Source organism: Quercus lobata, chromosome 9 (genome assembly GCF_001633185.2).
Source record: "Quercus lobata isolate SW786 chromosome 9, ValleyOak3.0 Primary Assembly, whole genome shotgun sequence".
NCBI lineage: Eukaryota > Viridiplantae > Streptophyta > Magnoliopsida > Fagales > Fagaceae > Quercus > Quercus lobata.
This window is the reverse complement of record NC_044912.1, coordinates 52,934,684-52,995,631: the sequence shown is the minus strand read 5'-3', so window position 1 is coordinate 52,995,631 and position 60,948 is coordinate 52,934,684. Positions and strand designations below refer to the sequence as shown.

General features: G+C 35.0%; 3 protein-coding genes and 1 non-coding gene across 10 annotated transcripts; 2 read left to right on the top strand and 2 right to left on the bottom strand.

The window, feature by feature from the left end:
* Positions 1–682: 682 nt before the first annotated feature.
* On the bottom strand, positions 683–10,341 carry LOC115960456 (GPI transamidase component PIG-S-like). Its single transcript, XM_031079377.1, has 12 exons — positions 9,493–10,341; positions 8,235–8,319; positions 8,023–8,112; positions 7,114–7,187; positions 6,775–6,859; positions 6,595–6,684; positions 5,969–6,099; positions 4,754–4,835; positions 4,622–4,669; positions 2,949–3,021; positions 2,733–2,836; positions 683–1,178 (listed from the first exon to the last, which is right to left on the bottom strand). The coding sequence occupies exons 1-12, from the start codon at positions 10,266–10,268 to the stop codon at positions 1,059–1,061; spliced, it is 1,758 nt and encodes a 585-aa protein (XP_030935237.1). The 5' UTR covers positions 10,269–10,341; the 3' UTR covers positions 683–1,058.
* A 1,296-nt stretch (positions 10,342–11,637) lies between these two features.
* Positions 11,638–11,710, top strand: TRNAK-UUU. The gene has a single exon. It is a non-coding gene; the product is annotated as a tRNA-Lys (tRNA).
* A 1,022-nt stretch (positions 11,711–12,732) lies between these two features.
* On the bottom strand, positions 12,733–19,885 carry LOC115960613 (probable methionine--tRNA ligase). The gene is made up of 14 exons (XM_031079551.1): positions 19,629–19,885; positions 18,277–18,421; positions 17,463–17,616; positions 17,155–17,310; positions 16,842–17,072; positions 16,484–16,627; positions 15,376–15,466; positions 15,119–15,225; positions 14,922–15,036; positions 13,894–14,012; positions 13,704–13,769; positions 13,485–13,613; positions 13,239–13,379; positions 12,733–13,136 (listed from the first exon to the last, which is right to left on the bottom strand). Exons 1-14 carry the CDS (start codon positions 19,759–19,761, stop codon positions 13,017–13,019), a joined length of 1,851 nt encoding a protein of 616 aa, XP_030935411.1. The 5' UTR covers positions 19,762–19,885; the 3' UTR covers positions 12,733–13,016.
* An 18,285-nt stretch (positions 19,886–38,170) lies between these two features.
* On the top strand, positions 38,171–48,397 carry LOC115960555 (putative pentatricopeptide repeat-containing protein At3g25060, mitochondrial). 7 transcript variants are annotated; one of them, XM_031079495.1, is made up of 5 exons: positions 38,171–40,554; positions 40,759–40,887; positions 44,671–45,163; positions 45,261–45,370; positions 48,069–48,397. In XM_031079495.1, the coding sequence occupies exon 1, from the start codon at positions 38,249–38,251 to the stop codon at positions 40,382–40,384; it is 2,136 nt and encodes a 711-aa protein (XP_030935355.1). In that variant the 5' UTR covers positions 38,171–38,248; the 3' UTR covers positions 40,385–40,554; positions 40,759–40,887; positions 44,671–45,163; positions 45,261–45,370; positions 48,069–48,397. The 7 variants fall into 7 exon arrangements, with proteins under 7 accessions (XP_030935355.1, XP_030935354.1, XP_030935353.1 ...); XM_031079494.1 differs by having other exon boundaries at positions 38,171–40,887; positions 44,671–44,740; positions 45,095–45,163; XM_031079493.1 differs by having other exon boundaries at positions 38,171–40,887; positions 44,671–44,740; positions 45,064–45,163.
* Positions 48,398–60,948: the final 12,551 nt, after the last annotated feature.

Sequence of the window (60,948 nt, the reverse complement as noted above, 5' to 3'; positions counted from 1 at the left end):
TCTGATCCTCTATCTCCGACAACGTGTATAGACAGTACAAGTAACGGGAAGAAGGTTGCTTTGAGTTTTAATGGGTGGAAGTGTGAACGTGCGTGGCTGCATCTAATCTCTTCTTTTTGAAAATTTGACGGGCACAATATCATTGAAGGGTGTAAAATGGACATTTACACCACATCCTTATTAAATTTAATTCCCTTATTAAATTTTAACACGATTATTAAATGAGTCTAATTAGGGTCGAATATCCTTACCTCGACACGACACAACACAAACACAAGTTACACTACCCTCTTAACACAAATTACCACCCTCTATAGGGGATAAATTGTACTTACATTTACATTATATTTTCTAATAAAATCATTTTTTTGGGTTAAATAAATTAAATAATCTTTTTTCTTTTATTAATGAACATTTTTAGAAATAATTTGTGCTCAATATTTATTCTAATCTTGCCCTCACCCAAACCAAAATCTTGGCTTTGCCACTGAGTAAGGCAATGAGAGATAAGGGTTCAAATCACAGACATTGAGTCTCAAGGGATAATATTACCATTGATCCGTCACTTATTCACTTTAAACCCCAACCTTGGCAAATTCAATTGCCTTCTCAGTTGTTTTCTTACTTTGATGAACATGGTACAATTTCAACTTAAATATATCAAGCAATAGGGAAGAATGACTGCATTTAGAGACTTGATTTTGTATAAAAGATTAATCCTGAAGGATGTTACCAAAAATAAAATTATCAAACGAATGCCTTCCAATCAAAGGACCATAAGTATCACTGTCTACAGATATTTACAAAAAGACAATGGTATTGGTGTATCTTGAGCTTTGCATGTGGTTTGAGGGGAACTTACATCCAAAGAAAGGAAGAATAAACACAAGCCAAAACGCAAGAACAAATAGTGCCAAATTCTTCCCGGAAGCTTATAGAGGCAGGCAACTGTGTGCTCTTTGCCCCCAAATGGCTCCTCCTGTGCTCATTAGGCTAGCTTAGTAGCCATCCAACTATTGGAGCCTTGCTTCATGTCAACTCAGTTTTAGGAAATGACTTCAAGAATTTTTTTTCACTTCAGCCTTCCATGCTAAGTACTTTCTGTTTTCTATCTTGTATCTTCTCCATTCTCTTAATGCTGCCAGGAGGACATGCATCGAAACTGGCAGAAAGAAAGGCTGTGCAAACAGGCAGCCAAAAACATTTATATATGAGATTTGGGGCCGATAGTAAAGAGTTAGAAGAAAAACAAGATTAAATACTAAAAAAATCCAGAATTGTGTTCTAGTTTCAATGTGGAGCCCAACACCTTTATAAAATTACTATAGTTATAATTGAGTCTTACTATTAAGTTTCTTTAAGTTAAAAAAGTTGCTAGTCCAGTTCTAATAGAATAGGGTAAACGAGCTCTACCTCAAGCTCAAATGACATCTCCCCTCGTAAGTCCTATGCAAAGAGTGAGGTCATGTTCAAGACCCACTGGGTAAGTGTGTAACTTACCAATTAAAAAATAATAATAAAGTTCTAATAAAATAGGTTAGTTTGGTAATTTCCATATCTTTTGTAAAAAGTTGCAATGGGGAGTTATAGAGGCTCATGAATCTTATTTTTAGTTTTTGAGTCCTTTTTCTATTTGATTTAGAAGTTCTTAATTGTTTTTCATTATTGTAGGGATTCTGTCTTTCTAGGAAAATGTTATCTAGGAGGAAAAGGTTATTTTAGGATTCCTTGTCCTTCTAAAAGAACTAACAATACCCTATAAAAGTTTCTTTATGTATTCAATAAAGGAAACATAATGAGATTGATTTTATTGAAATTCCAACAGCTAATTTTAAGGGTATGATTGCCTTCTCCTACTCCTACTCCTACCTAAGTGTGATTGCTTAGAAAAACCTAGGTGAGATTGCCAAGTATTTATCTTTCTTTATTTCTCATTCTCACTGTTTTATACCAAAACATATTCAAGATCCATTTTTCTTATTAATTAAGGCCTACGTAAACCTTAAAAATAAAACCCCATTCAAGAACCCTTTAAAATCTCACAAGAAATCTAAATAATTCTTAAAGATTCTACATCAAAATTGGTATTAGAGCCCATTAAGACTTCTATTTATCATCAAGATTACTTCAAGTTGCAAACAAGCAAGACAAGTCCACAATCTGAACTGTATAAAAATCTATACATGTTAACTACAAATATAGAAGTTCAACAGCAGCATATTTAACTCAGCTGAGTGCCATTTAATGTAGTTAGGACTGACTATTGAAATAAATCTTAAAATTTTGGTTTACAGTAATCAACACAACCTTTTGGGAATGAAAATGGGCATTGATCCAAAAACTTTAGAAAGAAGAAAGCTTAATTTTATTTTTGTTAGCACAGATTTTTTTTTTCATTCAAATTCTTTTTATTGAAAAGTAAATATTAGCTTAAGTAGTGATATAGATAAATGATACTTGAACCCATTTAAAACTTTAGACTACATTTGTATATATATATATGGTCATGGTTTAGCAAATATTTCTTTCCAACATATAACTATCAATTGCCTGAACATAAAATATAATTCTCATCAAACCACACAGGTCTCCAGCATGCAACTAGGGTATATCTGCACATATTCTACATGGACAATTTAAACATTATCAACAAATAATTTGACTGTAAAGATATTCAAAATAAATTTGTCCTTCAATAGGAGCTACAATACTCAAATGTTCAAGTAACTAACCGAATAGACAGCAAAACAATGCTCAAAGGAGTAGTAGCTGACAGACATAATTGATGGGTGAAAGAAGGCATCTTCTGCCAGAGATCTTGCTTGCCTAGAGGACACTGACAAGGAAAGAGAGAAAACTACATATTAGGTTGCTGCAATGAGAATATAGCAGAAATTCCTCAATTGAAGCTAAAGTACTACAACCTACAAGGAGCAGGCGTAACATACCAGCTGAAGCATCATAATGTCCAAGAGAGGCATTCCTTTGAGCCAAGTTTGCCGCCTCAAGAGAATATTTTACCTTATCCAGGAGAAAACCAAAAAATAAATTAGAAGCACAAACTTCCATATGCTAGAACTGCTAAAAGTTTATCAAAACAAGAGTCATGGTCTCATATACAAAATAGCCAGATCTTTCAAGGTGTCAAGAAGAATTGGTTTGGAATAAGCTTAATCTATTATTTTTTTAGATCAGTCTTTTGAGTCAATGTCTGTTTTGGAAACCGTTCCTTCTCTTTTCTTTTCAAAGTTTTTATTGATGTTACAGATTTATATCATAGGCTGTAGCTATTTGGGTGTCCCATTTATGTACTCATGTATTTACAATTTCTCATTTTTCTTTTAATAAAAATAAATACAGTGAAAACTTGTCAAAAGTATATATCAACTCACAACCCTTGTCCCTTGAGTGTTATTAGGATGATATAGTAATCTTAACTTACAATAAACCCAAGTCTACATATTTATTTTGGTGTAAAATACAAAACATGAAGGTAGCAAATACAAAAAATGAAATAATGCTCATAGCATCTGGAAGTTTATTTTAGAAATCTTTTCAACAAAAGTGTATTAGATGTCTTTTTTCATAAAAAATATCTTCCAACTCAAATTTATTTTCCCTGTTCTAAAAAACAAAGAACCATTTCAGAAAATGTGCACTCATGAAGGAAACAAAGCAGAAAGTCTGGAAGGAAAAAGATGCTACATTATGTGATAGGAAGTAGACACATTCTTCCTAATAGCAAGAATTAATAACACACAATGGTAAGTTAAATTATGGCACTTGAAGTCTTCTCTTCTGGCCATAAGAAAAAAGTGGCAGTAAACAGAAGACAACTGTACATATCATGAAAATGCAGGATGGCCAAATTATTATAGTTTGGGGATTTAAGCTAACAAAAACAGAAAGAAGAAAGAAGGGTAATAAAAGCACAGGGAGGAAGGGAGAGAGAGAGGAGTCACTGAAGTGCTTAAAATAGACCTCAATAATCATGTTCTTCTAAATGCTCATGAGAACACATTGTTTACAAAAATAACTACAAAATGAAAGCAATGTCTACTGATTGTGTGCATGAAACCTGCTAAAATTAAACTGTCATATTTTAGGTAGATAAATTTTTTCTATTACTCTGTTTTCAATTCAGATCCCCAACTTAATGGTTGCAATCATGGTATCTAAATTTCGGCTTGAAATACAGTATCATAACCATATTTTCAACTGTCATTTAAATGACTTGCTCACAAAGATAAACACACAGTGGAAAATATAGTGAAGTAGTAACATAAAAGTGTACAGAAATAACTTCTAAGCAGAACATAGTTAAGCATAATCTTCATCCATTAATGCTTTCACTGCGATTCCTCTTTCGTCTCATGCAAAGGCAGAATGTTCATGTCCTTTTCCCATATTCCTAATAGTGAAGTAACTTTCTCTTCAACCATTATTATAATTTTCATTTAGAAGGAAGGTCATATATTTTGCACAATGACATAGGCAATAAACCCAAATAACCATTTACACTCCTCAATTAGGGAGCAGAACATCCACCAGTTACTTAAACAATTGCAGCAAAACAGAACTACAGAATATCAATCAGAAAGCATTCATCTTGATAACTCACCTGTTTACCAATCTCATCCATGATAATCATCCTTGGCAGTGATTGAACCTACATGAAAAGGAAATGGGGTGTTATTTACCAATACCTAAACTGAACAGAAGAAAGCGAAATGTGGAAGAACTGTGAATATACCAATCTGGAAAGAGATCCAAGTGTTGTAGCACACGAATGAAGATTAAAGCATGTATGTCGCCGTGCCAGGAAATCCAATTCCCTACAGACAAATGCCCAGTAAGAATACCCTTATAGTGGATGCAATACAAGCCAAGTCAAGGTATGGAAAGTACATATGATAATATAAGGTAAACTCGAATCAACTATTACAAGCCTTCAAAACTCACAAAACCTTGTTTCTGGAAGACATAAATATGCACCATACCGTATTGAGAAAAGCATAAGAAAGCATATAACTAAAACAGCAATGCATTTCTGCCACTTGGAATACTGAGATTAATACAGTCTGTCAATGTTTACGCCACAAAATTTTACATGCAGAATTAAGAATACTTGTTTTAATTAATGCTCCATTTGTTTCGAAGTAAAATATTTTACAGTAAAAACATTTTCAAGTGTTTGGTATGACTAAACACTTGAAAATGCAAACCACCAACCACCCAAAAACCAGATCTGGAAGAGGGAAAAAAAGCCAGCCACCACCATGACCTATCACAAACTACCAACCACCACAAGCCACCGCCTAAAAATTAGAGCATTAAACCACAAATCTGAGTATAAAACCACCAGCAACCCACAAATATGAACATTAAACCACCAAATCAGCACAAATCCAACCAAACCACTCCAAAAACCATCAAAAAGAAAGCAAAAAAAAAAAAAAAAACACTCACAAAACTAGATCAAAAACCCAAAACCCAAAAACTCAGATTGAAACTTAAGAACCTTTAGAGCGGTGAGATCAAAAAAAGGTGAGATGAGAGGAGTCCACTGCCTCTGGTGGCAGTGGCAGGTCGCTGCGGGTTTGGAGGAGCTCGGCCATGGAGGCTATGCTGAGAGAGAGAGAGAGAGAGAGAGAGGGTCAGCCATGGAGGCTATGTTGAGAGAGAGAGAGAGAGAGATGGTTGGCCATGATGGTTGTGGCTGATGAGAATTTGGGGAAGGGGATGGTACCGTGGCAGTGTGGTTGATGAGGAGTCAGATGTAAAAAGTTTTACACTTGTTTTAAGTGTAAAACATTTTACTTCTTGCCTTAATTTTACAGTTTGTGAAAATATTTTACAGTTAACCAGATTTTACAACAAAACAAACATGGTAACATAAGCGCAAGCATACAGCAGAAGTTGCTCAACCCATCATTTTAATTAGATAACAAAAGAATCATTTTCTTACCATTCTGAGAAGCCTTTTTCACTGGCTAAAAGACTGTATGTGCCAGAGGAACCAAAATAATGACTGTCAGATTTAAGACCAAAAAGTTGTCGGAACTGCCCCATGAAAACTTCAAAAACCTTCTGCAGATCCTGTTTCAGATTAAGGATTCATCAATCTTTCAGTCTTGAGAAAATAACTAAATCCCATTTGCAATGATAGAACATGAATGTCTAACCATCTCAAGTTCTGACTAAAAATCTGATGAGCTAGATAGTGCATGTTTGTATTATAAGCACACTTTCACTAATGGAGTCTCTAACCCTTTGTAATTATACGACTTTATTCCTTCTCATCTTTTTGTGCTTCTTTTGTATTCTCTCCTACTATGGTTCAACTTTTTCTTTTTATGGAAAATTTATCTCTTGTAAAAAACATGCCACACATTTTTTTCTGAGGGGGAGAAAAATTTGTAAATCATATGTTCTGTCACTACACACAGTTTCAAGCAAAAACAAGAAATAAATGGAAATTGGGAAAGACAAATGGCATCATGCTTTGATAAAGATCAGCTTTTAAATTCAAAAGTCAGTTTTCAAATGATATATACAGAATACATATAAACAACTTTGAAAAAAACATCTAACCTGGTGGGAAATTGTTTGCCTGATAGGATGCTGACTTTCTGAATCCTTCAGACAACCTTGGGGATTCAAAACAATAACACCTCCCCACATCTTCATCATGTCATTAGTCAGACTTAGTAACATTAGGAAATTTCACAAGAACTGTAAGTATGAAGATAATATAAAGGTATGATAACTCACAGGAGATATGAATCCATTCGTCTTAGAAATCTCTCCATTTGGAAGCTGTAGTAGAAGAGGGCATTCCTTTGCAGATGGTATGTATCTGAAAGCAAATAAAAAGAACATTGACATTGAAGCTGTTAAGAATGGAAACGTCTTCCCGCTACTGAGTACAGACACCAATTTTTAGAATATGGACATACATCAACTAAAGGCCACATATCCTCAGATCCTTATATCACATGGTCAATAAATGGAAGCACATTGCAATTTTGCTCAAAGAGTTCATTTAAAAATCAGATAAAAATACTTCCATTGAGATATTAATTAAAAGGAGAATCTAGTTAAAGAATATACACCACAAATTGCAATATCTTTGACCTCCCTCCTGCTGCAATAGAAGTATCCAAGTGCCACTCATTTGAATTGACCTATTATAATAGGGCAATAACATTAACATAATAAATTAGAAAGAAATTACAGATATAACTCAAACTACAAAGAAAAGAAGATCAAAAAACCTCTAATGTTAAAAAAAAAATACAAAAAAACAATATCCACACACAGAGACAGACAAATAAGAAAAATGGCCCTTGCTTACAATGCCCACATACTTCAATGAAGAAAATGGAGAAAGGTTTTTTAACTACAGTGACCTCATTATTTTCAGAGCAAACGAAAGGTAAGGAGATTTTGGCTTCAATTAATTTGGGTTTCTCGAAACATACAAAAAAATAACTTATGGCCAATGCAGTTTGATTAATGAATAATGAAACTCTGCACTTATGTAAATGCTGATATGTATTATGTTGCCATTGTGTCACCACACATTGCGGCTATCATTATCAGTAACATCATAATACAATAAAAGTCTCTAACTAACGCACAGATTTCTTATGTCTTGAAGTAAAATACTCCATAAATTACTACCCCTTAAACGAAAAGTGATATGTATGTCACCCGTTGGATCTTGAAGTAAAATAATCCATACATTACTTAGGTGATTTAAGCTAACCAACCCCCCCCCCCCCAAAGAACAAAAAACTTTTGTTTTGGGGTTCTTATAGAGAGCAAACATGTAGGTGACTGCATTCATGCACACACACGCTAAAATGTACTAGGCTTTTAGATCTTTGCACCAAGAAACTTCAAGAACTTAAATGAAATATTAAAGTGGGGAAAGAGAATATAGGTTATTAGAAATACTCTTCTAAATTTCTATTTGACAATTAAGTCATAAGGAGTTAAAGATTTAAAGAAGCATACAAAGAAAGGAAGATCCTTGGTGCTAAAGATGTAGCCTTTCCTCTTATCGTCCCAGAAAGAAAATGAAGACTTTGGTGTATGGTATAAAACCTGTCCAGCGGGCAGACAACAAAATCAAATTACAATCAGATATGAGGATGTTATAGATAGCCAATTAGCCTTAATACAAAACAATGATAAGCATTTTCTAAAAATTTTGGAACATTTATTACCTGACTTTCCACACTGATGTTAGCTACCGGTCCTAGAGCCTTAATTATAGGGGCCAATAGTGTATCATCTATTGCTTGAAAATCCCTGCAGTAACAAGAGAATGAAAGAACAAAATGGAATAAATAGTATGTGATGATAATCATGTTTTGATTAGGTTTCCTACCATGTCAAAGATGAAAACGATCCATAAAAAATATTAATAATAACACTAAGCCCAATTCATATAATTCTAACCACAGCATAAAGCAATAAAAAAAATACTCCAAATATAAATCTATCAAGAATGCAAGAAAAACTGGAATAAATATTATTTTCTGCTAAACATGTTTTTAGTAAGTTTCCTACCATCTAAATGATGGATATGATCCAAAATAAAATTAAGTATAAAACAATTGACATAACTTTCACCACAGCATAAAGCAAGAAATTATGACTTCAAATATATACCCAACAACTCAAAACACCAAAACAGAGAATCTTCACTTTGAGCTGTTATCTTATCATTATGTTATCCATCAGAGATATTGAAATATTTGAGGAGATCAGCAATATTTAGATATTTGTACTGAAAGCCACAACCAAAGACATGATAAACATCTACAAGGAAACCATTTCAAGATTCTGTCAGCTACCAATGCTTTCAAAAAAAAATTAAGCAGAAATGACTTAATATTTTTAGCCAACCTTGTGTCATAAATGTTTTTTTTTTTATTCAATCAACTTAATTACCAAATTATTTTCCCTTAAAATCAAACATAACAAAAATGAAACAACTTTAACATGTCTCTCACATAAAACCCTACAAACAAAAAGCAATAATTTGGTAACTTAGACACACAACCAATGAATTTTCAAACCCACAACCTCAGCCTTCAGGCCCTTCACCCATTCTTAAGAAGAAGGAAGTGTCAACTGAACTAGAGCTCGTTGGAAAAACAAAACTGTTTTAACACTATAACTTTCAAAAATGACCTCTTGATGCTTCTAACAACGACATTCAAGGTTCAAATCCCATAAATGTATATAGAACATTGAATTAAAACAGTCAAAGGCCAAGATTCATACTTATCATAAACACAATCATGTGAATTTGAATTGAGCAAATTATAGGAAATCACAACATAGACAACTTTGAATTAAAAGAGTCAAAACCCAATATTCATACCAAACATAAACACAATCATGTGAATTTGAATTGAGCAAATTATAGGAAATCACAAAACAAATAACAAAAGAGTCAAAAGCCAAGATTCATACCAATCATAAACCCAATCATGTGGGTTAGAATTAAGCAAATTAAAGGAAAGCACAATCCTCCCATCAGCCCCAACAGGCATAAACTCCCCATGAATGAACCCTTCCTCCTTCCCACCATTCACAAACACCTTAACAAACATCTCCGCCACCCTCTCCACCGCCTCCACCTCCGAAACCCTCCCCACAACCCATCCATACCTATACTTCCCCACCACCCCCTTCACCTCCTCACTCTCCCCTTTCACCACCACCACACTATACACCTTCTCACCACCCAACACACCCGCCAAAGCCTCGTCAACACTCTCATCGTCACCGCCAAAATCAACGGCCCCGATCAAGGACCAAATTGGACCAGAATTCACAAGCTTTACCGATAAAGTACTGCATTGCGAGGTTGTGTTGGAGGTCAACTTGGTCAATTCGTCAAAAATCAAGGACTCTAGGGTTTCCGCGTTGGAATTGTTGAAATTTACGAAGATTGCTTGGAAATGGCAAGGGAATGAAAGCGAGGGGTGGTTGGTGTTGGATCCGATTTGGGACGAGAGGGAATCGATTTCGCGAAAGGGAAGTGGAGCGCGGTGGATTTCGACGGATTTGTAGAGGAAAGGGAAAGCGAAGATGAAAGAGACGAGGACTGAGAGAGTGAGAGTGAGACGCTTGAGTCCAGGTTTGGCTTTTCGAATGGTTGATTCGGATGGTTGGTGTGTGTGTTGTGGTTGTGGTTGTGGTTGTGGAGGTATTGGATTTGGAGGTTCTTCGGAGATTTCCGCCATTGTTGAAGTGAAAGAAGCTTCTTTGCTTTTTTGAAGTTTGAACTCACACAAAGTGTGACTGTCTATAATGGCAAGAGAGCCTATTCTTCATCTCTATAATATTTCTAAAGCTTCCTAAAAATAAATAAAATTATTAATTAATTAATTAAAGAAAAAATTACTCCTCTAAATTTTTTTTTATAATTATTATAGAAATTAAGAATGAAAAATGTTTTCATTGGTAGATTATATATTCTTTATATTCTTAGGAAGTATACTAATTTTTGTGCAAATTAAATGTTATTTGCTATTGGATTAAAAAATTCATTTTATGTAAAATTTTAAATATGAAAACTTAAAATTTATGCATTTGAATAATGGTATGACTATTAATATCAAATTATCTTAAAATTTTGAAAGTATTTCAAGTATAAGGAAAAAAAATAACCCAGTAGAAGATTTGTTAAAAGTCGCATCTAATAAAAAAAAATTGAATGGTATAAATGTGTAATATAGTTTAAAATTACACAAGTGTAATTTTAACTAGTGTGAGACAAGCAAAGTTCACTCATGCCCATCACCTCTTTGATATGGAAAAATTTATGCTAGACAAGAAGATTTTGCCAACCCTATATAGAATAAATTAATTTTTTATCAAAAAAATTGATTATTTTTTTTTTCTTAACAGGTTGTTACTAATTAAATATAGTAAAATGTTAAAGCATGTCACAAATTTTAGTGCAAACTACTTACAAACCAATTGGAATAAATGTGATTGATCATTGATGTCACTTTAACAATATAATAAATTCTCAAAAAAAAAAACAATATGATAAATAAATGTTAAATTAATTCCTTGCGAATTGATAACACATCAATTTAAATGTTTAATTTTTTTATATTTAATTTAACAAACCAATTTTGTAAAATCTATGTAATCAAATTTGCAATATTTCTAATATTAAAAATAAGAGTGATAAAAATTTTAAAAACAAGTTAACTGTAGTTGATTTTTATCTCCTTGCTATACAAATCAGTTGCTTAAAAGCCTTATAGCAAATAACATATTTGTAATAATAATAATAATAACAACAACAAAAAATTTATTTTATGGTGTTTTAAGTTTTAATTTTTAAGTGCCAAGATAGGTTAAGCTTAAGGCCTTAAACAACAATGCTTCGAGTATACGTATTTTTAAGGATTTAAATTGCAAAAAATTCAAAATTATAATTGTGTGTGTGTGTGTGTGTTTTTTTTTTTTTTTTTTTTAATAGGTAACTATTAATTTTGATATTGATGCAATTGACTTCTTGGGTGTAATTTGCAGGAAACAATCAAGGTTAAATTCTAAATGTAAGATATAATCTTATTTAGATGCCATAATAAAAGAGCCGTCTTAGCTCAGCCGGTAGAGCGCATGGCTTTTAACCATGTGGTCGTGGGTTCGATTCCCACAGACGGCGATCTCTTTTAATAGTAAGTGTAATTCTATTTGGTATTTTTTAATTGTTTTGTCCCAAAAAAACACTATTTTCCATAAATAAATAAAACACTATTTTTTCCTTCTTTGATGACTTAAAAATATTAATCATTTTAAATCTAAATGCCTTTTTATAGCTGTTTAAGCTTTATTATTATGATGATTAATAACTCATGAGTTTCTTTTTTTTTTTTTGGGCTGAGTAACTTCGACATTGGTTTTAAGAAGAAAAAGAAATTACAAACTCATGCGTTTGATATACCCCTAAGGTTGTGATGGATTTTTAATTGTATATATGCTAATTTAGTAAAAAAAAATTTTTTTTTTCTTGGATAAAAATTCAATAGAAATATCTAACTGTTAAAGTAATTGTCCATTTGGCATCAGTTTTTAGCATTAGCAAATTGAATGGGAGAAATTCATGTATTTTTGTGCAAATTGGCAGAATCGTTTTGGGTTCTATTTTGCATTGTTTAAGGAAATTTTGTTGGTGAAAATTTAATTTTTAAATTATATTTGTGGAAATTAAATGATGAGTGAGTGTCTTTGTCAATGGTGCAAACTTCTTTTTTTCCCATTATGTTCATGGTGATAGTATTGCTAGGGTTGCATTTGAGCACATTTAATGTGAATATCTTTTAAGACCTTTCTGCAAGAAGCTGGTAACGAAGCTAGTGTTTTCAAATAAGTACATAACTGAAATTTAGGCCCCAAAGAATTACCCTAACATTTTGTTAGAAATAGAACTTATAAGATTAATGTAGATTTGTATTTCTAAAAGGGTTCCCTAAATCAAATTCCTGGCTCCATCCCGGTTTTAACTTGAACCTATTAAGCTACTACAAACTGAGAATGGGTTTGTTAAGCCGAACTTGGCAAAACTTTCAATGTTGAGAAGCAGCATGCTGAGAAAAACTGCAGCAGTGAGGCTGAATGTTTTACACCAGTAGACAAATTAAAGGCCTATCTATTTCCATCTGTACTTTATATATTCAATATTGGAAGTATTCCCTCAATAGACAAATTTTAATTCATGGAAAGATAAGAATCCTCAAGGATATTTGCCATTGTGAGAGCCTGTACATTCTTATGTTCTATACTTATCTGCATGTAAATAGACTAAAAGTATCCTATGCTGCTCTTCTTTAACAGTTGTCACAAATTTACGTGGAATGTTAGCTTATTACAAGGTGATATGCTAGAGAAATATTTCAACATTAATTTTCAAGTAATATGGAACATGTCATAAAAGTTTTCCGGACTCCCTGGAATGAGATTATAGTTGGATATTAAGTAAGTTTTGTTTTCCCTAGTTGCTCTGTGATTTCTTTTCGACTTCTGTCTTTTACATTCCTATCAGCTTGACTTCCAGCAAACTTCTCCCGGAAAAATTCCACATCCTCATCTTTCTGTACCATTGAAGATGAATTACAATATAAAAATTTAGAAAAGCAAACAGATTTGGGGAAAAATAATTATTGGAGGTGGGAGTAAAAGAATAAAACACATACCAACTCCTTAAACAAAGGTTCTGGTGTCCCAATTTTATGACCAGCAGGTAGACTTTCCCAAGGTTTTTTTGCCCTTTCAAGATCTCCAGTCTCATCACAAAGTGAAATTTTTTCAGGAGGCAAATTAAGCTGCTTTAGTACCTTCAGCGTTGGAAAACGCAGAATCGGTCAGTGGTTGACAACCATTTGGAAGATACCTCTTACTCTTAAGCTAACAATGTATTGAGTGCAGGATGTGAAGCGTACCTTGATAGAAAATGATGGCATGAAGGGTTCTAACAAACACGAGAGAAGATAAACCAGCCCCACTGAAGTTCTCACAACAAGAGAGCAGGAAGCTTGGTCTTGCTTGTAAAGTTTCCAGAATTGGCTCTCCTGTATATTAAAAAATTTGATGAATAAGCAGTAGTTGAAAATAGAGTGAACAATCAATAAATTATAACTTTTAAGTTTTAATGAGCTTACTTGCAGATATGCATTCCCCTCACTAGAGATGCTCATTGCAATTTTTAATGCCTGCTTTAGTTTAACCTGTCATATGAAACATGGATAGTTCCCCCTTCTTGGTAAAATAATGCATAGAGGATACCTAAGTCTGAATTATAGAAAATTATTATGCATAAAGATTAAATTACCCATAACTATATTTAATCACCTTTTCCATTGCTTCTACATATTGCTCCACATAATTACCAATTTTTTCTGACAATGTTTTCGTCAAGAGATTTGATTCCACCCCTGGAGCATCAGGAATGACAGATCCATATCCTAGTCCTGCAAAAATTAATTCTCGCTAAAAAGGGAGGGAAAGAAAGTAACCAATAAGTGACTGCCTGAAGTTTCAGTTGCACAAGTGAACACACGTAACCCAAACTTTCAATCATCATATGACGATCCAAAAGGTCAAGTTATAAAAAATGGACGCTAAGACATGAATTTAAGATAATAAGGTGGTCTACTCTGAGATAATATACTATTCACTGCACTTTTAGGCCAAATTTTCAGAAATCATGCCACAATTACTAGATATGTAGATACATAATCCTATGACTTCAACAGTACAAAATATAAATAAAATTATTATGCAAGTAGTTTTTTCATAAATTAATAGCCCATGTCATTGAAGTTATTGATAACAATTCTAGTTATGATTTAAATCCTTGATCAATTACAGAAAATCTTGTTTAATAATACTGTACCAGATATGACATATATAAGTATATATGATTATATTATTCTGTGAAGTTCCTGGGAATCCAAGTATTTATATTGTCCAATACGTAAGAATATTTATGGAGACAAGGTACATCTCTGTTTCTTTTGCAACAAAGAACAGTAAAGTAGAAAGCAAGATGGCATTATCATATTAGCTAATACAGATGAGAGTTTAATTGTTAATTGCACAGTACCATGATCTGCCATCTCCAATTACATTCAACCAATGTAGTTTTTCTCTTTTAGGAAAGTGATATTTTTATCCCACAACTTGATAATTTTTCTTTTTAGCACTAGAAGGATAAAGTCATGTTCATATCTTTCCAGAATGCAAAGATTTTAGGGTACCGAAATATGGCTAAAAATAAATCCGAAGACTGGGTGTTTTGGTCATTTACTTTTCAAAGAAAATTCCAATTTGAGAGAGCAGCACTATAAGGATTTGATATCTGCAAGCAGCTTACTGACCTGGAGGTTTGGCAATGAAACTCAATACTCGGTTAATGAAATTGCCCAAATTATTCAGTAACTCAGAATTTAGTTTTGCTTGCAAGTCTGCCCATGTAAACAATGTGTCTGAGACCTAATGGGAAAAAACTGCATTAGAACTTGCAAGTAGAGTGCAGCAATCAAGAATCACCAGAAGCCTCATCAACAGAACTTACCTCTGGCCTGTTAGTCAGCAAGTAGTATCGCCACACTTCTGAGGGAATGTTAGTATCTTTGACATCATTGCCAAAAACTCCTATACCCTTGCTTTTGGAGAACTTTCCTGCAACATTTATAATAAAACCAACAGTAGTGATGACGATAATGATATAAAGAGAGCTTAAAAATAAATAATTAAAGCATCAAATACCCAATCAACGTAAGGTGTGACATAATGACAAGTTGACAACCACTTCAGGTGGCTAAAGTATACCTGCTTCATAGTTTAAATACTCTGTAACACTAATGCTCTTCATCAATGTCCAGTTTTCTCCAGTTCCAAGGAGTGCAGATGGAAACATCACCTGGAATGAGATTATAAAAAGCAAATAAGCAGTTGGCAGGAAAAATCTGACTCTTATTGATATGGTGAAATAATGCTTTAACTAACCCGTGTAAGTTTCAACTTCAAAAACTTTTTTTTGATAATTCAATAGTTAAGAGAGGGAGATTTGAACTCTAGATGTCTTTGTTGTAAACACAAGGCGGTGTTAGTTGAGCTAAAAGGCTTTTGGAACTAACTTCAAAAATTAACATTTCAAAGGTCTAATAATGATATCTCAACTCCCAATTTTATGAAGAAAGGGACAGGAGGGGACCTGATTGATTGATACTAGAGGATGGTGGCATGCAGTACATCCATGCTGGTGGTTGCCAATGCATGAAAATATAATGTTTAACTTAATAAACTTGGAACACCAGATTATATACTGGATTGGCCTTTTCAGATATGATTTGAAACAATAGTTTCCTCTAAGGAGAGACCAAAATTAATATGTAAAAAATCACTATTGCACTCAAGTAATAGTAGCCTTGCACAAAACCAAGATTCAGCCAGGCTTAGCTGAAATTGACTAACTCAACAACTTGATAGTCATAAACATACAAGAATGTGTGCACTATATTATATAATAATATCAGGTATATGTATATGTATATTGATTAGATGAGGTGCATCAAATAGCGTTGTTGCATTGATGTGTGTGTGTCTATGTATATTGTATGAATAGTTGGTAGGAAATAAAAATAACCACCATATATGTACACCTGGAGCAATAGAAACAGTAAAAGGAAAACAACAACAAAAAAATACTGAAAAATACAAAGCTAACAAAATCTCAGAGAATTCAGAAAGTCAACTCCCTCAACAGAAAATGCCATAGATGAAGATATTATCTTTTTTTTTTTTTTTTGAGCGGATGAAGATATTATCCTTGATAGAACGAGTTCTTGCATCCTTTTTTTAAGCTAAAACATGGAAGAGAAGCTGTTGTAAATTAACAAATATAAATCTAAGATTATATGTGATTAAAAATTCTTACAGTATGGAATGGCACATTGTCCTTGCCCATGAACTGATACAGCTCTACATTTTCAGGGTTCTTCCACCACTTCTCCCAATCAGGTGTGTAGCATGCAGTGATTGAGACATAACCAATAGGTGCATCAAACCATACGTAGAAAACCTTAGCATCACGAAATTGAAGGGATCATGATCAATCAGTGAAAGCAAAAGGATTACTTGCCAAAACTACTACAAGCAAAAAGACCGGAAGTCAACCTGCAAACTTCTTTAGGACTACTACAAAAAGAAAATTCTCCACTTCAAGAGAAATGGTAAATCCCCAAAATCAAGAGAAATGGCAAATTTCTAAAAAACATGAAAAATTACTTGCTAACCTTATCCTTAAATTTTTCATGTGGAACAGGAACCCCCCACTTAAGATCCCTAGTAATACAGCGGGGTTTTAATCCTCCTTTAAGCCATCCATGAGTAGCTTGAATAGCATTCTGGCTCCAAGATCCTGCAACTGACATGTCATTGATATATACCTCCAATTTATCCTTCAGCAGTGGGAGCTCTAGAAATAAATGGTTCGTATCACGAATTTGGGGAGTTTTCCGACATACCTGTTAATTATAACTGAAGTATAAACTAGGGAAAATATTCAAAAAGAAAGCAGAACTTAAGAGAAAGTAGAGGCACACATACCTTACATCTTGGATCTTTAAGTTCAGTTGTATTTAGAAGCTCACCACACTTTTCACATTGGTCCCCACGTGCAGAATCATAATTACAAGTTGGAAATGGACAGGTGCCTTCCACAAATCGATCAGCCAAGAAACGATCGCATGTGTCACAATAAAGCTGAATTGTAGTAGAATTAAAATTCATTATTGAGTAAATAATGCTGCAAGTTTGCAGTATTCAACAAAAAAAGAAGAAGAAAAAAGAACAGTGGCTAAGGAAGAAAAGAATCACTTTTACAAGCACATCAAACCATTATGGTAACTTTGTACCTGTTGTATCATGTTTTCAGAAAGCCAATTGTTCTCCATCAGTTTCTTGAATATTGATTGGCAGATATCAGTTTGTTGAGGAGTTGATGTGCGCCCGAATTCATCAAAACTTATGTTAAACCAATTGTAAACTTCCTTATGAATTGCGTAATATCTACATTGCAATTAAAAGTTGAAATTTCTCTGAGATACAACTTTTTGTTAAAGTTATGATTATATGATCAAATTCACCATTCCTAACAACTTAAGCTTTTGAGAAAATTAGTAATTTATCACTTAAAGCCATCTTATTGAAGTCATTAACCAACAGCAAAGGTTTTTAAGAGGAATAGGGGAATGCCAACAATATCAATGCACAGAGACTCTATTGGTCCATTTGAATTGAGGGGGAGTAGAGTAGAGTTGGCCAAAAATTGGCCTAATTTTTAGGCAACTCTACTCTACTCCCCCTTCCTCCCCCCTCAATCCAAACAAAGCCTATAGGAAGAATATAGTAATTAAAATGAATTGTAACAGAGGTGTGAAAAGCAACTCAGTAACATATCCAAAAACTTAAGGTGAAAGTAAAACATTCTGCCCTGCATTTCTCACCAGTCACCATACTTATCACCAAAAATAAAAGGACAAAAGAAATCATAAAAAATTTTATATATCATCATACAAAGTTTCCTCTTTATGACCTTGCACTAGAAAGTGACCATCAGTGAATGAGTTAGATATTCTATTTCTAGATATGCAGATCAAAAGGAAACCTTCAATAACCAAAACATCAATTGAAATCATAAAATATGCTCTGCCACAATGAACAATTTACTTGTCACAAATCTGCTTTGGGGTGCAATTCTCCTCCAAAGCTTTTGTCTCTGTTGTTGTTCCATATTCATCAGTTCCACATATGTAAATCACATTATAGCCACGAAGACGGCAATATCTAGCAAAAACATCAGCACTTAAAACACCTGTTCCATGTGTATCAAAATTAGCTATGAAGACAGTGATTGGACATTCAACAACAAAGATAAATCGAGCCATGTTATGCACAAACTAAATACTAAGAATGTGAAGAAAAATTAAAGGGAAGATATATTTTACCCCCACATGATTAGCACCATAAAACACATATCTCGCAAGAATTTAGTTCATAGTACTTAACCCCTATTTATCACTTCTAAAATGTAAAATTCAAAAACATATACTACACATAGCCTCCTATTAAATCAAAAAATGCTATGTCACTAAACATTTTTACACCTTTTCTCGCTGTATCACTTTTTCATTCATAACAAATAACTAAAAGACAATAAATCATTAGTGAGATTTTTTTTTATTTTTTTTCATTCAAAAAGGAGATATTTGATTTGGCTATACAATTAATATTAATTCATGACATTAACAACGAAATTGGCATAAATACACATGTTGACTGTATGTTATGAATACAAATTCTCTATCCCACTTTTAGTGTGCCACTCTATGCTCCACTAATCTAATTGCAATATACCATGAGTGCGTGTGTGCGTGTTTTTTTTCCACTTTAAACTTTGTAGGAGGAAAAAAAGACGTGCTTGGTTGAACATAAAATGTTAGCACAAATAGTGGGACAGAAATTTTTATTCGTATGTTGCAAACTAAATTTAGATATTGCAACCTAAAAGAGGAAAAAAAAAAAATTGTACTCCAACCTCCCCCCTCCCCGCTATATTGTACTCCAATCATGGTACATACACTCACAGACAATACAGGTATGTGAAGATCATGGAATAAAAATTATATTGTCTCATTCTTAGTGTGCCAATATATGTTCCACCAATTGCAACACGCCGTGTATATAATTTTTTTTTATTTTTTTTCCATTTTAAACCTAGGTTACTCCAAGACCAAGAAAAAAAAAAGTGACATGTGGTAACCTGCTATTAATAAAGAAGATTTTTAGTCAATTATCATGGCATGTTTTAGTTCTAAAAAAATAAAATAAAATAAGATCGTAAAGTTAAAAATCAATACATGTCAAGTTGTGATCGGTAGATATAAAGCGATACAGATGATTTGTATTCAGGAAAACAATTATTAGTTATTACAAGAAAAGAAAAGAGTAAAAACGAAGCAGACAGATATAAAAGAGGAAATAAATAAATAAATAAAAGAGTAGTGGTATATAGTACATACTGCCAATGATGTTTCCGAGATGAGGAACGTTGTTAACGTAAGGCAAGGCGCTTGTAACGAGTATGTTCCTCTTTCCTGCTATCGGTACCTTCTTCCCGGTTTCAACTTTTTTGTCCTTCTTTTCGTCTCCCATGCTTCCTTTTTCTTCTGGGTCTGTCTCAGACAGAGTCTCTCAGTCTTTGTGGGATTTTTTTTGGGTTAGTTTTAGAGAGAGAGAGAGATAGTGCAAAGCAGAGAGGGTCAAGCAAAAAACACAAGGGTACCTGCCTCGAGAGAGACGTTATATCAACCAACAAAAGCGTGTTTGGCAAGAAATTCTAGTAGTGTTTTACTTTTCTCTTTTCTTTTCTTTTTTTTTCTTTTTTTTCTTTCCATATATGGGCAACTTTAGTGAAAGCAAATAAATTTTTTTAAAGCAGCTAAAAAAATAAGATTCCAATTCTTCCCTTAGAATTATGAGCAACATTCTTTCGAGTGATTCCTTGCCAACTTACTTTTTATTATTATTGTGGAATAAAGCCAACTTACTTCTTTTTCTTTGTTGATAAGAAGCCAACTTACTTTAGTTGATGGAATATTGCTGTGATGGTCTTTAATGAAAGTGTGTGATAGCTTTTAGGGCGACTAGGACAATTTATTCATTAAAAAAAAAAAAGTCAACTCTTGAACATTAAAATACTATTAATAGCCACCCTCAAAAAAAAAAAAAATTATAGTACTCAATCTTTTGGACAAATTTGGGGTTTGAGATTAGGTAATTGCACCGGATGCAGTAGTATTGGGAAGTTGAAGTTGAGAGTGGAAAAAAACAACTTTTAATCTTAAGAGTTCAATAAAATAAAGTAAAAAATAGTTAAAACGTGGGTGTGATAAAAAATTTTGTGAGAGGAGAGAGGGTAATTGCATGGTGTACCGAATCTCAATCCCAAATTTAGCTACAACTAATTTGTAACCACAATTCCCACTAAAAAAAATTAACATGACTATTTATTTTAAAATCTAATTGTTAAATCGCATGTTATTTATGTTTTTAACCTACATGTTAAATTTCGTGTCAATCAGATGTTATTTATTATTCGATTTATAAACTTATTTTTTATACATAATTTTAAACTACAACAATTTAAAATTCATACATTTGATTAATAATATAATTATTAACCTTTGATTGATGGTATAACTATATTGATCTTTGATGTTCTGAAAACTTTATACTAATACCCAAAACTCCCAGTAATAAAAAAATGGAATTTCTCATAGTGTACAAACTACAAAATAAACTTTGTAGCATAAATATAGAGGATATTGAGTGGAGTTGTTATTTTACCTTTTTCTAAATAAAAAAAATAAAAAATTTAGTAGTGCTTCTAGTTAAATCACTGTTTGTATATATATATATATATATATATATATATATATAATTAATTTTAAATACATAATGTGAATTTTGTTAAAAATTAAAAAAGTATTTGTGGGGCCCAACAATTCGTGGACTAGGCCCATTCGCCCTTAGAGAGTCCGAGGGCCCAATCCGAGGAGAACTGTGGCCCAAGCTCCATGACGCAGAGCACAGACCAGTTTTGGGAGACAGCCGAGGACAGTCTAGTCCTCGGCAGGCCCATAATCCCCCCAGAATAAAGGGATAAATTCGTGAGGAAATCCAAAGTACCTTGGGGCGATTACCCTAAATATCCTTCTGGATAAGGCCCAATGCCTGACAGAACCGTACTCTGCAGCTTTATCAAGTCATCCCCAACAATTCCGGGATTAGACTGATGGGACCAATGTCAGTATTTGTAAAGACTGACCCTACACGTGGACGAAGGACATCGAATGCACGCTAGTATAAAAGGAGAAGTAAGGGAATCTAGTAAGGGGGGAGGAAAAAAGAAAGACTTCATGAATAAGATCGCCGGAACGATCCATGCACAGAACAGAGAAGGTCCTCCGTTGGACAGCCGGAAAGGACCACAAGGGTCCTCGGATCAAGTCCGAGGAGCCCACTCTTAGAAGTGGCAGCATGGCGGGGCTTTAAACGTTCAGGCCCAGTCCATTTTCCACAAGGACCTTTCTGAAATCCAGTCCGGATCATCGCCCCATGACCAAGCCCAAGCTTTTCAAGCCCATTCTCTACAAATTGTATTGTGAGGGATCTTTCCCGCGTGAACCCAAAAATGTCACTGGGCCGCGCAGGAATCGTGTCCTTACAATTGGCGCCGTCTGTGGGAAAGCATGCGCGCTTGGCGCAGGTGGCGGTGGAGTCAACTCTCTACTAAGCAAAAATTCACGGAGCTTCCGCCGTCTCTTTTGACGTGCAGCTGTTGTTCCGACATAAACTTCTGCTAGGGGCTACTCCTTGCAGCGCCCATGGCGTAGGCCGCCCTAGGGGCTCTTGGCCTCAAGCCGGCTCTCCCCGCCCTGATCTAGGGGCTTACATCCGAAAAACAAACAAACACAAAAAACAAATCTCATAAACTTTGGACAGAACCAAGGTCTTGCATGGTCCTCGGACTCAAACCTATGGGGAAACCAAGTACAAGAGATCAATATCAAAAGTTTTGGACAGAACCAAGGCCTTGCATGGTCCACGGACTCAAGCCTGTGGGGAAACCAAATACAAAAGACAAATCTCATAAACTTTGGACAGAACCAAGGTCTTGCATGGTCCTCGGACTCAAACCTATGGGGAAACCAAGTACAAGAGATCAATATCAAAAGTTTTGGACAGAACCAAGGCCTTGCATGGTCCACGGACTCAAGCCTGTGGGGAAACCAAATACAAAAGACAAATCTCATAAACTTTGGACAGAACCAAGGTCTTGCATGGTCCTCGGACTCAAACCTATGGGGAAACCAAGTACAAGAGATCAATATCAAAAGTTTTGGACAGAACCAAGGCCTTGCATGGTCCACGGACTCAAGCCTGTGGGGAAACCAAATACAAAAGACAAATCTCATAAACTTTGGACAGAACCAAGGTCTTGCATGGTCCTCGGACTCAAACCTATGGGGAAACCAAGTACAAGAGATCAATATCAAAAGTTTTGGACAGAACCAAGGCCTTGCATGGTCCACGGACTCAAGCCTGTGGGGAAACCAAATACAAAAAACAAATCTCATAAACTTTGGACAGAACCAAGGTCTTGCATGGTCCTCGGACTCAAACCTATGGGGAAACCAAGTACAAGAGATCAATATCAAAAGTTTTGGACAGAACCAAGGCCTTGCATGGTCCACGGACTCAAGCCTGTGGGGAAACCAAATACAAAAACAAATCTCGTAAGTTTTGGACAGAACCAAGGTCTTGCATGGTCCTCGGACTCAAACCTATGGGGAAACCAAGTACAAGAGATCAATATCAAAAGTTTTGGACAGAACCAAGGCCTTGCATGGTCCACGGACTCAAGCCTGTGGGGAAACCAAATACAAAAAACAAATCTCATAAACTTTGGACAGAACCAAGGTCTTGCATGGTCCTCGGACTCAAACCTATGGGGAAACCAAGTACAAGAGATAAATATCACGAGTTTTGGACAGAACCAAGGTCTTGCATGGTCCTCGGACTCAAACCTATGGGGAAACCAAGTACAAGAGATAAATATCACGAGTTTTGGACAGAACCAAGGTCTTGCATGGTCCTCGGACTCAAACCTATGGGGAAACCAAGTACAAGAGATAAATATCACGAGTTTTGGACAGAACCAAGGTCTTGTATGGTCCTCGGACTCAAACCTATGGGAAAACCAACTACTCGTAAGGAAAAACCACATTACGTAGAGTTTGGATTCATCTGAGGAAAGCTCTCCACTCGCCATTGGGTCAATTCCCAAATTGCGGGGATTCGCAAGTCTGTTCTTATATCTGCAGCACCAAGGGAATCGACGCGACGTAGGGCAATACGTCCTCTGAGAAACGATTTGAGTTCTTTATCCTCCGTCAACTCCTCGGACGGTACTCATATTTATCACAGAATATTCAACTGTTATCTTTGCTAGTTTCCTGAGTTAAACCTGCTATGAATTATCGCCGTAATGTTTGGTAGTGTTGGTACATTAGAATTGATTGGATTATGTTTCAAAACTTCCTGCTCTAAGTATCATTGAAGAAACAAACATAGGGAGCACACCCTTCCACAAAATAATGTTGCAATAAGAGTAGTATTCAAAATAAGTAGGCGAAATTTCCTTTTTTATTAAAACAAAGAAACAGTACAGCATACAACAAAAAGCTGAAATCAACTTGTGATAAAACTTGCTACATGATAGAAAGGAAAGTTGCAAGGAAGCAAGAGAGGGCCGAGGAGATAGCACAGACGAGAGGTTGGCCACTGCCTCAAGACCTCGTTTCATCCTCTACGCTTTCACGTGCCCGAAACTCAGGCAGCGAAAGAACCTGACCTCAAGCTAACACCATCTACAAAGAAGGTGCAGGGAGCCGTAAGTTGGGCAGCCCCCGCAGAAATTTGCCGGCTACAAGGTAGACAGTGCTGATGGTGGAAATTCCTTCTTCGGACATACCAAAAATCTGGCATGACCAGAACCTGCTTCGGATTTTGACTAAAAGCGTGGGAAACACCCTCTCCCCTCTGACATAAGGGGATATTTCTTTGAATCTACGCCTTCGTTGCCCGTATATCACTCTTCTGAGCCTTGGGAGAACGTGGCGCCTTTGCGGCGGAGAGAGTTTTTCTTCCCCGACCCTCGTCTCAAACATGACTTACTGCGGGAGGAAGCTGAAGGAGGAGACTAAGGAGCTGGTGCCTAGGCAAAGAAACTTGCTCTCTTATTTATTTGAGGAGATAGGGTGGTGGCATTTAATTAGCGCAGCTTCCCAAGGAACGCTACAGACAAAACGTCTCCAGCTCGACTTCCAACAAACCTCTGCAACGACAAAACTAAAGGAGCCTCGTGGAGGTGCACCTCGAACATCGGGACACCCAAAAGTACCGCGTGGCCAAAGACTGGAAATATCTCCTGATCTGTGGGCCTAGTAAATTCGCGGCCCATGCCCTTGCTACATGATAGCCCATGGACTACGGCCCACGCCGGGTAGTAACTAATGCCGAGGACAACCTCCTGCCCGGCCACGTACGGGATACCTAAGGAGAGGGAATAAAACAGAACCAAGGCCTTGCATGGTCCTCGGACTCAAGCCTATGGGGAAACCAGGTATAAAAACTATTATTATTACAAGTTTTGGACTGAACCAAGGCCTTGCATGGTCCTCGGACTCAAGCCTATGGGAAAACCAATATAAAAACTATTATTATTACAAGTTTTGGACTGAACCAAGGCCTTGCATGGTCCTCGGACTCAAGCCTATGGGAAAACCAAATATAAAAACTATTATTATTACGAGTTTTGGACTGAACCAAGGCCTTGCATGGTCCTCGGACTCAAGCCTATGGGAAAACCAAATATAAAAACTATTATTATTACGAGTTTTGGACTGAACCAAGGCCTTGCATGGTCCTCGGACTCAAGCCTATGGGGAAACCAAGTATAAAAACTATTATTATTACGAGTTTTGGACTGAACCAAGGCCTTGCATGGTCCTCGGACTCAAGCCTATGGGGAAACCAAGTATAAAAACTATTATTATTACGAGTTTTGGATAGAGTTAAGGCCTTGTATGGTCCTCGGACCCAAGCACGGCATCAAACCTCCAGTTCTCTCCTCGGCCAGCATGGGTAATTATTACTTTTCACTGGTCGGCCTTATTGGGCCAAACACTTATATTAAAGTTATGGCAACATCTTTTTATTATCAAGTATTTTGGTCTTAGTTGTCATCGGTTTTAGATACTTTCTCATTAAGCCGAGCAGCGTTTACCAATATACAAAAACATAAACAGAATATGCAAAATGAAATAATAAACACTTTTATTAATATAAGAGATTATTACAATGTACGAAAAAGGGCTCAAACAAGCCTATACAAAAGAAGAACCGCTAAAGCAACGATAACACTCGCAGTACAGAGAAGTAAACAGTCAGGCTTCTTCTAAACTCATCTTCAAGGTCTCTTCAGTCTCTGTCTCAACATTGCTCATATCATGACAAGAACCTCCTTCGGAAAAGAATTGAAGGAGAAGGAAGAAGAATTGAAGGAGAAGGAAGAAGAATTGAAGAAGATGGAGGAGATGAATGAGGAAGATGGAGGACATGAGTAAAGAAGGAGGAGAAGAAGAGAGAAGGGATGAAAAGAAAGAAAAGGAGCAAAAGAGGGAGAATAGAAGGCACCAAGGCGGAACTGGCGCTGGGAAGACTATAAGAGGAAGGTGGAGGAGGGCACCAAGGAGCAAAAGAGGGAGAAGCAGAAGCACTTAGCCCCTGCCTCAGCCCTGACTCCTAACACGATGGTGCCATATTAGGTACGCTCGTGAGGAGCCGGGTGGTGCTGATATTGGGTATTCTCGACTCAATCACGCCAAGAGTTCGGCGTAATGAGCCCCTGCTTCGGATTTTGGCTAAAAGAGAGGCGGGACGGATCTTAAGTCTGCGCCACCCTTGCCCTGATCGAGCCATTTCAAGCTTTATCAGAATATGGTGTCTAGAGGAGGGGCATGATTTCTTCATCATTTGTCGTGATCTCATAAGAAGGGAAGGGGGTTAGTACGAAAGTGATGGCCTCCTGCTTGCCTTCTTATAGGAAGAGCAGAACGGATGGCATTAAATGTATTCAACTTTCCCAAAGAATCTGAAGAAAAAAGAGGCGTCCGTTCCACTTCTCCACCTTATCAAATGAGCCGCCGGATATAAATGAGCCTCGTTAAGGGGATTCATTAAGGGCGCGTCTGGGACATCCAAGCGGCAGGAGCAGATTCCGAGCGGATTAAAAGGAATCCCTCAAAAACCGCCTAACTTCCTGGGAAACCGCTCACATAAATGCGGGATCAAGCTAAATGGGCCGTATTAAGGGCCCGGGTTTGCCAAAACCCTCCTTTCCAATCCGGAATTCGGATAGAAGGGTTTTGAGGGGCTATTGTGGGGCCCAACAATTCGTGGACTAGGCCCATTCGCCCTTAGAGAGTCCGAGGGCCCAATCCGAGGAGAACTGTGGCCCAAGCTCCATGACGCAGAGCACAGACCAGTTTTGGGAGACAGCCGAGGACAGTCTAGTCCTCGGCAGGCCCATAATCCCCCCAGAATAAAGGGATAAATTCGTGAGGAAATCCAAAGTACCTTGGGGCGATTACCCTAAATATCCTTCTGGATAAGGCCCAATGCCTGACAGAACCGTACTCTGCAGCTTTATCAAGTCATCCCCAACAATTCCGGGATTAGACTGATGGGACCAATGTCAGTATTTGTAAAGACTGACCCTACACGTGGACGAAGGACATCGAATGCACGCTAGTATAAAAGGAGAAGTAAGGGAATCTAGTAAGGGGGGAGGAAAAAAGAAAGACTTCATGAATAAGATCGCCGGAACGATCCATGCACAGAACAGAGAAGGTCCTCCGTTGGACAGCCGGAAAGGACCACAAGGGTCCTCGGATCAAGTCCGAGGAGCCCACTCTTAGAAGTGGCAGCATGGCGGGGCTTTAAACGTTCAGGCCCAGTCCATTTTCCACAAGGACCTTTCTGAAATCCAGTCCGGATCATCGCCCCATGACCAAGCCCAAGCTTTTCAAGCCCATTCTCTACAAATTGTATTGTGAGGGATCTTTCCCGCGTGAACCCAAAAATGTCACTGGGCCGCGCAGGAATCGTGTCCTTACAGTATTAATCAAAGCATCCTACTATACCCGTGCTACCTAAAATTTTGTAACTTTTGTTAGTTACTCGTAGTGATTGGGGAAGAAACAGTAAATACTAACTTCATAAGCACTTTTTTTATTTTTTTGGGAGCCCCCTTCACAAGCACTTAAGAAAAGTTTGGATATCCCTTTTGTTATAAAAATAAAATAAATAAAATAAAAACTCCTAGCTTTAGTTGGCTAACAGAAAACATTCTCTCTTTTTTTTTCTTTTTTTTTTTTTTTTGGTCCTTTCTCTTCACTCGACTTCTTGCTTATAAAGAAGAGTGATGTTACAATTTTTTTTTTTTTTTATAGATATGATAGAATTTTAAATTAGTGGCATTCACTCTATATGATTTTTTTTTATCATCAGACTAAAATACCAATTGGTTTATGGTATAAGTAGGGATTAAACTTCAAGTTTTTTATTCTAGTTTTTTTTTTTTTTTTTTTTAAAAGAAACAAACACACACACGCGCAAGGGAAAGAGAAAGAGGTTTTAACACAAAAATACATCACAAACTCCACTCAAAAGCCATGCTATTAATTGGAACCTACAATAATGTTATAAATTTAAACCTTACAAATTGATGTGTTGACTTTTAAACAAATAAAAAGTAGTTTAAAAAATTATTTATTATATTATTGACATTGCACTAAGAACATTAATTATCATATTCATTCATACTATTTTTTTTTTTTTTGGGTAATAAATCCTTTGTAGAACTTATGTTGGGTACAGGAGAGTACAAACTTTACTAAATAAATTTTTACTAAACTAGTTATATAAATTAATATGTCAACTTTTAAATGCAAAGTAATTTGATGAATATTGCAATTTTTATTATATGAATTTTACAAATTGATGTGTCACTGATTACTAAAACATATTTCAAAAATTCATTTATTAGGTAGTTCACCAATCACACTTTCATAAAAAAAAAATAATAATAATAAAAAATCCATCAATCACATATATTGTCACATTAATTTGTAAGCTTGATGGAGTAAAAATCATAGCACTTTAAACATTTTCCTTGTTTCTTAAAAAAAAAAAACATTTTCCTTAAAAACCAAACCAAAAAAAAATGTAAAAATGATTTATTATACACTATACACTTGGTGTGAAATTAGTAATATTAATGGTAATATTAATTTATCATTTCTAATAATTAAAAATGATAGTATTATAACGTGATGATACTATTCACAGTTTTATACAGGAAACAAATTAATAATATTAATGGCGCAAGTTGTCTTGTGGCCAAAAACACAACTCACTGAGAATAAAAAAGTATAACCGCTTACATATGCGATGGATCATGGCCTTTTTTTTTTCTTTTTTCTTATCTTTTTGTTGTTGTTGTTGTGGAGAATCAGGATCATGAGTGGCATAGGGTTGCTTCCATAAAGATTGTTCTAAAATGATAAAAAAGAAAAGATAAGTGCACATCATTAGCTTTCTAGTGGAGTCCAACCATGTACAAAAAAGCATCAACCTGCACTTAATGCTTCAATATTGCTGGTGCATCTTAATTAAAAAAAAAAGTATAATTATAATTTTTTTAGGAAGTAATTTATAATGTTATTGTTATAAAATTTATTGTAAATATCATAATCCATTATCCTTAACATTTATATATATATATATACACCTATTTTAAGTAGAAAATAAATGATTTGAACTTGACTCGTTTTGTTTGAAAAAATCAAAAGTACCATTTAACTTAATGGTCATTGACGATGGGATACAAATATATAGAATGAAGACTGTATATATTATTTTTTGGATAAATAATAAATCTTTTGCTTTATAGTTGTAGATACTTTTTTTTGGTTGATAATTTGATAATTGAGAAAGGTGACGTTTAAACCATGGACATTTTTATTAAAAATACCATGGGGTGTTAGTTAAATTATAAAGTTCTTGACGTAAATCCCCATTGGATAATTTAATTTGAAGAAAAGATCCAAAGGGTAAAGTGGTAGTTTTACATGTAAGGTATGAAAAAAACAAATAAAAAGGCAATTCTAATCTCAATTAAGCCAGTGTTTTTATTCCAAAAAAGTCATTATTTGAATAGGGGGCAAAATCGGTAATTTCATGTGATGTAAATTAGTGTTTTGACTTTTGACCTAGATATTGATTAAAAGCTTAACTGTGATTGGTCATGAAAGGAGCTTCAGTTGAATTCTTGGAGTTGGTCCCCATTTATTATTATGTACCCCTTTTTTTTTTCTTTTTCTTTTTTTTTCTTTTTTTTGTTGAATAAGATAATATATTAACACAAAAAAAGAAAACAGAAACAAACAAAAGTAAGGGAGGGGGAAAGAATTAGCCTACATCTCCTTCCACCAAGCCAGAAACAACAGAGAGAGGAGGGGACCCAAAACTATTACAAAAGTAAGCCCATTGGGTAAGGGAATGAGCTACAAAGTTAGAATCTCTAAAAACAAAAGAGACATTCCGACATACAAAAGAGTTTAGAGTCAATCGGATATCCTCTATAATAGCAATGATAGACCAGTGAGGAGTTGTAGATGGGTTTAGGATAGCTTTTATCATTGATTGGGCATTTCCTTCTAGCACAACTCTAGCAAAACCTTCTTTACGAGCCAAACTAGCTGCTAAGAGAGCTGCTTTAGATTCCGCCCATAAGGGCTCACCTGGGCATTCTTCTTGAGAGTCTGCTACTACTATGGATCCATTGCTGTCTCTGCAAACCATTGCAAGCACCACCTTATCAGGCTTCACTGCTGCATCAAAGTTACATTTGATACATCCAAGATGAGGGGGCTTCCGTGAGGGAGAGTTCTCTTTTTCCCCAAGAATCCATTGCTAAGCTTGCTTGTGTTGAATAAATACCTTATTTATTTGGATGGAGAGCTTGATTGAGTCTACTGGTTGGTTTCCCCACACTATTTGGTTTCTATTCTTCCAAACTTGGTCACAGAGAACAGCTACAAAAAGAGTAAACTCCTTTGCTTCCTTGCCTTGGATCTTTAACATTTCAATTGGATTTATTATAATCTTTATCCACTGATCAATATTCATATCTTTGAATACATCCATGTTTAAGGGCCAAACTGAGTTAGCCCAAGCTTGAACTGTGATGGGGCAATGTATAAAGACATGTTCAACAGTTTCAACCTTTTCCCCACAAACTGGACAGCTTATGTTAGAAATTGGAAATCTTTTACTAAGAATCTCCCAGACCGGAAGAGATTTGCAAACTATTCTCGAGAGAAGAAGCTTAAGCCTCTCATGCATTTTACTCTTCCACAACATCTTCCAATGCTCTTCATGCATTGGCCTTAGTGAGGTGCTGCTTTGTTGCATTTTTAACATATATGCTGATTTATTATTATGTACTTGACCACATGAAATAATCCCCACAAGATAAGATTGAAAGACTATTTCATTCTTAATTAAGGGTAATTATTGGGTACTCTCGAGGTATCATAAATGCATACTTCCCCCTCTCACATAATTTTGGATTCTACTAATTAAATTTATAGTAGGACTCATAATTCATGTGAGAAAAATGAGTACGCATTTATGGTACTCTCGAAGTATTCAACAATTTACCCTTACTTAGATAGAAAATTTAAAATTCTATCACTACTATTAAATTATTTAGGATTTTCATGGTGAATTAGTGTTGTATTTTTATCTTTCATTTTATTTTATATTTATCATTCTTTGTTGGCTTTTTAGAGACTATTAACCAATCATGTTGTGGTTCCAAGTTTCTAAAAAAAAAATGTTGTGGTTCCAAAAATTCAGATGTTTTTTTAGAAACAAATAACTTAAAATGTTTAAGAGGATTTAAATATATTTGTGAGTTGTGAACCTGATGTGATATGGGCGTCAAAATGTTTAAGATGATTGTGTGGAAAAATAAAAAATCATAATTTAAATTTTTGTAAGCCTTTTTTGATTCTCCTCCTCTTCTTATAGAAAACATCCTGTATAATTGGGTTGCATCAATAGAGTTTCATTTTGTAAATTTCAAGTATATTTTTCACTAATCTCATCAGTTTCTATGCTTAGTATCATATATTTACTCACAGCAAACCTTAAGTTTGGACAAAATAGAAGAGTTGTGGTAGGTTGATGGCCATATACTCATAGTTGTCGTTGTTTTTGCAAATATAGTTTTCACTAGTAGTGGTTTTTGCAATTACTAAAATATCCTAGAAGGGAAATGTAAACTACTCTAGATGCCAAATGTAAGTTTAGTTTATTGGTTCTCATTGTAAATTAAACTATTTGAGATTTTGTAGCTTCTTGTAGCTAGGGCTATCCACGAATTAGTTCAGTCGGGTTTTGTTGGGGATAATACACGAAGTAATAGTGAAAGAACAAGGATAGCACAAAAGACAAATAGATATAGATAACTTGGAAGCACAAATTGTTATTCTTAGACAATATTTGCCCCCACACTCTTCTTACTAAAGGGTTATCGCAAACTTGTCCCCAAGATACAACTAAATTGTTGAGTTCTATAGTTAGCAATTCTGAAAAATGACCACAAGATTTTTTGTGTTTCTTTTCTAACTAACTTTTTTGGGAGAGAAAGGATATCTTATCAAGTGAATATAAACCACTATTTATACCCATAGGGTTATATTTCATCAAAAGCATGTATGGAGAGTTGAAATTTTTCTTAAAACTGTTTACAAGGCTTGAAATATTTTCAACCATTCAAAACAGTTACTAGAAAATTATGCAGAAAATTTAGTTTTACAAGTCTCAATCGATCGAGAGGAATCGAGCATCAATCGAAGGCTCTTTTCGATCGATTGAATAGGAATCAAACACCCATCGAATTAGGCAGAGACTCCCGAATTATTTTTCTCATCACTTCGATCGATTGAGCAAAATCTTTGACTGATCGAACATACTGAATTTCGAATTATACTTAGAAAAATCTAGAACTTGAATTTTGACTTTTTCAACTTTATAAAACAATATTCTTCAAACTTAAATATTATTATAACATATCCATGTATATACCTATATATACAACAGGTTTGTGACCAACCCACAATTGGCTTGATCAAATTGGGTGTGGAACTACCAAACATACAACCAACCTGTAAGGGTATTAGGTTGGTAGGATTCGAGTAAGCCTTGGGTGGTGGTCAATTTCAGGTGAAGGTGAAAATCACAGGAAAAAGGAGGAGGAGTGGCAAGATCTCACCAGATCATTTGCCAAATCCAAAGAGTTTTTCGCCAAATCATTTGGAGAACTCGTCAGATCTAATGAATTTTTGTCGGATGTAGTTTCTTCACTGGGTCTAGCTATGATGATCGCTAAAATCCACATATCTAGGTGGAAAAGTTGTTAAAAAGCTTGAGAAATTGCTAGAATTTATGTATTTTTGGTTGGGTCTAGTTGCTCGGGTTTTGAAGAAGGAGATCCATAGCTGACCCAATGGCATCAGGTTTTTGAGGGTCGAGACTTGTAGTTGACTGCTGAAGTAGTTAGAACGGGTGACGTGAAGTCTAGTCGGGTTGGGCAAGAGGATTGGGTTTGCATGTGGGTTGGACACTCCTACTTATAGCAAGAAGCAATGAACTATTTAATCTAATCAACTGAAAACAATCTAATGTATATGGAACATCACTAAGGGCACGTTTGGTACATTGTAATGGTTTTTACATTGTAATAGAAATAAGAATTACAAGGAATAGACAAAGCTGGAATGGAATAATTATTCCTATTCATTCGTTTGGTGGTAACTTAATTTTTGGATACAAGATATAAATTCTACTCTAGCCTAATCTAAGTATATATGTGTGTGAAGCTTCCTTCTAGAGATTTGAACCTCGGTCTTTGTCCCCTCACACCCCACAAGCACTTATACTCGTGGAGTGGCCATTGCACTATGGGTGTGCAGTGGTGTTTGGTGGTAACTTATGATAAAGTGTGGAATACCATTATATTCAAGTCAAATTTCCTAAAATACCCTTTTTTAAAAAAAAAACATTTATTTACACTTTTTGATAATTTAAATTTGAAAATTTGTTGTTCCATATAATTTTACCAATGTAATTTGTTGTTCTCCAATGACAGCTATGTTTAGAGGGAGAAAGAACTAAAATTTTCTATAATCAAGTAGAATTATGGGTTTATATATAATCGAGGGTGCTTAGGCCTTAGAGTTAGATGGAGAAATATATTTTGGAAATAAAAATTTTAAAAGTAGAAATATAAACTTAAATGTATTTATTTTATTTTATAATAGTTTTTATGTGTAAATTGCATTCATTATTGTAATTTATTCTTCTTAAACTTTGGAAAATTTTGAAGAGAATAAACAAATGTAGATTTATAAATTTTCTTTAAATTAATTTTATGCTCTATATTTAGTGTTATATAATTTTTTTCAATATATTTAATTAGTTTTCTAGGAATTTTAGAGTTTAGACCGCTTTCATATTTTCCTTTTACAAAATTTGAAAAAAGATCATCGATCAATTTATTACATGTAAACATATTATATATATATATATATATATATATATATATAATCATTACAAATTTCAAATCCCTTGATTTACTTGAAGCAATCAATTCCTTCATTTTATTTTCACTCTTACGCTCTATTTGTTTTGCTGAAAAACCTTCTGTAAAGATAGTTTTTCACATTTTTCAATATTTGGTAGTGCAAAAAAAAAAAAAAAAAAAAAAACTAGTCAACGGAAAACTATTTTTAGTTAACGGAAAACATTAATAAAAATAAAGTTTATTTTCTATAGGTTGTTTTCCAAATTTTTTTTTTGGAAAACAATCTCTCTCTCACGCGTTACATCTCTAATAAATATTATCTTCATCTGTAGTCGCGGGAAATATAATTTTTTGGCGCCTTCTCTCTCTCATGGTAAGCTCTCTCAATTTTTCTCTCTTCCCTTTGCTTTTCTCTCCTCAGTCCTCACACCCTCACTGTCACTAACTCTAATCTCTCCTCTTCCTATAAATCTTTCTCTCTCTCTCTAGCTGTCTCTCTTTTCTCCATGTTTCTCTTCTCCTCTATAACACAGTTCTCTGTTTAGATTTCTCCCCCTCACTGATCGGTCAATGGCTTCGACTTGCAAAGGAGAAGATTTGAAGCGGTAATTATTTCATTCCTCTCTACCAAAATCTCAATTCTTTGCTTTTAGTTTCAAGCTTGATTTTTTTTTTCCTCTAAAAAATTTTCAGTTTGATGAATTCCAGGCAGAAGTTACTTCTTTTTCGCATATAAAAGTGCAAAAAATAAAAAATAAAAAAGAAGAATGAATGAAGTAAAAGACTGTAAGGTGGTGGGCTTTGCTAGTAGTGTTGGGTTGCTTTCTGCTGCACTAGGCCTAAGTTTTTTTTGGATAAGGGAGTTGAGACCGGTCCAACTATAACTCAATTTGGTTCGGCTTGTACGTAAACTATGCCTTGTTTGCCAGGAACATACTTGTGGCAGACAGAGCTGTTTCAGATAAGTTGTGACAGACAGACATAATAACAAAAATAAAATATCTGGCTACTTAGTAGAAAATGACCAAATGATCCCTATTCAAGAAAACATAATCACAGTAATAATAATCACTTTTACAAAAAGGACAAAGGGAGCAAATAGTAGTATATGTGGGTTAATCAGAAAATAAAGAAGTCAATTTAAATCCGGTCCATAGGAGCAAAACCAGAGAGGAAAGAACGTTCATTCTCAATGCAATTAATCTCCCAGGAAAGTCATGTCGTGGAAATTAACTACCTTGAGGAAAACGAACCTGAATGGTTGATGCACAAAGAGCTCCTTTTTGGTTTTGATAGAGAACAGGATTTCGTGAGGGAGAAAGAGAATCAATCTATTGGTGCATGCCTGCCGTTCTAACTCTCTATCTATTTTCTTTTCTTTTCTTTCTTTCCCTCCCACTTATTTTTTTCTGTTTCCTGGTATATCTTTTCGGATTCCTATTCCTTAGTTATGGTTCTCGTTGTTGTTGTTCTCCCTTCCTTGTTCACGGCAAGGGTCTCATTTTATAGTGCCTACCGTGATCAGATTTTACTGTTTTAGCCCTTAACTACTTTTGTCTGGTCTGGGTGTACTTGCTGACCACCATTGGTCCGTCTGTGTGCCACCCCCCATTACCAGACAAATAAGGGTATTTTGTTTGTTTGTCTTCCGTAGCACCCTTTCCTGCTATGGTCTGGGTTCTTTTTCTCTCCCTATCCCTCATGGCATGCACCTAGTGGTTCCAACTCAACTTGCTTCTTTTGGGTAGTATGTCATCTCAGCAGGACACTTCCCCTAAAAGAGCCTGAGCAGGAACCTCAAAAATAGATTTTTCCCCTCTCCCCACCACCAAACCATGCCTTCTTACCTCTGACCCACGGCCTCACCATGTCTTGTATCGGTTGGGTACAGGTTGGTGGTGCCTGGGCCTTGCGTGTGCCTCCCTTCCACGTGTGTCCAAAATCTGCCTATTACTCATTCATCTGCTGTGGTCTGGAGGCACGCCTGCATAGCCTGCCGTCTGTTTTCTTTGACCTTTTATGTGAGTTGCTTTTCGATTTCCTGCTCCTCTTAGGAGCTAGGCTTTATTTGATACTGGGCCTTACATTTCTTTTGACCCATTTCTTTATTACTCTCATTTCCGCCATATTACTCAGTCATTTCCTGCTGTAATGACTCAATCCTGTTGGGCCTTTTTTAGGCCAACCGTTTACTTTTTCCCCCAGTGGCTTAGCATGGCTATTGGTTCTCCTACTTATGGGCTCCTGTGTCTCTTTCGTCTTTCTCTTGGGCATCCTTGGCCCATTTGCTTTCTTTGGGCTTCCTTGACCCTTTTACTAACTCTGCATTCTCATGGGTTTTTACCAACTTCATTGGGCTTTCTTGGCCCAATTACCTTATTCTCATATTTGGGGTTCATGAGCCTGCCATTAACCATTTACTTTCTTTGTTTGCATTACTTTAGGCCTGCAGTGGCCTATTCTCACTTTTCTATATCATATACTACTCATGAGTATGCTATTTCTCTCTTTTCGGGCTTCTTTAAGCCCATTCGCTTCTTCAAGGCCCATTTGTTTATTTTATGGGCCTGTGATCCATTATTCTTGCCCCTTGGGCCTAATGGTTTTGCCATTTGTTTGCCAACCCTTTGCTACCCTTGTTGCTGGGCTTTCTTCTTTCTTCTTGGATTCTCAAAATTGACCCTCAACAAAGACAAAATTTTTATACATAGTGCCTATATGGCTCTAAATTGCTTTTACATAGAACAATATTTACAATAAATTAATAATATTGTTATATAATGAATGATAATTGTTTAAGGGAATTGCATTTGTTAGCAAATACATTATGTAGAGATGATATATTATACATAATTTGGAGTAATATTGAAAACCTGTAGTTAACCATAGTAAACAATTAATATACTAGCAAAAAGAGTAAACGATTAAAAGTTATGGTTATTTGTACTTATTGAAGATATATTCCCTTGTCAATTATTTATGTGTGTGTGTACATGTTTTAAATTATACAAAAAATATAAAAAAAAAAAGTTGCATACCAAACACTTGAAAATGAGATAGTTTTCTAGAAAATGCTATTTGAAAAATGAACAATTTTCCATAAAACGTTAATGTTGAAACAAATACAGCGTAAGAAAGTGTCATACTTTCCAAAAAAAAAAATCATTTTATAAATATCAAAAGTTATATAAACATAAAATTATTGGAAGGAAAATAGAAACATGGTTTCATAACTTTTTGTCAATTCCAATACTTTAGTAGACAAATTAGTTTGATGGGTTCCAGTTATTTAATTAGTAAAGTTTATTACTATTAAATATCCTTTAATAAGGAACTTGAATTCAAATAGCAACTCCACAAAAAACTAAATGTTATATTGACACGTATCTGTTTCACATTATTTTATAAGCTCAACTTTTAGTTTTATGTATAATTTTTTAAAATTTCAATTTTTTAATTACTTTTTTAAGGTATAATTATATTTTAGCACATTTTCAACAAAAAGTTAGATAAGTTGTTTTCAAATGGACATGTGTTCATTTGGAAATAGTTTATCTAGACCAAATTTGTTAGTTTTGAAAAGTTTTGAACTTAGTTGGCATTAGCTCAAATCTCATAATACGTTAATAGAACTTATCCTTTGAAAAAATGATTGAGAAGTGACATCATAAATTCATATTCTATCACTATCTATATTCAAAAAAATTTGATTAGTTTGGTTACCATTAATATTTTGTTTTAAAAAAATTAGAGGTAATTACACTTCACTTCCTTGAGATTTTAGAAAATGACATTCTACCCTAAACTTGAAGGAAAAAACATTTTTCCACATTAACATCCAATTAGCCAAATTTTATTAAATTGATATTAAAAATGTTGTGTACTAACTTGCTATTTGCTTAAGGGCAAGGCAAGTTTCCTAAATGATCTTATTTTCGTAATTAAAATGTAATGTTTTAAATTTTTAATTAAAGTGTATATTAAAATATTAAGTGTGAATTTTGCTTATTATTATTATATTTTCTTTTTACAACGAATTATGAAAAGATTTGTTGTTGCAAGTATTTTGATGCTTGATAAATTTTATATTTTATTCTAAATTTATTAATTATTTTTTACTAACCATTTTTAAACTTTAGTTAAGAGGTTATTATGAAAGTCTTAACCATAAAGAGTGTTAATTTATTCAAACTTCAAGGTCAACTCAAAAAAGTGTTTTTCCACTTCAAGTTTGGGCTGGAATGTTATTCCTCCACATCTCAAGAGATTGCTTTTTCGGTTTTTCACTCTAAACCGTGAAGTGTCGTTTCTTTAGACCGACCTCAAGGAGAAGAATGTAATTACAAAATTATAACAATAATGAGTTTGAATTTCTTCTATTGTCCTTCTACCCACGGCTATAATCTAAAACTCTACAGTAATAATATGGAGTTAAGAAAATCAGCTTCGTATACATACATGCATTTCATTCCATGCCCAAATCGTCTTAGACCTCTCCTCTTAGCCTGTAAAGACAAAGCATCAATATCTAAAACCCATGCTCTCATGCTCTTGACCGGCCTCTTCAAGCATGGAAGCTCCAATGGTGGACTCATCGCGTCCTACGCAAATATAGGCGACATTAAATCTGCCCGAAAAGTGTTTGATGTATTGCCTCAAAGAGGCGTAGGTGCATGGAATGCCATGATCATTGCGTATTCGCGTATAGAGTACCCAGTTGAAGTTCTGAATTTATATCGTCAAATGATTTTGGAAGGTGTTAGACCCGATAGCTCAACTTTCACGGTGGCCCTCAAGGCGTGCACGAGGTTGTTGGATTTGAAAACAGGGGAGGAAATTTGGCGTAGAGCGATGGATTGTGGGTTTGAGTTTGATGTGTTTGTTGGATCTTCTGTTTTGAATTTGTATGCAAAGTGTGGGAAGATGGATGAAGCAATCGTGGTCTTTGATAGGATGCTGAGAAGGGATCTTGTCTGTTGGACAACTATGATAAGTGGGTTTGCGCAGAGTGGGCGGCCAATTGAAGCGGTTGATATGTATAGGCGAATGCAAAAGGAGGGAATGGAAGGAGATGGGGTTGTGATGGTGGGGTTGACACAGGCTTGTGCAAATCTTGGGGACTTAAAATTGGGTCTTTCTGTTCATGGGTATTTGATCAGGAAAGATCTTCCTATGGATGTTGTAGTTCAAACTAGCCTCGTGGATATGTATGCCAAGAATGGACATTTGAAGCTTGCTTGTCATGTTTTCAAGAATATGCCTTGTAAGAATGTCATATCTTGGGGTGCACTGATATCTGGCTTTGCTCAAAATGGTTTTGCAGGGAATGCACTTGATTTATTGGTGGAGATGCAGGTTTGTGGATACAGACCAGATTTAGTGTCTCTTGTAAGTGCACTTCTAGCATGTACCCAAGTTGGGTTTTTGAAATTGGGTAAATCTATACACGGATATATTGTGAGAAGGCTTGATTTTGATAGAGTTTTAGGTACTGCAGTGATTGACATGTATTCAAAATGTGGAGCCCTTTCTTGGGCACGCACTCTCTTTGATCAGATGAACTCCAAAGACTCAGTCTCTTGGAATGCAATGATAACCAGCTATGGAATTCATGGGCATGGAAAAGAAGCTCTGTCTCTCTTCCTAGAGATGACAAAAACAAATCTAAAACCAGATCATGCCACTTTTTCTTCCCTTCTCTCGGCCTTCAGTCACTCAGGTCTTGTGGAAGAAGGTCAATACTGGTTTAATCGTATGGTTAGTGAATATAAGGTCCCTCCAACGGAAAAGCATTATGTTTGTATGGTTGATCTTTTGGCTCGTGCAGGTCGAGTTGAAGAGGCTTGCGAGCTAATAGATTCCATGAATGCTGAATCGGGGCTTGCTGTTTGGGTTGCTCTCCTGGCAGGTTGCTGCAAAAATGGCAAGTTGTTGATTGGAGAGATGGCTGCAAAGAAGGTTCTTGAGTTAAATCCAGATGACTTGGGAATTTATTCTTTGGTCTCAAACTACTATGCAAAGGCGAGGAAGTGGGATGATGTAGCTAGTGTTAGAAAAATCATGAAAAATACGGGGATGAAGAAAGTGCCAGGTTATAGTGTAGTGGAAGTGAAAGGAAAACTTCATGCTTTTCTTATGGAAGATAAGAGCCACCATCAATATGAGAATATGATGCAACTTTTGGATAAGTTGGATCATGAAATGAGGGCTATTGGATATGTCCCAAAGACTGAATTTGTGTTGCATTCCCTTGATGAGGAAGTCAAAGAAAAAATGTTATGTAATCACAGTGAGAGGCTTGCTATTGCTTTTGGTCTCTTAAACACAGGGCCTGGAACCAGATTACTGATCATAAAGAACCTTAGGGTGTGTGGGGATTGCCATGAAGCAACCAAGTTCATTACGAAAATTGTGAACAGAGAGATTGTTGTGAGGGATGTGAAGCGATTTCATCACTTCAAGAATGGGATCTGCTCATGTGGTGACTACTGGTGAAGCCAATGTGCAAAGATTTCCTTTCTCTGTGCTGGATTTTTCACAGCTGGGGTGTTGAAATATCAGGGTAGGATCTGACATCTCTTTAGGAAAGCAAGTTGCTAATATTATAATGGGTAATGGGAGAGACAAGCAAGCTAACATCGCAATTGCATACTACTACCTTTAAGGTGTGTATAGATACAGCTTGGTAACCAGTACAGTGCTTTGAGATGGTCCCATCCAACATATCCATATCCAGCTGGGTTGCTGGCAGAATTTGGGTGTTGATATACATCTGCCACTTTATCAATTTCCCCTTTATACTATATGCATCAGCTAAGTTCAAAGAGCTTTTGTGGAAAATGATACACTTTCTTTATTGCTCATGATAGATGCAGATTGTTGAAAGGATTTACTTATGATTGGAATGCCAAAGAAAAGGACGTGGGGGTTTTTTTTTAATCCAAACGACTTCCCATATGCTTAGCATCAACAAGACTGATTTGCCACTAACAGCTTCGGTAATTAATCCTTTTGAACTCTTAATTATTTTTTTTCCCTTGCTTTCTAGTGTCAAAGGCAATACATTTTTTTTCATCTCATAATATGGTGGCTTTTACTTCTACCGCATGAAAATTCAAAATTTTTGAGGATATTATTTGGTTTGACATTCACAACATGGATTCTCTAACAAAAGCCAAATCGAAAGTATAGACACAGCTTAGGGAATTTCATATGTTTATTTTTTCCGGATGCTGTTCACATATCCTAGTATCTAGTTGATAATATTGACCACTACAGAAATTATTTGAAGAGCAGTCCTTTTCCAACTGTATCTGGTAATTCATTTTAGTACGTTACTTGTGGCTACATACATACAAACACATATATGTATGATATAATTGAATTTAGTGGCTAGTAGAGGTTGTGAACTCTTCAGATCAGATTCAGTGTATTTTCTTCACTGTTTTGGGGAAGAATGCCAGATTTCTGAGCTTATGCAAAGGATACAATTCCCTTTTCTTCTTGTAGTCATGGACTAAAGGATAAGTGAGGAATGACATATGCTCAAGTGGCTTCTAGACTTGCTCATTAAAATTCTGGGCAACATTGAGAAGGTTGTGTGGAACTATTGCTTGATGGCTGATTGTGCATACCTTTTGTCATTTGGGGGATGTTAAGGGTTATTTTCACTTTTCCTCTGCTTTAGTAAGTGTTTTTGTATTGTATTCACAGCCAATAAGGATTCAACATTTGTAAGGGGTCCACCTCCTCCCTTGGCTTATAGAGGAGAGGGGGATTAACCTCCATAAAGAACACAATTCTTCATTGTGAGATACTGTTCATTGTTTAACCTTTTCCAATATCGGTAATACTAGTTGCTAGAGGTAGAGGATTCCCTGCATCACCTGTGGTTTTTCACTCTTCTTGTTCATGCAAAAGGGTTTTCCATGTAAATATTGTGTTATTCTCTTTACATTCTCATCATTTACACCTCCAACACTCAAAAGCCCGTTTTTGATACAATAATGACATCCAAATGCATGGATAGTTAACCAATCTAAACCCAGTGCCTTGAAAACCCATTTATAAACCCTAACTATCTCATACATTTATAGATGCTTAGCTTCCCTACACTTTTTGATCTTCCCTGCCCTGGTGGCATCGAAATTGAAGGCCATAGGTTTACTTTATGCTAGAGACAACTGGTTTTATGGCCAGCACAACCAAGTTGTCGGCACTCAACAAAAGCAATGGAGAGGGAGGAGGAGGAGGAGGAGGAGGTGAGCTTAGATAGAGAAGGTGATAACTTTCAGTATTAGAGAGAGAATGTATTAAATTTTGGAAATAAAAGATATTGCTGGCAAGGAGCTCGTTTAATGACATGACTAGTAGTGTTTTTTTTTTTCACCATTAGATTTCATGAAAATCTATGTTTTAAAAAATGTTAAACTCTTGTAGAGTTACGCTAGGTAAAAAAGTGTAGCTTGAACCTATCTTATATTTTTATGTGTGTATGTGAAGTAAAGAGTCAATTAATTACCTATCAAAAAAGAAGAAGTAAAGAGTCAATTAATTAATAATTAAACCTATGCAACTTGGTCTCATATGCTAAAAGTAATTTGGTTGTTATTCTAGCAATGAAATTCACCTTATATGCTGAAAAACTTGGAAAGGATTTTGCTCCCAGATATGTGTGTGGGATTGTAGCCCTTATATGATTGGTCTTGTAGTACAACATATACACTTGGACTTTGAAATTTTCCGAAGTTGAAACCTGACCAATTATTCTTTCTATTATATTGTTGATGATCTCCGAGGTAGTGACGAATTTTGCTGATTTTGTGCTGTTTTCTTGTTTAGAAATATGTGGAAATTATGCTTTTAGGTATTTGGAGTTTGTGCTGAGTTTTCCCTGAAATTGGGCCTGTAAAAGTTAAATTGGGCTCCTTTTGATGCAGGCCTTCTTGTTTTTCTGGGTACCAAGATAAGAGACTCAACTAATTCCATTATTTTTTGTTTTCATTGAAAATTTGATCCTAGAAATGAAGTGTAAGTGTTGTGAACTCCTGATATGTGTGTTTGTATGACAGGTTAGCTATGTTGAGTTAGTAAAATAAAGCAATAATATTGATTTTTTTTCTTTAAAATTTGCACTAGATGGATTCTCTGCTATCAATTGAATGTCATTAGTTGTGTTAAGGCTGCCTAGAATGACTTCTTCCAAACTCCATAAAAAGTGGAAGCTTTGTGCGCTGACCGTCCTTTATATATGCACTCTTTTTCAGTCTATGAGCATCCAGCTACCATCCTTGAAAATTTGGAATTAGAAACTTCTCCTTGTCTTATTTGTCATTTAGAAACCAATGTCATGTTGTTCCATCCAGGTGAATTGACCTGGCTCTCCTATATAATATGTGGATCACTTCCAGATTGGTTGAATCAATACAGTTGCATTGAAGCTTCAATTGCTAGCTGTTGCCCAAGCTTGACAGGGCAGAAGTGTGGGCTTTATCACTACATGGCCTTTTTATCAGATAATTGGGGTCTCATTTGTCAATTGATGTTTGATAAAAGAGAAAGAAATAAGCAAAATTGTAATGGTGAAGCAAGACCCAATAGAATTAGAAATTGTGATGAGATATTTCAACCTGAAAGAGAATACCGTCGATTGCATGCTTAAAGACAAGGGAAAATGAGTTGTAGAATAACCTCCCTCCACTTGCACTGCTACCTTCATTAGTTTTGAGCTCTTTATTTCTAAGGTATTGATGTGTCATCCACCCTCTAGTCCTCTGTCAAAGATTTATTTAAAATAGCTCATTTATTTCCTCTAATCTTTGTGATTTGACTTTCCCATCGGTATCTTCAACTCATATTAGCATTGCCTCTTTTTCTTTTCTTTTTTCAAAATTTCTGAGGATGAATACTTTAACAGTTAGCAGAAATTTATACCAAATTTAAGTATTTCCTCTATTTAAGTTTCTTGTCAATCAATTTTCCAAAAGTTGCATGCTTATATGATATTGTACCTAGTTATCCTTTGTTTGGATGAAAATAATAAGTTATTAAGAAAAGATGCAGCACAAAGCCACACACAACATACTTGTATCAACAATAGAATAACTAGACATGATACAAACAAATTCAAAGAAGAACAAAATTCTCGTCACAAATCCTAGCTTGTCCTAATTATATCTTGACTCTTACTAGGACATCAAATACAATTACACCAGCATCCTCAATAGGCATAACAAATGTAGCACGAAACACAACAGCCCTATTGCACAGGATTCCCTGGCTTCACTTGGAGATCAGATAATGGAATATTCTTACTTATTACGCAGAAATCTAAATAGGCTAGTGAAGAAGGTAGCTCTAATAACCTACCTTACCCAAAGACGGTATAACTTCCTAATATTATTGAAAGATTCATGCCAAGTTTGGGAAATTTGATTGGGATTTTAAGCACACAAGATGACTCTGAGTGTGAGAAATACCAGGGAAAAATGGTAGCTTTGGCAAATCCAGAAGGCTAATAAACTTTCTTCTCTGAATTTTTTGTTTGTCACCATCTTGCCTCCTTTCACTGATCTTGGTAGATGCATATATATATATATATACACACACTATTCATTGGCATATACTTGAATTTCTTTTTATGTGCCATTCTCCTTCGTTATTTCTAAGCCTAGATGTTATGACGAGTGAAATCCAAAAATTTGTAGTATGTGTATCTTCAAACTGTAGGACATGCTCTTCTTGTTAATAATATATCCTTTTCTTGATGTGGTTTTTTACAGGTTCTGGGAAGGATTTAGGCAGTACATGAATAAGTTTGGTGAATTGGAAAATGTAATATTGGTTATGAAGGTACTGTGAACAATTCCTGTACATGATTTTTTCTATTATAAATTTTTTGCTTACGGATACTGTACTTTTTGGTTTCTACGTTCAATGGTCGTCCCCTGTTCATGCAAGAACTTAAATTTACTTAGTTTTGGTAAAATTATTCCATACAAATGAGAATTATAGGTTGATGATTACCTAAATTCCTACCTACTTCAGTGAGTTGGAAACTAATATTTTACAGGCATTGGTTTGATGAGCAATTATTGTTTGACTGTTAGTTTCTAGTTTCTTTCATGGATCAGATTTTCCAGATTTTCTGTATATTAGATGGTGGGTTTCTGCAGCTTGGTGACTAATTGGTTTCTGCTATGGTAGCAAAATTGCCAAACAAGATGTTCTCATGGATTTGGCTTTGTCCCATTTAGCACTTCAGAAGATCCTTAGGTATTGAGCTGCTAGATAATTAAATTTAATCAGTGTAGGTTGAGCATTATTTCCAATTATATTATCTGATATTCATGCTGTCAAAAAATTCTTGTAGCTGAAGATACCCATAATGAAAGGATACTTGAGGTTCAAGTTGCTACTCAAAGGCAAGATTTGTTCCTAGCTTAAAAGAATTCTTTTCTTCAAATTGATTACCATCTTGAGGTGGTACCTACTATATTGCGTTCCAAATCTTTAGCTTTACAGCTTTAAGTTCCCATTGTTTCGTGATTAAATTTTATAAAGAAAAAAAAGACAGCATATAGACTGTTTATATTTGGATGATTGGACATGTCAAATGATGGATCTTTTATCTGTCTTGCCTCAGTCAGCAAAATGTGATTAATTGTATTTGTTTAAGTTTCGTCCTTTTGGATCCAAAAAAATATTGCATATTTCTTTGAGTTCTATTAAAATTGATGCGTACATGTAGAGAGAATTCTTTGTCTATCAATTCCAATGAGTTGGTGTATATTTTAAAATTGTTTGTCGCTAGTCAATTGTCATTCATTAATTCCATAAGATGGAAGTAAGCATCAATATCCTTAAAAATTTCTCCCATCCGCCCCCCACTTTTTGGGTCTCTTTGCAGTTATTTTTGTTTTGAATGCAGCAAAATTCTTTTCTTGGCTCATCCTTTGTAAAATTACTTTTTTAATATACTAGAGTTGTGCCCCTTTTTGTGTTTTGTTTTTAAATAAAATAATTATGCGGTAAAATTAGTTTGCTCTTATTTGTTGGTTGCTTGTATGTTGGGGTTTGTGATATGGGTATGTGGTTTCTTATGCATATAAATCTCTTTTCTATTTATTTTTATTTTTATTTTTTTTGTGTATTGGCCATTACCCAGTATTGATCCAACTAACATAAGGTGTTGGAAGCAAAAATCTAGAAATGTCTCTAACTAAGAGAGATTTTTATGAGTAACACTATGATTATATATAATATTAAGAAGATTTATATAATTTAATTAAGATTTATTTGGTAGCCAATTCTTGATAGTACTTGTGTTATTAGATGAAAATATGTATTTAATACAAATTGATGTTAAAAGCCAAAATACATTTCACCTGTATACCATATGCAACAAAGCTTGCCATAATCATCTGCTCATAGCACAATTACAGTCTGAAATAGCCAACCATTTGATTTGCGTAAGAGTAAAGAACCTATGACCTTGGTTTTGTACTAAATTATCTTTGCATTACTCTAAATCAATACATGTGTGTTTAAACTTGATTGATCTGTTGTTTTGTTCCCAAGTTTGCTTTTTTTAGGTGTAACTTATGTTTATTAGCTACAAAAAGAAAAAAGAGAGGAAAAAAAAACTCTTAGGCAGCTGGTAGACAAAAGCTATAGCTGCTTTGAAATTGAAAATTAATTGGTTATATTTCTAATAATTGTAAATCATGTTCCTTGGTTTTTGTAATTTAATTTTAAGAGTTATATCTACGTGGATGAAGTATTGCCTATTTGTCTTCACTTCCGCTATGCAGATATATTGTGAGAAGCTTGAGTTTCTTTCTCCATTCTCTTGATGCTGGCTCATAGGTATCAATAATGACCAATTTGTTATAATGACGAACAAGTTACTTCTTGCTAGAGAACTTTCTCTATTTATATTTTAATGTTGCAATATATAAGTATATGACACAGAATTTATTCAAAAGAGAGTATAAAAGATACAATGCTAAAGAAAAGCTAGCCTTGAGTGGACCTCCATTTTGGATACAATTAGAAACAAAGGAAAGTATAACATAAAAGGAGAAGAAAACAGCATAAGCGAATAAAAATAGTACCAAGACCTATGAAGTCCATATAAAATTTCAGCAGTAAGTGCACTGCTCTTGGCCAGAAAGCCAAGCTGCTTTTTACAATAGATTGAAAATATTGTATAAGCTCAAGTGTATAAGCTCAGTATGTTTCTATGCTGAATCCTGTCCCAAGTGATTATCATCTACATTGATATGTTTCCTTATGGCATGTTAGAATGGGTAATTACAACATAATTCGTTGGTTGTTTATTGCTAAAAATACTAATAAAATTATCAAGATAGCTTTTATCCATATCTTTTAATCGATTTTATGGTAAAGAGATATTTTGTTTGCATTTTTTGATTTTATATTGTATTATACAGCTCTAGCTGTTTGGCTTGGATGATGATATAGTTAATATACTAATACTTATTCACTCCATGGGGTATGTAGTTGGCTTTTGCCTTGCCATTATTTTCCCAAGATGACTTTGTAGTTTCGTGGGATAATCTTTTGAAATTGAAATTTATTATAGTTTCATGAGAAAGAGCTGTCTCTTATTTACTTGTCCACAGAACATTCACTCACTGTTTTCGAAAGGAAGAAATGTTACTTCCAAGTGTTGTTCTTGAGTTTTTGTTGCTAGAATACTTCCAAGTGTCACAGATGATGATATTTGTAGGTATCAAGTTATGTCTTGATCACATTTACCACCTCTTGTTATTGCAATTAGCAATATCTAGCAAATCCAAATGCTTTTACAGCTGCTTGCATCACTAATTAATGCTGTAGGATTGTGAAATAATTAAAATTTGATGGATAGTTGATGATTGTTGCAGTTACTTTATGAACTAAGCTCCAATTTTAGATGCTTACATACTGAAGCTATACAATATCCAGTTAACCGTACAGAGATGAGTGTTTTTTGTGTTTTTGAAAATTTTCTTTCAGGTTTAACAATTGCTTTCACTAAATTATAATAATAAGCTGTTGTAATATAATTAGTTAACTTCTTTGAGTTTCTTGCTTGTATATTGCTCTACATTGAACTGCATTCTCATGTTTTTTTACGTTGAAATGTTGACTTTTAAAGTTGCCTGCATTTCAGGATCCAGTGACAAAACAACGAATTGGAATTGGAGTTGAAATGTATAGAGAAATGCAGGAAGTGCAGCTAGAGTTTTATAAAGTTTTTGTATTCTGGTTTTATTCAGGTGAATTTGTAGAAAAAAATATAGTGTTAATTTAATTAATAGATTTTAAACTAAGTACAGTGTTTAAGGTGTTGTTTGGAAGATTGAAAATTGTGGAACTTCGTCCTTTGTTGTATTCTGTATTGTGTCTGCACACAAATTGGTCTTCCATTTAACCTTATTTAGATGTAGAAAAACTAAAGTTCTAAATTTCAGTAGAGGTACCTATCAAAAAAAATTCAGTAGAAGCAAAACATAATTGCTTTTGGCAGCAAAATTTTTAATCTTTCTTATTTGTTCTATAATGATTGTTAATTCATTGCCGTTGCTGTTTCTATAATAAGATCTACCATGAATGTGAGAAGAATGGGCATTGTGTCAACGTGTTTCGGAAGCACCCAATAATTTTCCTATAACACGTGAGTCCCTAACCACAGTAGAAGACATTGATTTTACTGAGTCAACCTTTTATTCTTACCATAGTGTCATGGACATTAGATACCAATATGATTTGATATCAAGAAGTAACTAGGCAAATCTTTAAAATATAGGACCTAGACATGGCAAGGGCCTAGGAGAATACAACATATATATCTGACATTTTTATTCTTATGATATTCTCCTTAAATTAATTAAATTAAGGAAAATTATTGGAAATATAAAGGAAAACCACTTCAATGAATATAATTAAATTCTCCTTAATATAATTTAATATGTTATCTTTTCTACAGGCTACTTATCATATTAAGATCAACTCACATATTGGCACTGCAGCATAACTGCATCTACTCTCAATTGCCATCACCATCATCTTGAGAACTAGTCATGTGTAATTTTACAATGAGAGAGCCTTCATTGTAAAGGCTAAGCAAATAACCTGTATTCAATTGTAAAATCTTGTATTGAAGAAATTATTGCGATAATGTGGATGACTGAAATTCTCAAGTAATGCATTTATTTTTATTTTATAACATCCTAAAATAAATTGTATTTTGAATGGGCACAATAATAAAGGGATCACTATTCACTAATAATTCACTCAAATAAATCCAAGAATACTTTCAATTTCAATTGTATATTCAATTTTATAAAATGATTAAGTAGTTGACTATAAATAGAACGGTAGAGACATTCTATTTACAACTTTTTAAAAGAAGTGAACTTTTTACAAGAATTTATCACTTCTTTGTAAAATTGAGTGTTCCAAATTTTTTTTTGGGCAAACAAACGCATATATTAAAGAGACGAAATCCTTACAAACCGACTCGAAAGAGTATCAAACTTTATAAAAGTGGTAGCGTTAATAGGCACCATAAAAAATAACTTTATGTCAATAAAGTTAATTTTTTGTTAGATTTTTTTTACCAATTTTATAAGTTATTAAGCTAATAAAGATAATTTGTTGAGCTTTACTTACCACTTCAGTACTATTTTCAATCATTTCATCAATTTGTACAAATTTTTTATTAAATAGATTCCACAATAAATCATCCTTAATGGACTGGGCATTAACATTTCCCTTAAAAAAAGAAAAAAAGAAACAAAAAGATGAGGATGAGGTTCCTCATACAAAATTGAGTGTGCATGTGGCTCTCCATTTCCCGGTGTTTTCCTTTTCTTTTTTTGGTGTGGTTTTGGATAGCTTTTAGGTATTTTCCTATGCATATGGTCTACACAGATGGAGCCCACGTGAAAAAAAAAGTAGCAAAAGTTGGGTTTGATAGTCAACGAAAACAGAAGAAGGAGGTGACAGAAAAAGGGGAAAAAAAACAAAAAGAGTAGAGAATAATCTTACACGTAGCCAATCACAAAAAAAAAATAAAAATTTGACTATTTATTTATTATCTTGTTAAATTATTATCAATCACATTCACTATAACATATGTTTATAATTTTTTTTTTAAATGATTGTACTTTTAACATTAAAAAAAAATTATTAACACCGCATCCCTGTTTGTCCTTTTCTTTTCTTCTTTTATTCCCGGTGTTTTTCTTTCTTTTTTTTTCTTTCTTTTTTTTTTTTTTGGTCTTTGGATAGCTTCTAGGTATTTTCCTATACATATGGTCCACAAAAATGGAGCCCACGTGAAAAAAAAAAAGTACCAAAAGATAGCTTTTAGGTATTTTCCTATCCATATGGTCCACAAAAATGGAGCCCACGTGAACAAAAAAAAGTAGCAAAAGTTGGGATTGATAGTCAAAGAAAACAGAAGAAGAAGTGACCAAGAAAGAGGAGGAAAAAAACAAAAAGGCATAATCTTACACATTACCGATCAAAAAAAAAAAAAAAATTCGAATATTTTGGTTATTATCTTATTGAACTAGTACCAATCCCATTCATTATAATATATGTTTATAAATTTTTAAAAAGTGATTGTACTTTTAACATTTTTAAAAAATATTATTATTGTACACCCTTGATTTCCTTTTCTTTTCTTTTTTTATTCCCGGTGTTTTCTTTTTTTTTTCTTTTTCTTTTTTTTTTGTGTGGGGTTTTTGGATAGCTTCTAGGTATTTTCCTATGCATAAGGCCTACACAGATGGAGCCCATGTGAAAAAAAAAAAAAAGTAGCAAAAGTTGGGTTTGATAATCAAAGAAAACAGAAGAAGAAAGTGGCAAAGAAAGAGGGGGAAAAACAAAAAGTGTAGAGTATAATCTTACAAATTACCAATCACAAAAAAAAAAAAACTGAATACTTATTTTATTATTTTGTTGAACTACTACCAATCACATTCACTACAACATGCATTTATAAATTAAAAAAAAAATGATTGTACTTTTAACATTAAAAAAAAATTATTACCACTATGCATTCTTGGTTCGGTAGTCACTTCACAAGTATAAATATTTATAAGATGTGGCGCAAGAGGCTTGGGGGGTGTGGAGGCAAGGGATTTGTGGGGTGTTAAGGCAAGGGCTGAGATTCAAGTTTTTAGAAGTGAATTTCATACACATATACACTTAGATTAGGGTAGTATAAAATTTCTATCTTGTATGAAAAAAACTATTGTTTAGATAAAATAATAAATAATACATGATTGACATGAGTGTTTTTTTTTTTTTAGGGGTTAATTGAGATGCAATTTAACAGTAAGAATTTTTAAAATATATAATCATGTTAATTGTTTTTTAGTGGGAGTTATAGACATCCACTGTAAACAAACTTTTCCTTTATTTACTTATTTTTTTTTTGAGGAACAACTTTTCCTTTATTTTATAGCATCTTGAAATAAAATGCATTTTGAACGGCCATAATAAGATATAGAGGGGCTAAAATTGCTGAATAAAGTATTTTTTTATTAAAAAAGATTATTTTACCAAACAGATCCTTTTAAAACTTGCATAGAAATCAACTTTTAAAAAGTCAAGTTACAAACAAGGCTATTTTTCCTAGAGAAGTTTCATAAGATATTTTTTTTCAAGTTACAAATATTTGGTAAAATATTTTTTTTTAAAATCATTATTTAGCAAAAATGACTTATAGAGAGACTAACATTTAATTTTATACTTAATTTTACAACATGCTTAAGTAATGAACTAGGTATGACAAAAACTTGTTCACATTTTTTATATCAAATTATCACTTTTTCAGTTTTTTATTCCACGGCTCACGGTAGACCATTTTAATAAATTGTGAAATTGTGTAAGTTCAATTTATATTCGATTCTTTGTGCAAGTGGCCTTTCTCTTTTCCGAGTGTTGCCTTTTATTGACCCTAAAAAAAAAGTGTTTCCTTTTATTTTTTGATTAAAAAAAAGATAAAAATATCCCGTGGAAAGGCCTGGAGAAGAAAAAAAGCATTAAAAAGACATTCTTGTTCATTCCGACAATTTATAGTGGGAGGGCCACTTGCCCACCAACTCTGACAAAAATATTAATTGATGAGTCATAGAAAATGAACTGTTGACCCATCTTCTCAACCACGAGGCTTTTTCTTAATTACCATTACCACTGTCTTTAGAAGTGGTCACGTGAGAGGCGGGAGACTTCATTGTAAAAGCTGCATCACTCACTTGTACTTGTATTCAACTGTGGATTCTTGTATTGAAGAAATTATAGCAATAACGTGGATGACCACTTGATTAGTAGGGAAGTACACATATCATTTCTTTTTTATTTAAGGACAAAGTTTGATGGAAAATTAGTTTGTAGTCCTTGACTACAATTACTCCACTAGTTATATCATTTCTTATATCTTTTGTGTTGTAAAATTTTCAAAAATTCAAAGATCAATAGTTATATCATTAATTAAAAGTTTAAATTTTAAGTTTTAGTCATTTAAAATTATACAATAAAAATAAGATTATGGATAAAATAATAAATAATATACGATTGACATGAGTGTTAAAAACTTAAAAAACATGCAACCTAACGGTTAGAATTTTAAAATATATAACCATGTTAATTATTTTTTAGTGAAAATTGTAGACATTGGTTATAAACAAGCTCTTCCTTTATTTTATAGCATCTTGAAATAAAATGTATTTTGAACAGCCACAATAAGATATAGAGGGGCTAAAATTGCATAATAAATTCTTTTGTTATTAAAAAAAGATTATTTTTCCAAACAAGTCCTTTTAAAACTTGCGTAGAAATCAACTTTTAGAAAGTCAAGTTATAACAAGGCTATTTTTCCTATAGAAGTTTCATAAGAACCTATTTGGAAATTAATTTAAAAAAAAAATTTAAAATAGCATTATTTAGAAAAAATGACTTATTGAGAGACCAACATTTAATTTTATATTTATACTCAATTTTACAACATACTTAAATGACGGACTAGGCGGGACAAAAACTTGTTCACATTTTTTACATCAATTTATCACTTTTTCAATTTTTTATCCCACGACTCACGGTAGACCATTTTAATAAATTGTGAAATTGAGTAAGTTCAATTTCTATTCGATTCCTTGTGCAAGTGGGCCTTCTCTTTTCCAAGTGTTTTCCTTTTATTTTTTGATTAAAAAAAAAGATAAAAATATCACGTGAAAAGGCATGGGCAAGAAAAAAAGCATTGAAAAAGATATCCTTGTTCATCTCGACAATTTATAGTGGGAGGGCCACTTGCCCACCGATTGACAAAAAAAATTAATTGATGAGTCATAGAAAATGAATTGTTGACCCATCTTCTCACTCTTATTGCAAGTTACAAACAGCTACTTCCATATGCGTCAACCAAGAGGCTTTTTTTTTAGGGTTTTTAGTCAAACTTGCAATTTTATGAATCTCTAAGCTCATTGTTCAAGCTTATCCATTTCCTTTATGGCTCTTCTTCCATCATCATCGTCATCATCATCTTCTAAGAGCATTTACATTCTATTATTCTATTTTATCATCTCAAAAAGTTATCCATTTTCTTTATGGCTCTTCTTCCATCATCATCATCATCATCTTCTTCTAAGAGCATTTGTATTCCATTATTCTATTTTATCATTTCAAAAAGTTATTTTATCAATTATACTATACTATTTTAAAATATTACCGACATCCCAACTTTTATTTTACAATACAACACATTAAAATAATATAAATTATACAATAAAATATATTTCATTCTCTCTCTAATTTCTGTCTCCTTTCCTCTCTCTTAACAAGTGGTCAAGTACTATAGAGAAAACCCAATACACCTATCTACACAGCATCCACCCTCTCAACCACACCACCTCCACATAGTAACCCAGTCACCACCACATAGCAATCATCATGACACCAAACCCACCACAAACCCAACAAATATCCAGCCACAAACCAATCACAAACCCATTAAAAAATAACCAAACAAACCCAGAACCACCAAGCCACCACCATGCCCACTGCCCTCTGCCCACCACCGCCACCACCACCACCACAAACCCACATTAGCAAACCACTGCCATGACAACCCCCAACTCCACCATTATCAATCACCCACTACCCACCCTTTCACCACCCACGGCAACCCCCACCTCCACCATCATCAATCACCCACTACCCACCCTTTCCCCACCCACTACCCACCCCTTCACCACCACAACCCCCACCACTACCACCACATCAATCACAAACCCAACCCCACACACACACCCACACTCATCAAACCCATTGCTGCCGCAACCATCCACCACCAAAACACAGCAAATCGGTGGAGATCAGACTAAGCACACCCACACCAATCTCAACCAACCACACTATGAAAGAGAGAAAAAAACCCAGAGAGAGAAAAGAAACACAAACACAATTGCAGACTTGATATTTAGAATCACACCCAGAGATGAGAAACACAATTGAAAAGAAACACCCAGAGATGAGACGGGGATATTTGCAAACTAATGTTGTGAAGGGATAGAATATAGTAAGTTAATACGGGTTTGAAAGAAAATTACAAACTAGCATCTCGAGTTTTAAAAACTCGAGTTCCATATCAATCTCAAGCCTCAAAGACTAGTTGAGTTTACTGAGTTGGACATGTTTATGCCACACAGATCTCGAGTTTTTAATAGTCGAGTTCAAAAAAACATGAATCTCGAGTTTTTTTACACTCGATTTCAAACAAATAATAAAAAACATACAAACCCAAAAAAAAAAGATTTCAAACAGAAAACAAAAAACATACAAACCCAAAAAATAAAAAATAAAAAGAACCCAAAGAAAAAAAAAGAAAAAAAAAAAGAAGGAAACCCAGAAGAAAGAAAGAAAAAAGAAGAAGATCCATAACAAAGGGTCTTGTTTTTGTTGTCTTCGGTTGTGGGCATTGCTTGCTTTTGTTGTCTTGGTTTGTATTGAAAAGGGTCTTATTGCTTTTTGGGTTTTGAAGGGTTGAACATTTGCTGGAGATTGGTGGGTACTGGGTTGGTTCTTGATTGGAGCTTCTTCTTTCTAAAGTCAGGTACGTTTGTGGGGTTGTATTTCGTAACTACGGACTGGAACTTGAATCTTAGAGACTCGAGTTCCACATGGATTCCACATGAAATTTTTATGCACGTCAGTTGCCTCAAAACTTTGGAACTCGAGTTTTTAAAACTCGATTTGCTATTGAACTCGAGTTTTAAAAACTCAAGATGCTAGTTTTCCACTTTCTTTCGCAACTTGTCAACTAAACAAATTCTTCTAATAATAAGGTTAAATGGAAAAAAAATTCAAGATGAGACTGTGTGAAAGAGAGAGAAGAAAGAGGCTTGTGAAGATTCAGCGATGGAGAGAGAGAGATGAAAGACGTGAATAAGAGAGAGAGAGATATATATATATATATCCAATTTGAAGATATTATTCAATGAATCCATCTGTAACTACTCCTCTTCATCTTATACATCAAGTCCTTAACTAACTAACCAACTATAACCAACTGACAGTAACTAACTAACTACCCTCAGGTATGCAATGCACACTCACACGCACAGCCTTGCAGCAATACACACACACCTCATCATTAGTACACATACCCTCCTGCATCAGTACATGTATACTCCTGCATTAACACACACACATACTTGTACCCAAATACACTTACACAATAGAGATGCCTAACATATGACTACAAGACGGAAAATGAACATATGATGAAAAACTTAGTGGTAGCACCAATTGGAAAAGAGATGAGATATTCTGCCAAATTCATCCAAGGCTGCATATTGCAAAGTAATAACTCTCTTGGTACTAATTGATTGCATGTGTGGGGCCCAATAATTTGTGGACCTGGCCCATTTGTTCATTGGGGCCCAAGGCCCGAGCCGAGGAAGGTTATGGCCCAGGATCGGTAATATAAGTACAAAATAGTCTTGGGACACAGCCGAGGACGATTCAGTCCTCGGCATGTCCGAGGTCTCACTGAAAGGAAGGGCAAAAACGGTATAGGAACAGTTTGGAAAAAATCTAAAATATCTAGGTCAATATAGAAGGATACGCTGGAAAGTGTAAACGACCAGGGAAAGCTGCCCCTACTGCCATTCAATACTCTGCACCTGACAGAGTCATACTCCCCAGCTTTTACAACCACCCCCAACCACTCTGGACATAGGCTGATGGGACAAGTATCAGTCTTGGAAAAGTCGATCCTACACGTGGACGAAGGATAAGGAACCCATGCTAATATAAAAGGAAAAGCAAGCAATCCAGAGAAGAGGCTGGGAAAAATGGCCAAAAACCAGAGCCTCCCAACCCGCCTCTAGGAGAAAGACTCCTAGGGCGAACACGACTTAACTATGTATGAACACTACGAAAAACCCACCGTCTGATGACTGAGGCCTAGCCTTTCAAACTCACGCTCTATAAATGATATTATTTGGGCCTTTTTACGTGCGAACCCAACACTATTATGGGTCGTTACAAATTATGTCCTTACAATTGGCGTCGTCTGTGGGAAAGGCTTGTGTTTTGACACAGGTAGTGGGTTGAGACAATCCCCCATATCATTTCCAACAGCTGGATGTAGTGTTCTAGCGTAAAGTTCCGCTAGGGGCTATGTTTCTTTACTAGGGGCTGCGCTTTGTAGCATCAGCAGCATGAATGGTTCTAGGGGCTTGGCCAAGAAGCTAATTCCCTTTAAACCAAGGTCCCATGCCGTAGTTGAGGGGGTAATTCCCTCAACTACTTATTAAAGCCAAGTTTTGGACAAAACTAAGGTATTGCATGGTCCTCGGACTCAAACTTATGGGGAAACCAACTACTTATCAATATCAAAATCAAGTTTTGGACAGAACCAAGGTATTGCATGGTCCTCGGACTCGAACCTATGGGGAAACCAACTACTTATCAATATCTATCAAGTTTTGGGCAGAACCAAGGTATTGCATGGTCCTCGGACTCAAACTTATGGGGAAACCAACTACTTATCAATATCTATCAAGTTTTGGGCAGAACCAAGGTATTGCATGGTTCTCGGATTCAAACCTATGGGGAAACCAACTACTTATCAATATCTATCAAGTTTTGGATAGAACCAAGGTATTGCATGGTCCTCGGACTCAAACCTATGGGGAAACCAACTACTTATCAATATCAAAATCAAGTTTTGGACAGAACCAAGGTATTGCATGGTTCTCGGACTCAAACCTATGGGGAAACCAACTACTTATCAATATCTATCAAGTTTTGGGCAAAACCAAGGTATTGCATGGTCCTCGGACTCAAACCTATGGGGAAACCAACTACTTATCAAAATTAAGTTTTGGGCAAAACCAAGGTATTGCATGGTCCTCGGACTCAAACCTATGGGGAAACCAACTACTTATCAAAATCAAGTTTTGGACAGAACCAAGGTATTGCATGGTTCTCGGACTCAAACCTATGGGGAAACCAACTACTTAGCAATATCTATCAAGTTTTGGACAGAACTAAGGTATTGTATGGTCCTCGGACTCAAACCTATGGGGAAACCAACTACTTATCAAAATCAAGTTTTGGACAGAACCAAGGTATTGCATGGTCCTCGGACTCAAACCAATGGGGAAACCAACTACTTACCAAAATCAAGTTTTGGATAGAATCAAGGTATTGCATGGTCCTCGGACTCAAACCTATGGAAAGGTCGGTTACTTAATAAAAATTCTAAGTTGCTCAATCCTAGAATCAAATACCAGAAGAGGTTAAAGCTATGAAAGTTATTAGGAAGATGGTGAAACACCTTATTACTCAGGAACCTGAAAGGGCTGTTCATTTTTAGGTTGTATGTCTTCGGATGATTACCTCCTACACCGCACCGAGCATTCAGCTGTCATCTCGGCTATTTTGGGGTAAGTATTGTTTTCTCAGGTCGGCATTATTGTGCCAAACAACTCTATTAAGTTCATAATAATATCTTTTCCTTAGCAAGGGCTTTGACCCTAAGTGTCATTTGTTCAAGTTGATATTATTATGCCGAATAGCACTCGTAAGTTCATGATAGCGTCTTTTCTCTTGGTAAGGGATTTCGGCCCTAAGTATTGTGTTCTCAGGTCGGTGGTATTATGCCAGACAGCCCTAATAAGCTCATCACAATATCTTTTCCTTTTCTTCTTAATAAGGGTTTCAGCCCTAAGTATCATTTGTTCGATTCAGTATTATTACGTCGGATAGTTTCAATAAGCACGGAGCAAGATCTTTTTATTAACTGGGATTTTGGCCCTAAGCATCGTTCATAGTATAGAAATAAAAGAGAAGTCGCCAAGTAGTGCGTCTATTTACGACATATCCATTCCAAAAAAGAAGAGATAGAACATACGAGATAAAACAATGATAATTTTTATTAATATAAAGGGGTATTATAGTGTACAATGAAGGGCTTAAACAAGCCTATATAGAAAACGAGTTACTAAAACAATAAAAAAAAAAAAAAACAAACACAAACGAACAGCCAGAAATCTTTTTAAGCTCTGCTCCCAAGTCTTTCCAAACTCTGCTCCATTAGCATCCATATTGAGAGGAGGACCTTCCTTGGTGGGAGAGGAGAAGAAGAGGAAGAAGGAAAAGCACCAGGATGGGTCTGGTGGTGGAAAGAAGAAGAAAGAGAGGCAAAAGGAGGCACCAGTGAAGGAAGAGAGGAAGAAGCAGGGATACTTTGTCCCTGCGTCAGTCCTAACTCCTAACACGCTGGTGCCATGTTAGCTATGCTCACAAGAGAGCGGCTGGTACTGATAATGGGTGACCCCAGCTCAGTCGCGCCAAAAGTTTGACGCGACGATCCCCTGCTTCGGATTTTGGCTGAAATGAGGGTAAGAAGGATCTTGAGTCTCTGCCATCCCTGTCCTGACCGAGCCATTTTGAGCTTCATAGGAACATGATATTTCTAGGAGGGGTGTGGTTCCTTCATTACTTACTCCTATCTCGAACGTAACACAATTTAAGGTGTAACTAGCGGATAAAGTAAACTCTGGAGGAGGCTAAGTGTTTCAGATTTTAGAAGGATTAAAAGGGTCTCTGTACAAGAGAAATAACCTCTTGTTTTTCTTCTTATATGAAGGGCAAAACGGAAGGTATTTAATCTGTCCAGATTTCCAAGAAAATCTGTTAACGAGAATATACCCGTTCCACTTCTCCACATCGTCAATAACCGTCAAATTTAAATGGTCTCGTAAAGGGAAATCATTAAAGGCGCGTTTTGGATAAGCAAACGGCAAGAACGCATTGTGAATGAATTTAGAGGAATGTCTCGTAGCCCGGTATGTTTCCTGGGCAGATGAAGAGACACCAACATTAATGAAGGACTGAGTTAAACGAGCCATAATAAAGGCTTGGCATTACCAAAACCCTCCTCTCCAACCAAGAGGTCGGGCAGCAGGATTTTAAGGGGCTATTGTGGGGTCCAATAATTTGTGGACCTGGCCCATTTGTTCATTGGGACTCAAGGCCCGAGCCGAGGAAGGTTATGGCCCAGGATCGGTAATACAAGTACAAAATAGTCTTGGGACACAGCCGAGGACGATTCAGTCCTCGGCATGTCCGAGGTCTCACTGAAAGGAAGGGCAAAAACGGTATAGGAACAGTTTGGAAAAAATCTAAAATATCTAGGTCAATAGAGAAGGATACGCTGGAAAGTGTAAAAGACCAGGGAAAGCTGCCGTTACTGCCATTCAATACTCTGCACCTGACAGAGTCATACTCCCCAGCTTTTACAACCACCCCTAACCACTCTGGACATGGGCTAATGGGACAAGTATCAGTCTTGGAAAAGTCGATCCTACACGTGGACAAAGGATAAGGAACCCATGCTAATATAAAAGGAAAAGCAAGCAATCCAGAGAAAAGGCTGGGAAAAATGGCCAAAAACCAGAGCCTCTTAACCCGCCTCCAGGAGAAAGACTCCTAGGGCGAACACGACTTAACTATGTATGAACACCACGAAAAACCCACCGTCTGATGACTGAGGCCTAGCCTTTCAAACCCATGCTCTATAAGTGATATTATTTGGGCCTTTTTATGTGCGAACCCAACACTATTATGGGTCGTTACAAATTGTGTCCTTACAGCATGTATTTTAAACCTTTCTATTTGCACATCATGGCAATTGATTTTGTATTATAATTGCATATACTTTACATTATTGTTATATATTAGTATTATTATATCCTTTTTGAGTTTTGCCCGTGTTATTGGCTACTTGTACTACAAACAACACATATTTTTATCCACGGTCACTAAAAAATGTTAATAAAAGCTTTAATTTTCTACTTTAATATGCAGTGGTTTCAACTCCTTTGATTAGGCACGGATTAGTTCTCTCTCTCCGCAATTACTTTGCTTTTCTTATTTGGTTGCTAAGAAAACCTTTCTATTTTTTCTCGGCAACCAAACAGAGTTATAGCTTTCCTTGCCATCAAATTCAATAAATTTACTCTTTTTTATCTAGTTCTCAAAACTTAGGGTTTCCTTCTGTATTTCACTCTCCTTTCAAATTTGTTAACTATTAAAGTGTTTAACAAATGTTCATACTCTGTTTGTTTATGTGTTTATATTTGGTGTATTGTTTACAATTGAGATTGTAGAGGCATAGAATTGAATAGGTCAAAGGCATACTTGAAGTCATTGCATTGATTGGCAAATTTTGGTATAATGCTTTGGTATCAAATTTTCAGTTCCTTGTTGAAGCATCTCTATGACTTAAAAAAAAATAAAGCAAATTAAGATTTACAGTCAATTATGTCTTTGTCTCCTAAAAACTTGAAGGGGCCATTTGGTAGAGGAGTTTAACAATATGTTTTTAGTTTTTAAACAACATTACACACTTTTTTACTAACACGTATTTCTAAAAAATACAAACAATGTTACTTGAACAACGTTACCAAACGGCCCCATATTGCAACAAATAAAAACATTTTTTTTTGTTTATAGAGTTTTGGCACTGG

Excerpts from the sequence above, each read along its gene's own strand:
- LOC115960456 (XM_031079377.1), bottom strand. The coding sequence starts at position 10,268 with ATGGCGGAAATCTCCGAAGAACCTCCAAATCCAATACCTCCACAACCA. Across the intron at positions 6,860-7,113 it reads AAGATATTGCAATTTGTGGT|ATACATACCATCTGCAAAGG; the intron begins GTATATTCTTTA and ends ATTTGCTTTCAG. Across the intron at positions 6,685-6,774 it reads CGAATGGATTCATATCTCCT|ATGTGGGGAGGTGTTATTGT; the intron begins GTGAGTTATCAT and ends GACATGATGAAG.
- LOC115960555 (XM_031079495.1), top strand. The coding sequence starts at position 38,249 with ATGAGTTTGAATTTCTTCTATTGTCCTTCTACCCACGGCTATAATCTA.
- LOC115960613 (XM_031079551.1), bottom strand. The coding sequence starts at position 19,761 with ATGGGAGACGAAAAGAAGGACAAAAAAGTTGAAACCGGGAAGAAGGTA. Across the intron at positions 16,628-16,841 it reads ATGAAAAATTTAAGGATAAG|GTTTTCTACGTATGGTTTGA; the intron begins GTTAGCAAGTAA and ends CGTGATGCTAAG. Across the intron at positions 13,614-13,703 it reads AGGGGAATGCATATCTGCAA|GAGAGCCAATTCTGGAAACT; the intron begins GTAAGCTCATTA and ends TTTAATATACAG.